At 34.5% G+C, this 72,089-nt stretch overlaps 1 protein-coding gene across 1 annotated transcript; it reads right to left on the minus strand.

Annotated features, from left to right (window-relative positions):
* Positions 1–806: 806 nt before the first annotated feature.
* On the minus strand, positions 807–31,843 carry LOC107519620 (T-cell receptor-associated transmembrane adapter 1). The gene is made up of 6 exons (XM_016162466.2): positions 31,595–31,843; positions 22,251–22,361; positions 14,097–14,133; positions 8,639–8,700; positions 6,490–6,578; positions 807–2,143 (listed from the first exon to the last, which is right to left on the minus strand). Exons 1-6 carry the CDS (start codon positions 31,599–31,601, stop codon positions 1,886–1,888), a joined length of 564 nt encoding a protein of 187 aa, XP_016017952.1. The 5' UTR covers positions 31,602–31,843; the 3' UTR covers positions 807–1,885.
* Between the last annotated feature and the right edge of the window lie 40,246 nt (positions 31,844–72,089).

Consider the following 72,089-nt stretch of genomic DNA (forward strand, 5'->3'; position numbering starts at 1 on the left):
AAATGTCATGAAGAAATAGATAAATGCACCAATTATAGTAAGGGATGTCAACATTCCCCTCTAAAAAATTGATAGAACCCGTAAGTGAAATCAGTGAAGATGTAGAAGACTTGAAAAACTTTATCAACCAAATTGACATAATTGACGTTTATAGAACATTTTATCCAACAACAATAAAATGTACATTAATCTCAAGGGCACACCATCATGCATCAAGATTGACTATATTCTGGGCAATAGAGGAAAGCTTAATAAATTTAAAAGGGTAAGCCATTTGTTTTCTGATCACAGTGGAATTAAATTAGAAATAAATTAGAAATCAATAATAAAAAGAGATCTGAAAAATTCTCAAATATTTGGAAACACACTTCTAAATAGCTCATGTGTCAAAGAAAAAATCAAAAGGGAAATTGGAAGCATTTGAAATAAATAAAATGAGAACACGATATATCAAAATTTGTGGGATACGGCTAAAGCAAAACAATATTTTAAACAAGAGCAATTTATGAAACTAAATGCCTATGTTTTAGACAAGATGAAAAGTCTTAATGACCTCAGCTTCCACCTTAAGAAGCTAAAAAAAGGACAAATGAAATAACACAATAAGGAGAAGAAAAAAGATAATATAGTTCAGAAAGCAAATTAATGAAGCAGGGAAAATCAATGAAAATATAAAAACAATAGAAAAATTATATGAACAGTAAATTTACTTTTATTTTTCTTTGAATCAAGAAAAATAAAAGTAAATTTTTAGTATCAAAGAGAGGCAAAATCACTAAAGATTTTACAGATTCTCAAAGTATTATATGGGAATATTTTGAACAACATTATGCCAATAAATTTAACAACTTAGATGAGAAGTAAATTTTCCTTGAAAGATACAAACTACTGAAATTCACTTTACAGGAAATAGATCATTTAAATAGACTTACAGCTATTAAAGAATTTGAATTTGCAGTTAAAATTCTTCCCAATGACCAGACATCAGATATAATTGATACATAAAACTCAAAATGTTATTGAATGGAATTCAATGAAATTGTAATTATATAAAACCGAAGCAAAATTTTATCTCTGGAGGCTAGGTAAGTATGTAAGTGAATGATGTGGAACAGCTATAGAAAAAAATGACTGCCAAAAATAAAATCAAAATTTATTTTTACTAAATCATGGTATGTATAAAATACAACATAAACATATATAATAGCCAAGATTTTATTTTAAAATGAAAATAAAAACTTAAAGTCAAGATGTAATTATTGTTATTAATTTTATTTCTTATGGTATTTTAGCTCTTCTTTGGAATCAGAAGCCCAATTCCTTCTGACCTTAGATATAACTGTTTCTGTGTGTGTGTGTCCTATGGCATTGTAGATAACTTTAAATATTTCACTTTGGCGCTAACATTTAATTTTACACAAATTCATAACAGAAAATAATTATTGACAGAAACAGGTGATTCCAAATAGAATTCTTCCATGACATCACGCTCTTCCTCTCTCTCTCTCACACGGGAGACTCTTCGTTCTTCAGTTCTCAGAATAAAAATTTCTTCTGCAGAGATTTTTGGTTTTATTTCACTGAGTATTAGATGTTGTTGGTAAAGTTGTGACATTGCCATCAAGATGAATTTGCAAACTTAATGTTATTTTATATTTTACTATTAGATATTTTTAAAGTGGATTTAAATAACGACTTTGAATAACTAATTTTCATGACATGACATTCAGTATGCAAAAACATAAGCTCTGGATGAGAGGTAAACTACCATCCCAACAAATGATCAATCCCACCTGCCAAATCATTCTATGTCATATGGGAATCTTGTTTTCTTTAACAGCCTTCTTCAATAAGAGCCAAATCACTGAGCTAGAGCACAATCCAGCTAGTTTACAGGTTCTTTCTGTGCACGAATCAATCCGAACAGTCTAATGGGATCATCGTGAATGTTTTCTTCTACCGCCTGCCTCTCAGGTGGGAAACTGTCTGCCAGAGTGGTCTTAGAAAGGCTGGCATTCATACCGTGTAACTGCTCATCTTTATCCTTGTCTGACAAATAAGTATTCTGTTTCCTGGGCTTTCTGCGCTTCCCCTCATTGCTGTGATTTAGTGAGGCGTAAAACATCTGTGATTCATCAGGCACCTAAAAAGAAAGGCATGTTAATTTTTCATTATTAACTTATTCTTTCACTTTGATGGCTTCTGGGAATTTCTAAGGCCCATAAAACAAACAAACAAACAAACAAACAAAAACAAGCAGCTTGTTTTCTGAACTTCAGCTACCTGGTTTTGCCAAATTTGTCGGTTAAAATGATAACTAAAAACAATAGTCAAGTCAAGATTTTTGAGTGGAATAGAGTGCTTAGATGAACTTTTTGTGTGTAGTTTTATTTCTTTTTTATACTCAAAATATACAGAAACATTTTAGATGAACTCTTACCTGTCCCTGCCCTGCCTTTATCTCAGGGAGTGCTTGCCCTATTTTGCTCTTCCCAAGTAACAATACTCCAATGTGTTAAACTGGGAGCAAGCATAATAAAAAGGAATTGAACAAATCACAAGATCTAATTTATATATGCTTAATAATTGGTCATTTAATGATACTCACTAAAATCCCCAATTTTTCTATGTTTTTGTGATTCAGAAGTATAAAAATAACAGTGTCCAGTTATGTGACTGTCATCTGGCAAAAATTACATTTTCCATCTTTATTATTTATTTCTTGCTTAATTGTCCCCAGATCCCCTCTGAGTTCATTTTGGGTTGGTTGGTCTTGGTGATATTTATTTGCATCCAAGAGGATCTGATAGTCCTCTCTGACCTAGAGCTGGGTAAATAATAGAATAGGAAGAACAAGAGAGTAAGAAAACTTAATGGAAGCAATAGGCTTGAAGGCAAACCTTGAATTTGGTGGTAGAAAGCCTACAATTCAAATTAGTTCTGTAATATGCTAATCATGGGACCTTAGACAGTTTTTAAAAACTATTCTGAGTCTCAATTTTCTTGCTTGTAAAATGAAAGTACCTATATCACAATGTTATAAGTAAATAAAGATAATATCTAGAGAGGTTCTAAACACTGTACAAAAGTAAAGTAAGGGTATGGGATTATAATTATATAATAATTTATATGATAATTATATAATAATTTATAATTATAAATTGGTAGGCTAGAACTTTAGGAAAGCAATTGAAGAAACCAAAAATTTCTGTATTAATTATTTACATTTAAGAGCAGGACAAAATTTTCTCAATTTGTGGGGACAGGGTAAGGAAGCAACATTTGGATTAACAAAACCCCTAATGCATTAGTAAGAATATCCCTGTTGCACCCATTTTTATGCTAAGTGTTAAATATGTTATATTCTCTGCAAGGAAGAAGAGATGGTTATATTTACAACTCACTGGTATTTTTATCTGACTTTTTAATACTAAAATAATTATTTCTGGAAAATTGCAATAGTTGCCTAACTAATGTCTTTGCTCTAGTCTCTTTCCTCTTTGCTTAACTTGTATATTGTCCTCAAATTATCTTCCTAAGGCACGACTTTAATATTTTTTACCATCCTGTCTCCAAAATTATAGCCTATAGACTAAAGTCTGAATTTCATATCCTAACATTCATGGTTTTGTATGCTCAGTACTACTCTACCATTTTTATTTTGACTCCAACTACTCCCCTATATAAACTCTGTATTCCAGGCCAACTGAACAATCCACTGCTCCCTGCACACGGTACTTGCTTTTACCTGTTTTGCCCAGACAGATAAAGGAGATGTCAGTGAAGTTCCAATTAACCAGAAAGCACTCAGGAATACAAAAGGATAGATATCTTTTTTTGTCCAGCAATTTGCTTTTTTTTTTTTTTTTTTAAAGCCACTTCTTCATTTTCCTTTGGGAAATTCTTTTCCTTTATCTGGTGTTGGATTACAATGCTGTACCCCAATTACAGTGCTATACCCCAAGCTCAGCACAGGACTAAGCCTGTGACCTACACTGCAACCAATCATACCATCCATTCCCCTCAAATCAGAAGTTGGCCCAGGAATGGACATGTGATTTCAGCAAAGCCAATTATATGGCAGCTTTGGGGTTAAGATACAGGAGCAAGAATAGAAAAGGTGTTTTTTCTTGGACCTGAAAGGAAGAAAGTCTGGGTCTACCAGTGGCTTGCCCAGCCTCAGTGGAAGAGTCTGTTGGTAATAGAAGAGAATGAAGTCAGTAACAGAGGGAAGCGGGGAGGAGAAATGAAGAGAGCCCTTATAGTCAGTCATCTCAAAAACAAAATATACCCTTACAGCTCCCTGTCATGAGCCAGTAATTTACCACTTATGCTAAAGTGGTTTGAATTGAGTTTCTGAACTTATAACCGAAAGTATTTCAAATGATGTATGTCTGGTCAACAATTAGTCAACTTTATCAAGTACTGAGGAGTTCAAGAAATGTGATTCTAGAAAGAAACACAAATTGTACATGTAATAGTCATGCGTGACCACCAGAGCGTGTTTCAGTTGAGTGGATGGGTGGAAAATAAATTGCCAATGGTAGAAGAATGTGTGTCTATGGAAAGAAATAGAAACAGTAGAAGAAAGTAAGAATCACTTCAGGAATTAGATTGAAGTAAAGTTTTGTTGTTTTATTTGTTTTTGGTTTTAAATATTGAGGTGATTTGCACATATTTATAGAATGAATAGTAATAATTCATTTTAAAAACATGAAAAATGGAGACAAATAATTGAATGTGCAAGAGCTTGAAAGAAATAGGAGAAATGGTCAAGAGCATAAGTAGAAGTATGGGCCTTGGAAAAGAGAGAGGGCGCTTCTGACATAGAAGGGAACGGAGAGATTGTTGAGAGATTTTTGACATGAAGATAAGAAAAGAGCAAGCTCACACTTGTGTCCTTCAATTTTGTTTAGGACATGGAAATTCTTGTGGACTCACTTTCTTGGGTTTCCTGATGAATTTTTTCTAGTTAATAATAGTTTGAGAGGCTGAAATTACAAATTCTTAACTGTACACATCATCTTCAAAGGGCAAGGAACTTATTTCTATTTTTCCAACAAACAAAGACTTTATCCACAAGCTTTATGCATAATATTGTAGGTTCTTTATCCTTTTGTCATTGACAGTAGTAACAAAGTGAGTACTGTAGAAGCAAACTGGGTAGTGTTTTTGATGATAATGATCATTCTGATAAAATGGAATTGGGCAAATATAAAAAGATTACTTCAATTTTGTGATACTAAATTTGTGAGAAAGGTGCAATCCAACACCAGATAAAGACTAATCTCCTTAGAGTATCTTTAATTATATAATTTATTAAAAAGCAGACTTTTAAAGACATTTTAAAGGTTTGCACAATTTCTACATTAGTAAAAACCAGATGCATCTCAAATAAAGCTGGCCTATTCAATTTGCATGTATTAAATAGCAACTTTTATTCCAAATTCTGTTCTTTTACAGCTAAGGTGATATGAATCTCTACATTTCAGATCATGTGGCTATATTTTAACCTTCTTTTAGAGGTTTTCTTTTTATTATCATGAATTTAGTAGATCATATTATGTAGTTTTTCCACACCTTTTATCTAAAAATGTACTTTACAATTATTTGAACATCAGATGACAGATTTGCCCATCAGAGGGCGACTTTACATTTGCTGAAACTTCAGTACATCTTGGTTTCTTAATAAAAATGTCAAGAATCTTGATTTTGTAGGGGATTCACATAAAGAAAAATAGAAAAATTCTACCTTAATTGGAAGTCTCTAAGATGTGACCCATCTTAGAGGGGAGAATATTTTTCTGTTAGACAGGACTAAGTTTAGATCCCGTCTTCTTGCCGTCTAGTACCTAAATGCTTTAAGGCAAGTTTTTCTTCCTTTGCAAGACTGTCAGATGGGAGTAGCAATGCTGCCTCCCTCATAGGAATCTAAGAAGTTAATGCATATGAAGCACATAATACAAGGCCTGACACATGACAACTGCATTGGAAATGCTGATCCTATGAGAACATAATTGAAAGTACAAGACCTGGGAGGAAAAGGAAGAAAACTACTTTAAATGAAATTTATAGCACTTCAGCAGTATATAAGCTAAGAATTGTGAAGAGCTTTTAATAAAGGCAGTGCTATGTCTGAGGAGGCTGAACATATGTCTACCTTTCTATTTATCTCTCTGACACATATAATTTTTCGATCTGAAAGAAAAGGCTTAACTGATTATTTAAGATAATAATCCATTTTTTCCTTTAAATTTATTGACTTGTACACAGTTTTGGCTCTTCCAGTGTGGTTCTGAGCACCGTTTACTTGCCTTTGAGTTTCCCTTTAGAGCTCAGGTCCCAGTACTTGACACTGATTCAGGCTGCAAAATTTCTAACGGGCTGCTTTAGATGCACATGAGAATGTGCTGCTTTCATGATCTTGAAACCTGCAGCTGTGCTGTGATCTAGTCTGAACTTGACCCTTACACAGAAAACAAAACTCACTCGTGCAGGCGGGGTGGCTTCTTGTGGTTCATTCACAGATCTCTCTGGTCGGGCTTTCATTTGTTCATAGCAATTTTCATCCATTGGTTCTTGGGAGTCAAAAAGATCATGATTCACAATGGAAAAACAAAAATACATGACTTGAACAATGTTTAACTACAAATGTGAAATCCCCAAGAGTCATTTGACTAGTCCTTTTTATGGCAATGCAAAGAGGTAAGAAAGCACTAAGTGTTCCCTGCATATCAGAGTGAGGAAGTCTTTTGTCTCACAGCATTAACCTTAAGACAGAGGGATAAGGACTAGATAATATTTATTTTTTATACCACTGCAAGACATGATAATTTCAATTTAAACTATTATTTAGATGTAGAGATGCCATGAGTTAAAGTGTTGCTTGTTTATTTCTATTTAAGTTTGATTGCAAATGGTGCATGGTAACATAAAGCACAGTGCATGTACATTGATGATTACAATTTGGTAATTTTTTCCTATGAGTAAAAAGTTTAATTCAGAAGCATTTTGAACCCTGCATCCTATTGTGAAAGAAAAAAGTTTGGATTATGATTTTTGTCCCGTAAATCAGTGATAGGACAATTCAGCCAGGTTGTTCTAAGGATCTGAGACTATATTATGCTGGCCTTAATTACTTGGAGTTTGTGTGCAATATCCAACAGCCAACAGACCTGCACTCATTTCATCCTGTGGGGACATGCTTATTGAATCATTCATACCTTTCTTCCCCCAGGTAAGTAATTAAAAAGGAGAGGAAAGACAGTTAGTAACTGATAAGGATGGCCAGTAACCTGGCAGAAATGTGGATTACACCAATTTGCCCCCATAGAAAAAAAGATAATAAATCTACTATAAGGTACCTCATAATTATCTGACCCTTTCTAAAGCAATACAAAAGAAAGAGTCCATAGAGTGACATGTCTCAAAGCATCAGCCATAGAAATCATTCATCAGAATCACCTTAGAGGTTTGTTATATAACAGATTCCTAGGCTTTATCCTGGACTTACTAAATCAGAACCCATGGAAATGACTCCTGCACTCACTTAGATATGAAAATTATAGATATAGTGAGATTCTGGCCACCAGAACACATAAGAAATTAAGTCCTTAGGTGTTATTGGTGGGCACCATGATTCTGCAAGGTGAAACAGGAGGGAAACTTAATTTTAATAGTTTATTCCTGAAAAAACACTTTCTGATTTTTAAAGCACAGAGATCAGAGGATGCCTTACAGTGGAGAAAAGACAAAAATTAAACAAATTCTTGAATCCTATAAAACTCTCACATCTCTAACTTTAGGATTAGGAGAATTCCACACTGTTTTAATGCATAGAGATTCAGATTAATTTAGTCTATTTCTGGAAATCTTGTGTTTGAGACTCAGAGATCAACAGGAGTCAACCCCCAATTCTTCTGTCATGAATTAAGTGGAGTGCTTGTCAGGCAAGGGATTAAATGTTAGCATTACCCTCATGTCTTCTTTCATCAGAGCTCTGGGATCAGATCACTGTTGTCTGTTTTGAAGAATTTGGGGTGTTTTGTTATTGGGTGTTAGGATATTTCAAGTAATAAGAGATGCTGGGAATTTAAGAGACCTGTTATATAAGAACAAAAATGTCCATCCCAGTGATAGTTTAGCTCTTCTCTTTCCCCATTTGCCATCAATTTAGCCCTAGGTTCTCTACTTACAAAGAACGAGTTTAAAAAGGGAAACCAGAAAATGTGTTTCATGTTGCAGATATTTTATTATAGATTTGCTTTTATATAAAGCACATAAAACACTGTTTCCCTGGGCCATTTTCTGTTCAAGAAATAGCTTTATTCATAGAATTGTGTGTGTGTCAAAATTCATGGTAGTAGAGCCTTTCTGTGTTCTTATTACTATATAGTAAAAAAATAAAGAGATTATAGAAAACAGGATGTTAATTTACACTGAATGTTGCAATACAACTTACAACATGCAGCTTTGGTAATATATACTAAATAATATGCTAAACATACTTGAATTTATGATTATCATTTGGGATATTTAAATATGATTGTGACAAAAAATAGGCCACCTTGAATTCTTGTGAAATTAAGTAGGGGATATTAATTTATAGACAAATAATATCTGGAAAAATAAAACTTACCTGGAACCAGATTATCTAAATTGCCATAAATTGGTGTGTCTTCAACATAATACTCATCCTCCCTATAAAAAGGAAAAATAATTTACTTTATTAGAATTCATTTTACACTTAATTCTTAATTAATTTCAATATTTAGTGAACTACCGTTTTGCTTTGTTTTGTTTCAGCCTTGGGCAACCGAGGTAAATATGTTTATATCTGAGTGAGTGAGTGAACGCAAGTGTACCAGAATGCCTGCATGCATGCATGCATGCATATAAGTTTGAAAAGTCGTTTTCTGGTCATTCTTTCAAAAAAATAATGATACAAAGTACTTACTGTTAGTTAGAGGCTAATTAAAGTGCATTTTATATATTTATTCATTTAATTTTCACAACAATTTTACCAGATAGTCACTATAGCATCCCTATTTTAAAGGCAAGGAATCTGAGGCACAGAGAGGTCAGATATTTGCTGAAGGTCACACAATATGTGCTCTTAACTATACATTGTACTACCTTTTTATATGCCCAGAATATTCCCTAAAACTATGTGAGCTAAGTAAATATTCATTGACAGGGACGTTAAAAATAAAAGGCCAAAAAAAATATTGTAGACTCAGATTGGTAGATGCAATAAAATGATTGATCACCTATCACCTCTAGATGCTGAGTTGTTTTACAGATATTATATCAAAGAATGAGAGAAATTCTGCCAAATACTATTATTATTCCCCACTTTACAGATGAGAAGCCTGAGGTTTCTACAGATTAACATAGTTTCCCTAATTTTATCAGTAATATCAGCAATAACCACCAATCATGAAAGTTTTTCTTATGCCAGTGCTCATTCTAGCCTCAGATTGAATTTTATGTTTACCCTTGCTGTGTGCATAGGAATTTGCAGCTCCTAGAGATAAATTGTCCAAAGACACACAGACAGGAATTGGCAGTGCTAGGATTGTAATGCAACCCTGGTTTTAAAGCCCTGAATGCCATTTGCTCTTGATGTTTTATTAAGTTTCCTCACAGTCTCATCTGAGTAATCCTGTTAGGCTTACAGCAGACATCTCACTATTGTCTCCAAACAGTAAAGATAGCCCTGGTGACCAGCTTTCACAAAAGCAAGTCTGAGAACAGAGAGCCATATCAGGCCCTGAGAGTGACATTTCATAAAATAGCAACTGTTTTAACTTTGCGATTACATTTCACTGAGAGCTGGAAGGAATTGCATCAAAAGAAAAAAGAACTCTTATCTCAAAGCATAGCATTATATTATTCCCCATGCTTCTGAAAGAAGACACAATATATGTAAATAATAAGTATCTGTCCCTAAAAAAAATTGTAGCTCAAATGATACCTGTATTAAATGGTTTCTAAAGTCCAGATGCTGACATGCATTTCCCTTATCTTATAACAAAGGAGCTCATCCATGACCTTTCTTTCCATAGGTAATTCAATACATCTTAATATTGGGATACTGAGGGGTCCCTGTTCATAGTTTTTCTCTGGCTATACAGAGAATGTAATAGCAAAAGGTGAAGAATTTTTAATAAGACAATCCATTCATTTTCCTAGCCCACATAGATAGCAGATACGACCTGCAAATGATAAATCATGTCCAAAAAAATGAACATCATTTCATTCTTCATGAATGAAAATAAGATGTGATTTATAATGCAGTGCCCTGTGTCTAGAGACTGGTCTCGCATGATTAATCATCTCAAATAAACCATTATTCAGGGGTAGTTGCCTCATCAATAAATTAAATACACACACACACACACACACACACACACACACACACACATTACTTATCAATGCCAAATAGCTCCAGCCCATTGCAAATATCTAACAAAATTCAAGCATAAATGCTTGGCAGCATTTTATGTAGAAGATTAATTACAATTAAAAACAAATTAACAAATAAGCCCATATCCCAGAGTCCAGTGCATCTCTGAGTTTGGGGACACATCAGATTCCCCATTGGTCTGAACATGTCTGAAATGGTCCTCTAACCAATAAATATTCAAAGACACTGCAACATTTAAAATAATATTTTCTTTTACTAAGGTCCAAATTTTCTATTTTCATATATATATATTGTCACTTCCATTTTTTAAGATTTTTGTATATATTTTATTATTATTTTATTGTGAGGTTATTTTTAGAAAAATGCCTTAATACTTTATTATCTAAGTAGATTAAATAATTCAATTCAGTTTATAAAAAAGCATTACTTCTGCCAGGGTGACCTTGGGTATAAATTCTCTGAGTTTCAATTTCTTTATTTATAAATCAAGGATATTAAACTATTTAATGCCTATTTTTTTAAACTCGCAAATTCTATGATATAAATGTAGGGTTCCAATATTCAAATAAAAATGAAAAATATTTCATAAAACTAAGTGAGGCTATTTTGAAGGACTGAAAAGTTGTCAGATTGAGGAAAGAACACGTTTAGGGGCCTATAAGAAGTTGGTTCTGGTGTGGACTTGCTTAGTAGATATTTCTTTGAATAGGCAGATATATGTCTGGGCTTTCAGAACAATAACATCTAATGTGAAATTTTTATGCTCTTGATCTGTGTTCAGATTCTCTTCTAATATGCCCACTTCTTTGTAAAGTCTATTAAACACAGACTTTGGAGCACTTAAAAAGAAGGACCTCTTGCCAAAGTATGGAGGAAAGAACACTGAAAAGATCTGTCAGAATAAAGAAGTCTAAAGAGATGGGGAAAGAATCCCAGATCTATGGCAGAGAGTAACAAAAGGGTAACTGAAAATAAGATTTTGGGAACTTACACGCACTTCTCAGGGATTCCAAGAACTACTTAGGAAGGGACTGGACTTCTTGCAGTCAGGGGATTGGAGCTTGGGTTATGGTTTATTCTCACGTTAAGACAAAGAAACAGAAGGCTGGCAACTTGGAGATACTTTGGTTACAAGTGTGGCAGTGATCACAGTGAGGGCCTCAGCTGCATATCTACTCGGGAATCTGAGATGTCAAGGAAGGCTACCCAGGAGTTCTGTGCCATAAGGGTCCTCAATTATGAGAACAAGCAAAGAGTACAATGTAAACTAAAGGTCTGCTCCAGGATGTTAGGAAAATATATTTAGCAAAGAGAGGAAGTTATAAGGGATCCCCAGCCTGCAAGCTCCAGAAATTCAATAACTTATCTTAAGGTAGAAGAATAGCAAAGATGAGATATGTTTTGTGATAAAAGCACTTTTCAGTGCCACTTAGGAGCAGACCATGAAAAAACTGCTAGGAATTTTTTTTAAGTGTTTGAGAGAGATTCTGAAACTGACAGGTCATGATAAAATTAAAGCAATTGTCAATCTGAATTGCTTTTCTAAATTTGAGGCTGAATATACTGTAAATGGGTAGAAATTTTTACCCAATAAGGCAGCATCTTTTTTATTGAATTCACTTTGTAAGGAAAGTATTACATTACTATTTGTGTTTTTCAGATGAAGTTTAACAATGCTCCTTTTCTCAAGACTACAAATCTAGTAATTACAAGAGTTTGATTAAAATCTAGAATTGTATGAATCTCAAATTCATGCTATTCACACTAAATCATCTTCCTAACACACTCCAGAAGACAATAACTGTATAAAATTGTGTTTTAAAGGAAAAATAAAGTGACACAAGGAACAACACCAAGAAGCGTGTTCTAACTTTCTGTTAAACATGGATGCTACACTTTCCTTAAAACTTGTTTCTGACTTACTAGTACTGGAAGGACAAGGAGTTGAGGAAGCAGAAAGAGATAAGAGCAGAGGAGCACATTTCTGCCCCCGCCCCCAGCATAGCTTCCCACTTAAACTAATGTAGAGTAGGGGCAGGTAGAGGGTGTAATGGGGAACCCTAGTCTCAAACTATCTAAGAACTGAGAAAGCATAGTAATTCTAGCTGAACTTAAGAAAAATAGTTCTTATTTCCGCTTTCTGTTTTAATGTTTAAGTATTAATGGCTGGAGATAGTTTAATGTTTGTTTTTCTTGGGGCCTCCATGCCCTCCTACAAAGATGACTTCAACTCCCAAACTGCCTAATAAAATAGACAAGCCATGAAGTACATACATAAATGTGTTACTAACATGCCAACCACTTTTTATAGATAAAATTTGCATTGTATATTCAAATTTTATCTAGATGGGGATTTATTACAATAGATCATTAAATCCTTAAAAGAAGGATCTGAATCTTTCCATCTTTTTTACCTCTATTTTCTAATACAGTTCTTAATTTGCTGAATGAATATTTATTGATTGAATGACTATTGTAAAAGAAGCAGCTTCTTTTCTGTACTTTGCCTGCAGTTAAGAGCCTGCTTGCTTTGAAATGGGTATTTTACCAATTTTCCCTTCTGACTTTTACCAACTGCATCCAAAAACTATCATCCTAGTCTTTAGCGGAATTATCAAATCACAAGATTTTCTGTCATATTGTCTTTCAAATGACAGGTATTAAATCAGTCATCATATTAACTTCTACATGGTAATGTGGGATTTTGTCACATTGTTTATTGTAACCAAATCATCAAATTACTCTTGATTTGAACTAATGATGTGAAAATTATCATTTTATAAAATCTAATATTAAGAGTAGTCCAAAAATAAAGACTTTTTTCGTGTGTGGTTCTGCCTGCAGCCCAGATCCTGAATTTGCCAGAAGCATTTCCCCATGGAGAAGGAAAAAGAAAAAGACCTTTTAGAGGCCAGCAGAAGCTTATAATCTTATCCTTCCCAGCGAGAAAGCTCTGTGTTTTTGAAAGACCTTGCAGTCTTTCAGTCTACTATTTCAGAAAGGTCTTGAAGAGTCCTCTAGGAAATTCTCTATATTTAGATTCTTTTTTTTTTTTTTTATCCCCAAAGAGAACTCTACAATCTAATGACACATTTGGGTCAAAAAATGTACTGTCTAAGAAAATGAAACTTCTTTACTATGACTTATACCATGAACCTTGTTTTTTAAAAAAGAACCTCACTATACAATTTTTCTGCAACACATTCAGTAAGTATTAAAAAGAATGAGTTATATCTATAACTGCACATTATTTTAGTGTTGCTTTATCTTATTTCCCTAGTGATTGTCACAACTCTTAAAAACAGCATACCATGAAACCTCTTTGCCTTAGGTATGTGTGTAAACATATCTTAAATTTTATTAGGTGTTGCCTAGGTTCTTAAAGGTCACAAATTCTATACACGATTAGACTGTATTCTTACAATCTGATCTGAATCTCATTCCATCCTTCACCTAGCACTCTTATTGACTCAGGATGAGTACATGACTAAGGCTAATAATAATGCTATAGTTTTTAATTTTCATGAGAGTAAAAATAATTAAAACTCACTTCTCATCTTCTTTTTACCCAAATGCAATATCCCTGAGCCAAATCTAAAACAATATAGTGTTTGTTACTTTCCCTTATTACTTGAGAATCACAACACATAACTTATTTTCCACATACCTGAGAATGTAGTCATCAGGGTATCGGTATATTTTATCTGAAAGATATTCAAAACAGAAATATTAATAGAAATTTTGTCATACATTTATTAAATCTTTTAGAGAGTCTTATGAGGGGAGCTTAGCCTCAATGTCAGTTAACACCTTCAATAAAGCGACTCGGCCACCATAGCTTGAACTAGAGATAAAGATTTTTGATTTGGGCCAATCATATTCCATATTCGTTCTTGATAATTTGGGATGGAAACACAGTGCAACTTGGAAGTGATATAGAACTCGAATGTGTAGCCATTTTATGAAGGAGTCAAGCCAAGAATACTGACCTCTGTCTCTGCCTTCCAGCCCATTGTGAGGCATGGTTGTACTTTCTGCTGTTGGATTCCATGAAGGACTTCTGCCTTCTTCTGACAAATTTCACTCTTTGCCCTTCGTAGTTTGAATAAGCTTTGCTTCCCTGCCCCAACTTCCTGTCCCTTAAATCCCTAGAAGACACTATCTATCTATTATCTATTTTTAATGTGTCTGTTAATATTTCTTAGCATGTGAACAACAACATAAAAATGATGTTCAAGAAGTTGCTTTGGTCATGATTCCATTTCATCTATATGGTACAAATAGAAGTAAGGAGAGATGAGAGCTCTAGGGAGAGCTGGAAAAAGTTGGGAACACTGTCTCCAAATTTAATCAAAACAGTAAAATTTCTTTTAAAAGAAATAACATGCTGATCTATTGTAAGAAGACTGACCAGAGATATGATGTAGGATTGTAAAATCATGAAAAACTTATGTACCAAATCTCAAAGTAACCTATTGTTGAATCATGAAGGTGGTGGTTCAAAGACAAATGAAAGAAAATATTTTTACTTCAAATTAAATGTGTGTATTCAAAACTGGAAAAATAAATTCATTTTTTAAGTAAAAGCAATAGATTTATAATGAATTATTAAGAGAAATTCAGAGTATGATTTAAATAATGATGATCAATATTATGAAAGACTGTATATTGTCTGTTTATCAATATATTTTCTTTGATGTTGAACTAGATGGATGTATATAGTGTGATATTTATTATATTTCAATTGTATATCCTTTAACTTGGCATTAAATAAAAGCCAAAACCTTGCAAAAGTTATTTCTATAAAATGAAGCCCAGTATTATTTAAGTCTCTGATGATGATTCAGACATAATAGTAACCAAACAGTGATCTTTCAGCTCTAACATATGAAAAACAGTGTGCAAGTATTTTGTAAGGAACAGCAAAAATCTTTCCAAATAATTGAATAAATCACCAAACACCCGCAAAGATTATTTTTAGGTAGATTTCTATGAGACAAAGTTAAGTTATTCTCCAGAGAGGTCATTAATTGTTAGAAAAACATTATTGAAACAAATTTTTAAAGTCATTACATTGAATGATGAACTGGACATGTCACATGTCAATGTATTTGGAATAATTCTGTGAAGGACCAAATGCGGGAAGTTTTTACAGACCATACACATCAAGCAGTTATGAGACTAAAAATGATTAATATAATTCATTGCTGATATATCCAAAATACCCTTCTTCTAGCCCACAGGAAATGCCCTACCAGGAGCTACATATGAAAGTTGCAGTTATTTTCAACTGTCTTCACATTAGATATGAGTATGAATGCATATGGATGTTGGGAGAAGCCTGGAGAAGTCTACTATTGCACATAGCCACAAATTAATAGAAGCCCAGCAAAATCAGAAAGCTTGAGAAACATAAACAATATCAATGAGCATAAAAATAAAAAGTAGTTAAGATAGACCATAAAATTGTAAACTGAAAAATATAAAGTATATATTGATTTCTTTTTATGTGACGAAAATATTTATATTTAGGTCATTAATTATTCTTCATATTTACCTAGAATTAAAGTGCATGTACAAGAATTTAGTCAAACTATAGCCTGAGGTATCACGGAACAAATTCAGGGTGAGAAATCAGAAGACATTGTATTGGGCAACAACTATTCAATGCATTTCCCATGTGACAACATGAAAATCACTTTAGAGTCTAATTCTCAGTTTACCCATAATGTAAGGATAATAATGCCTGTATTGTGCAAGTAGATGTAGAAGATAAATGAAATAATTTCTGTAAAAACATTTTAGAAAATTACAGTTGATTTTCAGTATTATACATTCTAAATCCATATATATAACAGGTCATAATTTCATTGTGCTGATTTGATTTGGAAAGTTTCTTTATAAATGGACTCTTTGAGAGCAAGCTGATATAATTAAGATGCTATTTTAAAGGTAAAAAGATTTAGAAGTAAAACTTGATTTAAAATAAAATAACTGAATCTCACTTTTGGCAAGAGAATGATCATCAACTGAGTGTTAAACTGAAAGTAAAAATAAAAATAAAGAACTTGAAAACACAAGAGTGACATTACTTAAATAGAATAAGAAAAAATAAGTATGGAGTAAAATTATTTTCACAAACAGATTAATATTTTTAAAAGATAGTGTGGATTTTTCAGTTGGATGTGCTTGAAGTATGAATGTTTCTGCCTGGAAAGTATACTAATGTAATGTGTAAAAAGCTAGCTCTATAGAAAGGAAATGTAGTTGGATGTATTATTACCAGAGAAAAGCAAAAAGTTTTAGACCAAAAAGCTTTGTAGGAAAAAGGAAGTAGAAACAATTAGATAGGGGATACTAATTTGATGATTAAGTGGGAGGAAAGAAATAAAACAATGTAAAGAAGAAAATAAGTAACAGGTAAAAAGCATTATATAGCAAGATCAACTATATTGAAGTATTATCCTGAAAGGAAACTAAAAAATATGGTTCAAGGACACCACCACACTCCGTGCTACTCCTACAATTTAAATGTGTGATCTGGAGATGAACTCTCAGTACTTGTGTGGTTTTAGTTTTACAGCACTTACAATAAGAAGTGTGATAGAATATGATCTCCTTTTCTTGATATATAGACTATGACCTTACTAAGGGGAATAATAGTTAAAATTGTCTAGAGGATACAGCTAAAGAGAAAGATCAGCAAACTCAGGCTCCTGAAAAAAGTTTGCTCTGCCATGAGGGCTTATAAGTTTATTTAAAAATAAATGGAATGATTTAAAAGCTACCTAGTTATTTCAATGATACTCAGTAAAACAAAAAGCAGTTTTCACTTTGCTATAAAGGAGTTACATTTGCAAGATTCTGTGTGAGAAGAGCTGAGTGAGTTTTCATAATCCTCTCCTGTGATTCAGATACAAACACTTGTGGTCAGGTTCAAGGCTGAGAGGGTGTGAGCAAACATTTGCTTTTGTGTTTTCTCCTTTATAACATTCACCCTTCCAGGCCCAATGCATAACAGCAAGAAACAAGAGCAGGTGGTTGAAACTCCATAATAATAATAATAATAATAATTGATACATTTTTAATGTGAAAATGTGAAAAATGTGCCATCATATTCTAGCGAATAGGAGATAAACTGATAAGACTTTGATGTATGAGCAAACCATATACTTGTTTTTCCTTCTCAAAACAGAGAAGAAAGACTAAATAAAGATTTTTTTATTATTTAGATGAGGAAAGAGTTAATGCAATCCTATCAGAAAAAATAAATAAATATAATCCTCCTAAAGAACATATTTGGACAACAATTCACACAAAAATGAAAGATTTATTTCCTGGGGAAGGAAGAACTCCATTTCAAAGCTTCTACCTAGCACTGTTACAAAAAACATCAAGGAGAGGCTTATCATGTATATCTGATTGAATGTGTAGATATTGTATTGTTGCTGGGATAGAGATTGTCTTTTGTATGTTATTTAATACATCAACAAAACTTACTCACTGACTATTTGCCAAGGTGGAGTCATATCTTGCAAGTTTCTTAGCCACAAAAATAAAGATGCAAAAAGAAAAAGTTACGTGAGAGCAGGCATTGCATTCTCAGACCAAAAACACTAGCTACTATGATTGGAATCTCTTCTAGTCTGTCTGTCTAGGAAAAATAAAGCAGGGAGTAATTTTCAAGAAGACCGGAAAGGAATCACTTTGCAAAACTAATCCCAAACCACCCAGAATCTCAGGTTGAGAAAGATAGTGCTATTTGCTCATGTGTAATAGAAAGGAAGGCAGTTATTACTAATACTTGGGCATAGATGTTGAGAGAAGTTGTAGTGGTTGGGAAAGGACTGCAGAAATAAAAAGAGGAGGTGGGTTTGGACTTAAAGAGGATTTTGTGAATTTGACCTCAAAGGCAAGGGAAGTAAAAGCAAAAATAAATGAATGGTACTACATCAAGCTAAAAAGCTTCTGGACACCAAAAGAAGCCGTCAACAAAGTAAAAAGACAACCATCCAAATAGGAAAATATATTTACAAGCAACACTTCCAATAAGGGCCAAATATTCAAAATATACAAAGAACTCATACAACTCAATAACAACAACAACAAAAAACAAACAAACAATCCAATTAAAAAATGGGCAGAGGACTTGAACAGACACTTCTCCCTAGAGACATACAAACGACCAACAAACATATGAAAAGATGCTCAACATCACTAGCTATTAGGGAAATGAAAATCGAAACCACAATGAGATACCATCTCACACCTGTTAGAATAGCTGTTATCAACAGGGCAAGTAATAACAAATGTTGGAGAGGATGCGGAGAAAAAAGAATCCTCATTCACTGCTGGTGGGACTGCAAATTTGTACAGCCAAATGGAAAACAGTATGGAGGTTCTTCAAAAAACTAAGAATTGATCTACCATATGATCCAGAAATCCCTCTACTGGATATTTACCCCAAAGACTTGAAAACTTATATCCGAAAAGATAGTTGCACATGGATGTTCATAACAGCATTATTCACGGTGGCCAAGACATAGAAACAACCAAAGTATCCTATGATAGATGACTCTATAAAGGAGCTGTGGTACATATATACAATGGAATACTATTCAGCCACAAGAAGAGATGAAATACTGACATTTGTGACAATATGAATGGACCTCGAGATAATCATGCTAAGCGAACTAAGCCAGACAGAAAAAGTTGAAAACCACATGATATCACTCATATGTGGGATATAAACCTAAAAGCAACAAATGAGCAGGACAAAAAAACAGAGACTCATGGACATGAACAATAGACTAGTGGTTTCTAGAGGGTAGGGGAGGAGGGGGAGTCAGGAGGTAGATGGTGTAAGAGGGGGTCAAATATGGGATAATAGAAATCTAACTACGGGAGGGGAACACACAAAGAAATATATATATGCCTTACTGTTAAGTTGTATACCTGAAACCTACTGGATTTCATTAACCGATGTCCTCTCCCCCAAAAAAGTTAAAAAAAAAAAAAGAGGATGTGGGATGAGAACAAAAGGCATTCTATTGGCATCAACAAATATTGCTCCAAGGCTAATCTCAGTTTTGTATGCTAATAAAGTACAAGACCCAGAGTTGTGTGCTCCACCTAAAGAAGACACATTTCTGCTTAAATAAAATAATTTGCAATAGACTAATGTTTAGAACCAATTCCATGAAAGCTCACAGAAATCTCTACAATGAGCCTGTCTGTGACGTAAATGAATATAACAGTTAATGCTAAAACTCAGATAATTGTATAGATGTGTTAAATAAGACAGAGATAGGGGCAGAAAGTGAGATGGGAGCTAGAGAGGGCCTAGAGAGTACAGGGATGGTGGGAGTGGTGAAGAAGTCAGTAAACTAACATTTACTGAAATGACATTACAATTAAATGGGATAACATGTAGCCACAGCAAGTCCTTAAAAATATGTTTGTAGAATGAAAATAAAGAAGCACCAGGGCCACCAAGAATGGCGACGTGGGCTGTACCCTGTCCAGGAACAACCTACCAAGTCCCTAGCACTGTGCCGAGGTGCAGTAGTCTCTCCATATCTGCAGTTTTGCTTTCTGTGATTTCAGTTACCCACGATCAACTGTGGTTCAGTAATATTAAATAGAAAAGTACAGAAACAAACAATTTATAAGTTTTAAATTGCACTCTATTCTAACTAGTGTGATGAAATCTTGAGCTGTCCTGCTATGTCCCACCTGGGATGTGAATCATCTTTTTCCAACACATTCACACTATATACAATCCCCGCCCTCTTGGTTAGTCACTTAGCAGCCATATCGGTTATCAGATCTACTGTCGTTGTATCACAGTGCTTATGCTCAAGTAATTCTTATTTTATTGTTCTCATCCTATTTTATTATTAGTTATTGTTGTTAATCTTTTACTTTACATAATATATAAATTAAAGTTTATCATAGGTGTGGACATGCAGGAAAAAACATAGTATCTATAAGGTTTAAAACTATGCATAGTTTTAGATATTCAGTGAGGGTCTTGGAATGCATTCCCCATAAGGGGGAATACTATTTGTATGTAATTCTTACAAGAACCCTATAGTCTTGATGATATTTTTCACATTTTGTAGCTAGGGAAACTGAAAATCAGAACTAATATTCCTTGTATGAGATCTCCCAGGTAAATATTGAAAGCATAGTTCTAATTCAACGTCAAGTAGGCTTCTAAAGTCATGATGTTAAAAACAACTGAGGGAATTGAAGTTGATTTTCAAAAATACATCAATAAATGTAATTTATTATTTCCTGGTTTTTTAAAATGTTATTTCCAAATACATTACTTTTAGGCAAGGAGTCATTTCTGACATTCCTGAGGCAGTAAGGATTAATACAATTGAAAGAAGAAAAACAAACAAACAAAAAAATCTGTCTTTAAGAAAAAAAAAATTAAAGCTTGCTTATTTTAGTTAGGCTATTTTTTAACAATGATCAACTACCCATTATGAGCAAATGAGTCCCCAAAGGAGTTTGTATGGTGGCAAAATGGTATGTAATGGGTACATAAACTCCAAAGCACGAACTACCAAAATGACGGTTGGAAAACCCATACACATCTCCAAAGGATTACCATCGGAATCAATGGAAGACTCGAGTACTAGTTCAGATGCTTATCCTTGTGCTGGATCGCACCTTCAATTATTTCACCTGTATGGCTCTTAATTCACCTTTTCTATTTTAGGTGAAAATATTATCTGCATTCATAAAATATTTTAATAAAAAAATTAAATATATTCATTTTATAAGCTATCCTATCAAGAAAAGTATTGGTCTTAATTTATTTTTCTATAATAAAAGGAAGGGTTTTTTTAGAAGATGTTGCTGATGGGTTATTTGTGCATCTGACATAAATTTTGAAAAATATTTGATTTTAAAAGTAATTACTGAAATCATTGCTAATGAAAAAGTGTTGCTTGCCTTTAATTTCATCTTAGGCACAGAAATGATCTAATAGAGATTCTAAAAGTGTGTTGAATTTTGGCTGAGGACATTTGGTCAACAATGCAAAATGTGCTGCAGCATGTGCTGATAGAAATCATTTTGGTCAGAGAATTAGAAAAACTGAACACTCACCCTCGATTTTGCTGTTAATATGTCTTCTCCTTCATATTTTACATTAGTATCATCAAATTTAAGAAGACACTCCCTTCTGATCCCTACTGAGCCTACTGCACTGATGGACACTGAGAAGTTTGAGTAGACTTGAGTAAAACCTTAAAGAACTAGTCTTCGATTTTCTCATCACACATCACAGAGAACCTTTATGGCTGCTCCAGAATAGACTAGTTTCATAGATTGTTCAATTGGAGGCTAAATACATTTTACTAGGATAATCCCTTCCTACTTGACACCCTAAGGCAGAGATGAAACCGAAATTGGGAGTCTTTTTACATTTCTAATATGATTGCATTCCTTTTTATTATTATTTCATTAATTAATTTATTTTTTAGAAAAAGTAAGATTTATTGAAAGTACATTTTAGAAGGAGAGTCACACTAAGGAAGGCTGCAGCCTTGTAGAATTAAGGAGGTAACAAGATAAGATAGTACACTCCAAAGGGAGGGGCGAGTTTCTAGCCAGGAGAGCTGTAACCTGCATTCTTAAATTAAGAGAATCTTTAGGGTGAAAAAACATATCAAACAGATTTTCCACAGATAAGAATATCCAGCTGGCTAGCATTTTATGAAATTGTTTTCTTCTGTAGGTTTTCCAGTGTGACTCAGTCTCCATTCAAGCAAGTGCCATATAGTTATTTCTCAAAATGTCTTACCTTGTCGCTTTTTTTCCACGTAGTGGGAAATATTGAAGATCAGGGATATAGCCAAAGCTAAAACCAAGAAGGCTAGAATTGCCCAGATATAAAACTGGCATTCAGAGTTTCCTGCAAACAAAAGCACACATACTCTTAATATATAGTAGCTGCTTACCTATTTGTTTTGAACTAGATATTCTCATAATTAAAACCACTGTATTTATTCACAACAAAGGACAAATCCTCTGCCAAGAAATTGATTAACATTGAAAGCCAAAGGCTTCTTAACAGATTTGAGATGGGTATTGGTGAAGTCTCTACATTCAGCACTAGCAAAGGAAGTAATTTCCCACATTCTTATTGTTAATGACATGAAAGACATGTCTAGCTACTAAAATTTGACAAATGCTGACTATCCAAAATCAAGGCTATCCAAATTACCCAGGATCAAAATTTGCTATGCTTTTCCCTTTTCTTTAATCCTCAGACTATAATCATACTCGCTTTCATTATTTACTGAAGACCATTTTTTCTTTCTATTAATCCAAGTAGTATAGGATACTGTGCATTGGGATAAAACAATTCCGGAATCATGGTAACTCAGTTTTGTCAAGACTGGCCATAAGGAGCTTTTCTCATACTATTTAGAGGCCCATGAATGGATGGATAGTGGAGAGTTGATTATGTTTCTCTTTCTCCTCTGTGAAATCCTCTTTTTTCATTCCTGAGCCATAAAGGAGGTTTTGTGAACATTATTACCTATCAGTTGCTCATGATTTTTATGACAGTCTTTATACCTATATGTGAGACTACTATGATAATTATCTTGATTTTATATATGTAATATATTTATTAATATATAATATGTGTTATATATATTATACATAATATAAGTTATATAATTTATTTTATATAAAATTATTTGTTTCATATATAATATATAAATATTTAAATATAGTATATACTAACCTAATTATTATAATTAGCTTATGCAATATATATTATAATATATATATTATATATACATACATATATATAATTAGGCTAATTACCTTAGTAGACATATGCTCATGTTAATGCCAACTCCAGAAAAGTAAATCGTGATTCTATAATACTATATATTATCTATTCGACCAGTATCATTATTAATTTCTGATAACTGTTATTAAATTAATGATTTCTGTCATTAAAGGCTTTTCTTTTTGTGTATGTCACTTAAGGACCCATATTCTAGGTATAGTTCTAAGTCCTTCCACATTTTAAAGCAATTTGAAGGCATACACTATATTTTCTACTGAGGTAGATCACAACAATCATTTCAGGTTATTCAATCAGCCAAATATAGACTCTATAGTCACTGTATTTGATGACATTTGAATAAATGAACTTTATGTGCTACAAAGAAGTCAGACATATTATACACATTATCCATGTTCAATGTTAAAGAAAAGTAAACTCAGATAAGCAAAAACAAAAAGATAAGAATCAACCACAATCTTAGTATGAAGAGACAATCACTGTGAACACTTTGGTTAATATACTTCCAAAGTAATTATTCTGTGTAGAAATTGTCACAGAGGGAGACATAGGATTCTATTAAATTGACTATACTGTTATATATGTTCTCCCCAATAACTAAGGGTGCTTCTCTTCCACAAACAAAATGTGCTTCCATTTCTTTTAGCTGCCTTATATTCCATTGCATATGTTTTCCATAGTTTATTAAAATCTTTTATTGTAAGATATTTAAGTTGTTTTAATTTTTAGTTATATAAGCCATGTTGTGATGACTATCCTTAGTTAAAACTATATACCATCTTAATTTTTTTTTTTTTAGGTAAAATTTCTTGAAGATGAATTGCTGGATTAAAAGATACACACATTTTACAGGATCTTGGTATCATTTTTTTCTTTTTTTTTTTTTTAACACCTACAGCACCTGGTCTTCCTAGATAGTTTCCCATCCAAGTACTAATCAGGCCTGACCCTCCTTAGATTCAGAGATCAGATGGGATTGGGCACATTCAGGGTGGCACTGCCAGAGATAGAAATTGGTATCTTGATGCCAAGATTTTAAAACATAATATTAAGCAGACCCTTCTCAGGTCGGTCTGGCCTCTTTCCTGTTAGTTTGATTGAGTCTGACATTGTATTTATGGCTCTTTCACTTAATCCATATTACATCAACTCTACCACTCATGATCTAGCTACTATCCTTCCACACACTGTTCTGATATATTCCCTTACTCTGTGATTGTCTCGTTGTCTTCTTTCTGGAGAGTGTGACATAGTCTTTTAAGAAAAGGTGCCTGTTCCTATCTCTTTCCTGAATACAGAGGACATCACACTTTTTTTCCTTACCATGAACCATTTCCCAAAATCTTACTTTAGGTTTTCTTCCTTTTTTAGAATTTATCTGCTATACCCATCCAATAGTACACCATGCTCCAATCATTCTGAAGCACTTATTATTTTTAGTAGATATCATACTTACCATTTCTTTTCTTTTTGTTTCTGTATATTTGCCCCTTTGCCTGAAATGCCTTTCCCCTTACCCATCTGATGAATTCCTAGTCATCCTTCAAGACTGCATTCTCTTTGAAACATTCATTCAATGTACCTGACTCCCCACCAAGTGACATCTTACATCTCACTTTACATTTCAACAAATATTGACATAATCATTTATATAATATAAATCTCTCCCCAACAGACTGTCAGCTTCCCAAAGACAAAAAGAACATTATATTTATATTTGTTCCATGCCTCATTTCTTCATTGTACCTATTGTTATGGGGATTGAATGAATTAAGACTTGTAATAAGATTTATAGAATAGTGTCTCTCACTAATAAAAAGCTCCATACATATTAGCCATTCTTCTTCTTCTTCTTCTTATTATTATTATCTTCTTACTGCTAAGACTCCTACCATTATTTCTGCAACCTATTTAGCACAAAGTAGGTGCTCACTAAACAGGTGTCATCTGACTAAATAAATAAAAAATGAGTGAAGAGAATAATGGAATGACCAGGGCCAACAAAAATGTTCCAATCAAGTGTAAAGTCTAGAAATATTCACAACTCAGGAAAAACACTTTGAAGATTCTATAATATTTGTCTCTTGTAGTACTGAGAAAGGACCTACATTCCATGAGCTAAGAATTAGATCTTGTGAGAGAAGGGTAACTCATTAGGCCACTGTGACTTTGGCGAAAGTACTCATCAACAACATTCTAATTCTCTCTGTCCCGAAACTATATACATACATATTTATTTTTCAATTATAGTTGGCATATAATATTATATTAGTTTCAGGTGTACAACACAGTGATTAGACATTTATATAACCTATGAAGTGATCACTCCAGTAAAGCTAGTACATACATAGTTATTATAATAATATTGACTATACTCCTTATGTTTTATTTTACATCCCTATGACTATTTCATAACTGCCAATTTATACTTCTTAATCCCTTCCCCTCTGAATCAATAAAACTTATTCAAAAACATATTTGACAGCTAATTTATTACTATAGATGACCAGAAAGTTGGTTAACGTTAAGCATTTAATTGACATATTAATAGTTCCTTTGGCCAAATTAAGTGACTTGTAACCTTGCTTTAGAAATAGTCAAATCTAGCTAGAACTGCTGTATCAAATTACTATGATATATGCTTTGGGACCTTGATCATTCACTGATACACATGCTGTAAGAATGGAAAATTGATTTTAGAAGAAAATTTTGACTCTGCCTATGGGTTCCCCCTGGATCTATCTCTAAATGGAGGCAGAATAGGCTTCAATAACTGGGACATGTCTTAGTTATGTTCCTAAGATTTCTTAAGAGAATATTAAACTTGCTTCCATCTCAGCTGTTGATCTGCCCTAACAGACGACTGAATTTCAAGTTGTAGTTCGAAAATAAAAATTACAACTCTCTTTTGCTCTTTTTGTTCTCTTCTATTTTCTACCTTCGTTATCAGGGCTAAATCAATCCCATTTTAAGGACAAAAAATCCAACTGTATATAACTTGCCATTGAATTAATTGGTTATAGAGATGTTATGGAGTAGAAGATATTGTTTAATTCATTATTTTGATCTCAAGTATAAGAAGCTAGGGATCGCCTCAAAAACTGGCACATTTTTTAGCCTTGTAATCCATGTGAATATTGTCATTGGTCATCTGTCTGTATTTGTGTATCATCTGACACACAATCTAACTTAAATCTCTAGGATTATATGATACTTATTTTTGTGAACTAATAATATCCCTTGGTCCTTATTTTCCCTTTATCTTGATTTGTTTGGTTATCTTTTATATCGTTCTGTCTATTTCTAATACTTCTCTTTCTGAGGAAGGGTAAAAAATTAAGTAAATACGTAGAAAATAATAGTGTCTCTAGAATTTATCATCATTGAGAGAACTAATAAAATTATACTCCTTCCTACTTAATATTTTTTCCTTTTCATTTATAAAAATATGTAGTATTTAGTATATACTCAATAAATAGTTGTGGTTAGCACAGTATTCAAAAGCATATTTTAAGACAGTAAATAGAAAGCCCTATCTAATTTTTTAAATACACTAATTTTTAGCTATAAATTATCCTATCACTTGCACAAAATTATGTTTCAGTTACAAGTTTCTCTTTTGTCTTTTTAATTAAAGGAAGCATTGCAAATTTGTATTAGTTCTTTAATTGCTACAAGAAGATAATTTTCTTCTCAGCTACAAAGAAACAGCTAAATCAAAATCAAAAGCCTACATTTTATGTAAAGCTTTAAGGAAAGACCTAATACTTGTCATGAAATATGTCAGCAACACTAAGGCAAAAACTTAGACCACACGATACATTCCTCTAGGGGTGGGTGTTGTCATTTACTGTAACAGTAAATTTGCTTCACATAACCTTTTAAAACGCAGGGTAAATTCTAATACGTGATGTTGGTTTAGTATGGTCTCTAGTTGTCCTCTGCTGTTAGAAATCTATATTCTTATCTAAGTCTTTTGTTTTCCAAGATTTTTTTTCTTTTTGTAATATAATCTGAATTTTACACAGGAAAATTTTCATTTAGAAGCTTTGTATTTCATGACTTTCCTGATATCATTCATAACCTTTGATTGACAACAATAAATATCTCCATTTTGAAAAACAAAACACATAGATGAGATTATTGAGTATATAAATGGTGAAGATTTTCAGCTTGAATGGCAGATCTGTATAAATGTTCTCACAGACTCACACACACACACACATACACACATACTTTATACCTCCCTCACATAGTTATTTTCCATATGCAATATTAGTATCACCAGATCCATGTGGGTGTCTATTCACTAGAGAAAGTGCCTCTTATAACATTGAATGCACAAAATGCTCGAAAGTTCTTGCCCAGGAAATGCAATCTTTAGTATTATTATTCATTAACTGTAGTTACTTTCATTTGTATAGCTTTCATCAATTTAAAAAGAACTCCCACGCAATTTGAATTTAGCTATTTACACTGTTAAAAAGCCAAAGGCCTTAAGAAGTTATTAGTGAGGTAAAGACAGCTAGGAAAATCACAATTCAACTTTTTCTATCTAGCTTTCAACTGCCAAGGGCTAATAGTAGTAGGTTTAATTATAAGACCTCTGACTCCCTTAAAGCCAACAGTATTTGGTAGGCACTGTATTTAAATTTCACAGTTATATGTACTCTGGAAGGAACCCAGCCAAGCAAATGCAATGTCTTTCTGCTGGCAGGTTTGATTCTTACAGAAGTCTGACTTAAATAATTTACAATAGAAAAGCAATAAATATAATGCTTTAATTCTTTCTCCTTCAGGGAGTCTGTAATTGAGACAAGTGTATGAGTTTATAGTATAAAGGATATGGGTTTTCTTGATGGTTTCTCTTCCTTGGCTTGTAAACTCTATCAGAGCAATGACTACCTCTTTTTTTGCATTCCATGAATGTGTATATTTATTTTAGGCAACTCAAAAAATTTATAGAAAAAATTCTGATATATCAGTTTCCATGGATTCTACTCATGACTTACTCTCACTGTGGTGATGGTTCGGTGCCAAATTAGACACATTCTTTACTCTTGGAATGTAGCGTGTTGTCGCTGTCCACACCGCTCCCCCACAACTATCCATTCGCATTACGCCATCTCTAGAAGGCACTCGAGGCATAAACAGGCATACTGCAAATGATTCTCATACCCAGTCCCAGGCTTTCAGGTAAATAAGATACTGTTTTAATGCAAAATTTGAATCTGTCAACCTTAAATGCGTGTCTATTATAAATAGTGCGTTATTTGAGAAATGAATGGTGTATGTCTGGGAGGGGCCAGGATGAGGAGAGAGACAACAGCAATATGGTTCACTGAAATATCTGTTTCAAACACTGTGGAGAGAGAGAATGAGTGTCGCTAGCTGGGTGACTTTGTACAAATCACTGAAACTCACTTAAGTCACTTATAAAACTGGAGTTCAGATCCCATCTGTGTGACATCAATGTTCCCTTTATCTAGTACATATTGTTCTTAATTAACATTTATTAAATTTAATTGAGGAAAGCATATATTTTGGAGTGAGGTGCAGGGTAAATTATGACAGTATGTCATGATTCCTCCACATGATTACTCCACTTTAATTGGGAGTGGTAAACCTCAGAAATCCTATTGGGGTTGAAGTGATACCAAAATTTCTGCTGTAGATGAATCTCTTTTCATCTGTATTTTGCTACTTTGTTTTATATATATAATTGTTTCCTATTGGGGAAGCATCTTGGTAAAACCCTCTGAAGATGGCATAGGTATGTAGAAACTTTCATCCAACAAAATATTTTAACTACTATATTTCTTTAATGCTTTAAGAAGTCTTATTAATATTTTTCTCTTTTTAATTCAGGAATGCTGACAAAACTAAATAAAATAAAAAATGCTTAAAAAAGTAATCAATAATATTTATTATTAACTGGCAATTTGTGGACATTTATTTCTCAGCTATGACCATTAAGTGACAATCTTTCCTGGACTGACTTTCCTTAAAATCACAGCCAAACATCATCTAAATTAAATAATGGAATCATTGTTTCTAATCTATCTTTAACTTAAAGAACATTTGCGTTTAAGAGATGATTCATAAATTAGTCTTACCTACCTACTTTCTAAAAAAAAAAGAAGGCTTTCATTGTTCTCAAAAAGGTGACTGAGGTTCAAGGGAAAACTGAGAAAAGACAATGAAAATTCTTTTTTAGAAAAACAGCATGTAACTATTGAGAATCATAGGTTAAAAAATTAATTGTAGCCAAAGGAATTGTTTTTACCATTTGACTCAGCTGATATTAATTTTACATAAATGCAGAAACATAATAGAAATTATGATACCAGCATATTTATTAATGTAGTGACTACAAGTCATGTAAGTTGGAGAAAAAGAAAGATTTGGGTTTTCATTTTCGTATATTGCTTTAAATAACTAGAACTAATTTCACTTTTTTGTTTTATTCACACATTTTCTTTCTTACTTTACCCATCTAAAAGTAAAACATACTATCGTCTTATTTCACATTAAGGTTTTTTTTTTTTTTTAAAGACTTATGGAGCTTTCATGGCAAATACATTTTTATTACTTCTGTGGAATTGTAGAAGGCCTTAATTGCCAATGGCAGAAATCCCGTATTACAGCTGGAGGGAAAATCTAAACTACAAAATGCTATAGAGGAAATTTTACCATATCCCTTATAAAATTAGAATTAATACTAGAAATAGTTGGATGTTATATTCACTGCCTTTAGCCTTTCTGAATTCCCCATCACCATCGGCTCATGGCAATTGTTTACAGTATTGCTATGTCCATTTCTTGCAGGACACTAATAAGACTGAAATAATTGTTTTTGTTCTTCACTAATCTATGAATCCTGAAAAAGATATGGAGAGATATAGAAACCATATGTCAACTTATGCTCCCTGTGTGATTAATCCATTCAGCTGGTTTTAAAATCCAACAAACAAAACACTGGGAAGCAAATTCACAGGAATTATAATATATAATATCTTTATAAAAGGCTCATACAAATTGATATTAAAAGTACAAAAGTGAAATAATTAAGCAAAAGATATAATCAGACAATTCACCAATGATAGAATTATTAACAATTTAAAAACTCATGTTCAACCTCATTATAATCAAAGTAATAGATATTGAACAAAGAGTTAACATATTGTGATTTTTATTAATAAAGATTTTTAAAAAATGAGAACAAGTTGCTAAAGAGAAATGCTGCTAGGATGAGAATAAATTGGCATCATTCTTGGAAAAGCAATTTGGTAACAATGAGACTCAAATTACTCTTACTCAGTAATTCCAATTCTAGAAATCATACCTAAGAAAATAACCCTTAATATAGGAAAAGCTACATAGATGTTCACTTTTCTGTCATTTAAAATATAAAAAAAAAAAACCTGAATGTTCAACATAAATATCCAACAATAAACAAGTAAGTAGGTAAAGTATAATCAACCCAATAAATGTCATTTTTATGCATTTACTTAAAATAATTAAGCAGAAATCATTATAAAAAGAAAATACTTATGTTATTATGTTTATGAAAAGAGCTGGATTATAATTTTACATACATTATTATTCAGTTATGAAAAGCAAACCATGTAGAGTGTATAAAAATAAAAATTGAAAAGAAATACAACATAATATCTTGCGTTTTCTAAGGCAATGGGAACTATGCAAATCTTTTTTTTTTCTATAGATATTTCACTGTTCTCATCCTTAATAAAAATACATGTTTTCTCTTACTACAACAAGAGGAATGAACCATATATGTAGAACAAATATGGCTAATCAATGTGTTTTCGACCTTCACAATCCATTCTTTAAGTGGTGGCATTTCTCTGGCCTTTGCAAAATTGTCACCTCTGAATGTTGACAATTGGATTGATTTCTAGGAGGATAATATAGTTCTTAAACTCTGAAGAATTAGAAAGTGGTTGTTCCTAACCTGTTTTATAACTAAACTAAACTAAAGACGAATATGCATGGTCAACAAAAGTTTCTTTAAATAAAACAAATACTTTAAATGGCATAATAATCAAAAAACACTGAACAGCTACAACTAGTTTTATATTATAAATACTTTCCGATTTTTTTCTTTTAAGAGAAAATAATTATTTATACTCAATGCATTTCAAAACCTGTTAAAATTATACTAAAGGTTATTTCACATGTAAAAAATAGTGTGTAAACTAATTTACTTTCTAAATCTTAAGTGTTTTTGTTAGAGACTTGGAAATTGTTAAGTGAAATTTCAGACATAGGAAAGGAACAAAAGAATTAAAAATATAACTTACCTGACATGCTTGCTTTCTCAGAGAAATCCTTATGTCGCCATAAGGCAAACGCATGGATTAAAAATACTCTCACAAACTTCTGTTTCTAAGTAATGTTGTTCTGTTATGTTAGAAGCAGTGTGGCAGTAAAACTTGTCTTTATCTGTACTTCAGTTTTTTTCTCTCTTCTGTTTCTTAAATCTTTTGTGTGTACTTTGTTCAGTTACAAACAGGAAATGTGGTGATGAGGCTTCTAGTCTTGATCTGAAACCAGTAGGCTCTTAAATTTCTGTGTAACATGAGAAGAAAAATCCCACAATCCTCCATACTTGGGTATTTGAATTTTTATCAATACCTGAATCAATTTAAAAATAAATCATGAAATCAAGGTACGAATCAGACTAGGAGGGCTCTCCAATCTTCCTAGAGAGAATCCAGGTGTCTCTTCATAAGTGAGCTCATATGAAAACAGAATAAAATATGCTAAACTGGGGAGGAAACAGTGAGAAGACCCCAGGTGTTCTCAGCTGTTGACTGTTTTCTTTGAGGTGTGACAGAAGAAAGGGAACTAACACGTTTTGAACACTATTATGTATTAGCTACCTTCTTTACATCATCCCACTGGGAGATTGGGTGCCTGCCTTCCTTCCTGCCGACCCTCACCTCGGCCAATGTGAGTTCCTATGATCAATCTAGGCCTACTTGGCAACAAGCTCCAGCTCTCACCCCGCCCACAGTCTCAATAATCAGAAGTTTTAAAATGTTTGTGTGCATAAGTATGTTATTTGGCACTAATTGAATATTTAACATATTTCCAGGCCCTTTCGAATGAGGATATTTTGAGTGGAACCCTGGTTACTTTAATACGGTTTTTCTGGACAACACTGAGAAAATCATAGATGTATACATATATACATATATATCAATTGTAGTGTTTTATTTTTCATATTAGTCAAGTAAAAGTAGTCTTGGTACTATCTATATTTATGGTTTGCATGTATTTCTGTGTATAAATATGTACTACATATTATATGCCTATGCATATATGCTTCTGTAGTCCACCAATTTTCTTTAATTAATTTAATTTAATTAGAAGGATGAAAAAACTGAATCTAGACTATTACAAAAGTAGTCATTAAACTTTAAGAACTTAAACTTGAAAGGAAACTTTAAAATGGGACTTTTGATGCACAGACTCAGAGCAAAGATATTAGATGGATTGCAGGCTATTTTACTCTAGCTGATTTCTCTAAGATTCTTGAGGGCAGAGAGAGTATTGATCTTATCTATCATTAAAATTCCAACCTCTAGAAAAATGCCTGGCACACTGTAAGTCTCAACAAATATTCTCACAATGATTGAATAAATTTTAAAAAGTTAGTCTGCTTTCTCTTTGCTTCATTATAAGAACAACTCCCTAGCAATCAAAATGCTGGGTTTTCTTACTCTTTCGATAGAGTTACCTAAATACTAACAGATTCTTCTACTTCAGTCACTTTCCCCAAAAATATTTCTTGTGAATCATTGATTGAATCAGAATCTGTAAAACTGAGGGACCATGGAGATTTCCTAGTCTAATCTTCTAAAAAATGTACCTTCTGTAGAACCCTAAGCCTTTAAGGAACTCTTAAAAAACAAATGTTCCTTCAATAAATATATTTAGAAAAACTATTAGTTTCATCTTTGTGAATGCAAGTACATTAAAGGCTTAGGTAAGTCCTGCAAAAAAATAAACCTGAAAATCATATTAACAGAGTTTATTTCTAAACCTATTTTCTGAATTTATTTCTAAACTTGAACATCAGTTCAAGAGGAGAGGGTTCAGCTGTGGAAATAGGATAACTGGCAAAGAAGTCAGGAGCCCCAGGCTCAAAAGTGAACTACATAGATTATATAAGCAGGACCTTGGAACATGGGCAAGGTAGATGCCTATTTATATCACCGTAGACATACAGAGGACATAGGAAAAAGAAGGGAGTCTCAGGATTGAAAATTTAGGTGTACGCATCGCCTTGTTTGAACAAGAACAGTGCATAGGATGACAACAAAAATAGAAGGAACAAGGATATCCCCACTCTGTGGTTCCATAAATCACAAATCCAAAAACAATAAGGGTGTTCATTATTTGGCTTTGGATATGGAGAAGTACAGACACAATAAGAACAATTCAGGTAAAAACACTTCTAGAAATGTTGTGGTTATCCCAGGAGGGAGGTATACCTCCCCTGACAGCCCAACAAAGGAGAGACTCAAACTAAACTCACCAGTTCAAAGTGCTTGAAGGGTTTCCCTGCCTCAAGTCTGTAATCTTTTACATACAAGACTGTAGAGATCTGGGGAAGGTAGGAACGTAGGAGACATGCAGAAACCAAGAAAGAACATACCTTTCCTCTTCAGATCAATAAAACAGGCTGTGTTACACATTGAGTAATTATCTAATGGCATAAAAGAATTAATGAATATGGTGCCTGATTGGTGTTTTCAAAACAGTAAAACTTAGGCTGGTAAATCCGAACTACTTCACAAGTTCCAATTATCATGATAGTTTTGAAAAGTGATCGACATTACAATGTTCCCTGTTCCAGAGATTTATATATTCAGGAGATAGAGCAAGATTTCCAAGGTCACCCAGAAAGTCCATATTTGTGCATTAGATAGCTCCACAGATGTTTGAAATTTGACAGAAAAAAAAATGATTCCTTTTCATTAAATATAGATGGATGAGCGTATAGAGACATTATCAGAATATAAAAAAGCCTACATGTTTGTTATGAAATACATTAGAAAGTGCATTCAGAGATTTGAATAATAGTTTTGTGAACTATGATAAAATGATAAATAAACATGAGATTCTGTAGTACTTTTTAATGAGATGGGTTATCCAAATGAAGTTTAGAAGATAGCTAGACTAAGCAGAACTGTCCTGACAAACTGGAAGCAGTCAAAAATGTAGGAAGCTTTAGGAGAAAGTATGTGGTTTTGATGGGCACCTGTCAAGAAATGAGAATTTTAAGGCCAACAAAATTGAAGTCTTGTTGCCAAAAGAAAATGAAAAACATATCAAGGTGGCCATTCAGAACTTTCACAGTCAGAAAAATGGGTCATAGAGTACAAAAAGAGGCCTAGTTTTCAAATCCTTTTTGTAATGTCATCTATTATTTATTTATTTATTTCACATTTTTCTTCACTCTACTATTTTTTAAAATATTAAAAAAAAAATTTTTAATTACAGTTGGCATATAACATATTATTGGTTTCAAGTGTACAACGTGATGATTATAGACATTTATATAACTTACAATGTGGTCACCCCAATAAATCTGGTATCCATCTGAAACCATACATAGTTATTACAATATTATTAATTATATTCCTCATGCTATACTTTACATCCCCATGGCTATTCTATAACTACAAATTTGTACTTCTCAATCCCTTCCTCTTTTTTACCCATCCCTCAACTCCCTCCCATTTGGCAACCATCAAAATATTCTCTGTAGCTATGAGTTTGTTTCTCTTTTCTTATTTTGTTCTTTAGACCCCATAGAGATGTGAAATCATATGACATTTGCCTTTCTCTGTCTGACATATTCCACTCAGCATAATACCCTCTACCCATGTTGTTGAAGGTGTCAAGATTTCATTTTTTTTTCATGACTGAGAACTATTCCGTTTTATATATGTACCACCTCTTCTTTATCCATTCATCTATTGATGGACATCCAAGTTGCCTCTGTATCTTGTTATTGTAAATAATGCTGCAATGAACATATGAATTCACATGTCTCTTTGAAGTAGTGTGTTGGGTTTGTTCGAATAAATATCCAGAAGTTGGATTACTGGATCCTTCTTTGTCTCTTGTTTTATAGCCTTTGTTTTAGTTTATTTTGTCTAGTATAATTATTGGTCATTAGCTTTTGATTGTTTGTTTGTTAATATTTTTATAAAATATATTTTTCCATCCCTTTACTTTCAGTCTATGTGTCTTTTGATCTGAAGTGAGTTTCTCGTAGGCAGCTATGCAGCAGTATTGTTTTCGTATCCATTTAGACAACCTGTCTTTTGATTGGAGCATTTAATCAATTTACACTTAAAGTAGCTGTTGGTAGATATATAGTTATTACCATTTCATTATTTATATTTTTAATCTTTTTTCTTTTTCTTCTTCTTAAAGAAGTCCCTTTAACATTTCTGGTATAGTGGCTTGATGTTGATGAACTCCTTTAACTTTTTCTTGTCTAGGAAGCTCTTTATTTGTCCTTTGATTCTAAATAATAGCTTTTCTGGGTAGAGTAGTCTTGTTGTAGGTCCTTGCTTTTCATCACTTTAACTATTTCCTGTCAATTCCTTCTGCCCTGCAGAGTTGCTACTGAGAAATCAGCTGACATTCTTATGGGAGCTCCCTTGTAGGTAACTAACTGTTTTTCTCTTGCTGTTTTTGACATTCTCTCTTTGTCTTTAACCTTTGGTGTGGGCCTCTTTGGGTTCCTTTTATTTGGGACTCTGCACTTCCTGGGCTTGTATGTCTATTTCCTTCACCAGGTTAGAGAAATTTTCCATCATTCTTTCTGCAAACAGGTTTTCAAATTCTTGCTCTCTCTCTTCTCTTTCTGGTACCCCTATGATGTGAATGTTGATATATTTGATGTTGTCCTAGAGGCTCCTTAAACTACTCTCATTTTTTTTTTAATTCTTTTTTCTTGTTGCTGTTCTGATTGGGTGCTTTCTACTATCTTACCTTCCAAATCACCGATTCAATTTTCCGCTTTATCTTATCTACTGTTGATTCCCTCTAATGTATTCTTAATTTCTGACTGGTTCCTTTTTATGTTTTCTGACTCTATTTTTATGTTTTCTATAACTTTGTTAAAGTTATCACTGAGTTCATCCCCTAAGTTCATTGAGCATCTTTATAGTCAGTGTTTTGAACTCTGCATCTGGAAGACTACTTGTCTCCATTTTGTTTATTCTTTTTCTGGAGTTTCGTTTTGCTTTTTTTATTCCGGAGATGTTTCTTTGCCACCCTATTTTGGTTACTTCCCTGTGTTTGTTTCTATATATTAGAGAGGGCTGCTATGTCTCCCGGTTTTAGTAGAGTGGTTTTATTACTACATAAAGGTGTCCTGTCCTGTGGGGTTCAGTGGCAGTTCTCCCTGGTCATCTGAGCCAGGTGTTCCAGCTATGTCCCTTGAATGTGTTGTATGTGCCCTCCTATCATAGTTGAGCTTTAGTTGCTGTTTGCACATTAATTGGAGGGATTGACCCTTGGATTGATTGGTTGTGAGTACTGGCCTGTGAGGAGCTGACCCTATGGAGCACAATTCACTTTAGCAGGGCTCTAGTGCCTGCCAAACACGCCCTTTGGGTGTGTCATCCTGGGATGCAGCCCTGGTGGTGTTCCAGCTTGGTCTGAAGCTAGTCACTGGGTGTTGCTGGCCCCTGGGCCTTCTGGGAGGGTCCTAACCACAGGCCAAGTTCTGCTGTAACCTGTGCCCTGCCCAAGGCCACCTGGCAAGAGTCACCAAGCAATCTGCGGATGGCCGCCACCTATGCTGGGCTTGGAGGTGCCACAAGATGCCGAGTCACAAATGGAGGCTGGCTGCTGTTAGTGCTGGACTTGGGGCTGCTCAGCAAGATGTATAGGCACATGGAGGCCAAATGCTGTTCGTTTGGGTATTGTAAACCTTTGAGAGATTTTAGAAATGTTTGCAGCATGGGTTAAATCAAGCTATTTGTATGGGAAAGCCACTGGAAGTGGCTTTGGTGGGCATGCAAATTGGATGGGGCAGGGTCTCAGAGAATGGATCTCTAGGGCAGGGTGACCAATGTTAGCCAAGTCGATGGAGACTCAAATATGACAGCCACTTGGGTTTGCATGCTGGATTGGAGAAGAGTTTAACAAAGGAAAAATGGCTTCTCTCCGGAAGAAAGCTGCCCTTCCAAGAATTGTCCGGAAGCCGGGCAACTCAGTTCCTCTCTGTATGTCCCTGGCACCCTTCAAGCTGCAGCCCAAGTGCTGGAGCTCAGAGAAGTGAGTTCATCAGTGAGCAAGTACAAGCTCTTTAAAAGAAATGTCTGTGATTTCACGCATCCTCTAACTCACTCAGCAGTAATCTCTGCTGGTTTTCACAGCCAGAAGTTGTGGAGACTTCTCTTTCTGGCACTGGAACCCTGGGCTGGGGAACCTGGAGTGCAGATGAGACCTGTTGCTCCTCCAGGGGGACCTACATAGCCGAGATAACCCTCCCAATCCTCAACTGCCAGAGGTGAGTGTGGAACCATTCTGCATCTCTGCCCCTCCACCAGTCTGAAGGTAGCCTCTTCTGTGTGTCTCCAGTTGTAGGATTTCTTTTCAACTAGATTTCAGGCTACTCCCAATAATGATTTTTCCGTAGTTTAGCTGTAATTTTAGGTGGTTGTGAAAGGCCACAATCATACTTTGCCATTTTGACCAGAAGCACAGTCATCATTTTTTTTTTTTAGCTCAATGTATTTATTTATTTTTTAATTAAGTTTATTGGGATAACATTGGTTAATATAATCATAATTTCCAGGTGTACATTATCATTTGATATCTGTATATTCTATTGTGTGTTCACCACCCTAAGTCCAGTTTCCTTTAGTTACCATATATTTGATCCCCTTTACTCACTTCACCCCCTCATATCCCCCTAAATTTGATCCCCTTTACCCCATCCACCTCCCCCATCCATCTTCCCCATCCACCCCCTACCCTACTAGTAACCACTACTCTATAGTCCTCTGGTAACCACTAGTCTATAGTCTATGTCCATGAGTCTCTGTTTGTCCTGCTCATTTGTTGCTTTTAGGTTCATATCCCACATATAAGTGATATCATGTGATTTTCAATTTTTTCTGTTTGGCTTATTTCACTTAGCATGATTATCTTGAGTTTCATCCATGTTGTTGCAAATGGCAGGATTTCTGTCATCTATTATTTTGTAATTAATCTTTATCACTATGGTGTATTTATTTATCTCTTCATGTACATAAACACACATATATATACACACAAATATATATATTATAAACACATACATACATTTTCTTTCTTTCTTTTTTTTTTTTAATTCAAGGGACTTCAAACTGTAAAGAGTAGTTGCTAGCAAGGGATTACCTGGGATTTTGACTTTACATTTTACATATTTTTTTACTGTTTAAATTATTTACAATAACATGCACAACTTTTACAGTTGGAATAAAAGATGTTTCCTTATTTTAAAAGCTTTTTAGAATACTTTTGTTTTATTTCAAAAAATCTGTGATTTTTTTTTGTGAATTATTCTTTAGTAAGACTGAAGCTAGTACTAAATAAACGACTTTATGAAAGACAGAAGAGGAAGGGCTCCGTACTTTCAAATATGCTATTTTAAAACGTGGAATTATTCAAAGTTAATTATGTTGTAACAATTGCATCTGATTAGACTGTATTAATGATTCATATTTTCATTGTCTTTACACTATAAGATCCTCCAGAAAACATAATTATTCAGATGGAAAAGAAAAAATAAGTTAAAAGCAATAGAACAATATATAGATTTGGCATAAGATTCTTAGATCTTTTTATTACACTTATTATAGGCTTATAGAATCAGAATTCTTAAAAAAGCAAACACTAAATTAATAGAGTAGATAATAAAAATTCAGAAATAAGAGGGAAATGGCTAAAAGCAGGTATAGTCTATTTTCCTACATATGAAAGGCTTAAGTATCCAAATTTTCTAGAAGAAAACAATTTGCTAAACTAGTAGGTAAATGATTGATAAGTAAAGGAGATATTTACCTACCTCAAAATTACAAACTTAAAAAAAAGTTTACGTTATTTATTATTTTAAAAGGAAAAATGTAAATCTCTTGGTAGAGAAACCTAGCAGAAATAAACTTAACTAAGTATCAAAGTTAATGCTATGAATAATGGAACAAACTAAAATCATATACCTCCTAACATAATACACCAAGTAGTATTTTTCTAGAATTCTCATGATAAATGCAAAGCTTTAATCAATCATGAGGAATATCAAACAAGGCCAAACTGAGAAGTATACTACAAAATAACTGGGTCATAGACCTCAAAAACATCATCAAAGACAAAGCAATGCTGATTAACTGTTCTAGATTACAACAGACTAGGGAGGAATAACAAGTAAAGGCAACACATGATTTTTTATTTGATCCTAGGATTTGGGGAAAAGGTATAAAGAACATTATTGGAATAATTGTTAAAATTTGAATATAGACTGTCAATTAGGTAATGATATACTAATGTTAAAATGGAGAAAGTACAAATAAAAATAAAAAATAAGGATGTGAAAAATGATTTATAAATGAAGAGGAAATTGACAGAATTATGAGGAGGATTTTGTTTAACTCCAGGAAAATATATTTGAAGACTTAATTGAAAAATAAGATTACTTAGAAAAATATAAATTTCCAAAACTGACCTCAGGACAGACATCAAATAGGCAAATTCTCAAGGAACTGAAAAAGTAATAAGGATTCTCCCATAAAAAGTGCCAACACTTTACTACTGGGAATATTTGTGGTGTTTTGGTATTGAACATTATGCTGACTTGGCTTAAAATAGAGGTCAGGTATACAATTAGATATAGATTTAATTATAGAGCTAATATAGATATTTAAAAAGATATAGGTATATTATTATGTTAACAGTTATTGAATCATCTGATCATATTTTAATCAAAATCAAACATGTGTTTTAAAAGTCAAAAGAAGGGAGATCTTCTAACAATGACATGAAGAGTTTATAGAATTCTACTTGGCAAAGAAACAAGTGCAAAGCAAGGGGGAAAATGCCTTACACCACCATCTGAAAATTTAAACATGCTTATTCTTAGGAAATTGCTACAGTTTTAGGTATAAATGGCAGCAGTTCATGGTTTTCTGGCCTCACCTGCTCTCATCTCCCTCTCCTCCTTGACTCTTTGTTACTTGGTAGTTATAGGTTTGAAAATGGCAGCAAAAAACAATAGCTTTAAAACAAGAGTGGTTGACTTGATTTGAGAGAAAAGGAGAGTCAAGAAGAGCAAGGAGAAAGATCAATGTGAAACCCCATATACTGCTGTTAAAAATGGCAGCCTCATTTCAGAATGAGTGGAGAAAGACCACGATTTTGTTAGTCCAAGGTTTCAGACCTTGGTTTAGAACCAGTGACATGCCAGACACAAATTTAATGGTGAGATCCATAACAGCACTGAGACAAGCTCTTCACTCATTCCTGTCTGACTGCTCAACTATACAAAGTGTCTGGGAGACTTAAGAGGGGCCTGGGACCAATGAAAGCCAATGTAGATTTCAGAACTGGCTGCAACTTTGAAGATATTCTTCAACACACACATATTTCAATCATCAATGTCGGAGGAAGACTTAGAGAATTAAGGTATCTGCTCAAATTGTTGGCTGACCACTTAACTATGCAGAGGGAGAGCCCCAGAAAGGATTTCTAAGGAGAAAAAAACAAAAAACAAAAACAAACAACAACAAAAAAAACGAGCAGACACATCATTGGCTCTAGTGTGGTTTAAGTTCAAGAAGTTACTAAGACAAAGAAACAAAACAATAACAAAAACCCACAACACAAATGAGCCTTAGAAAAATAAAACAGAATGTATAGATGCTACAATATGTTATCTAAAATTTTTATTTTCACACAACCATTTTAAGACATGCTAAGACACAGAAGAGTGCAACTCATACACAGGAGGAAAAAAGCAGTCAAGAGAAATTGACTCTTGAGAACCCAGATGAAAGAACCAAATGGAAATTCTAGAGTTGAAAAGTATGATAACTGAAATAAAAAATTCACCATGTGGACTTAACAGCAGATGTGAAATAGTAGAAACCTTAGTGCATTAGAAGATAGATCAATAAAAATTATCTAATCCAAAGAACAAAAATAAAAGAAATTTTTAAAAAGTAATACAGTTTCAGAGACCTGCACAAGTAAATCATTCCAGCATATATTTATTGGGAGTCATGAAAGGAGGGCAGAGAAAGGGGCAAAAAATTATTCAAAATATTATGGCTGAAAACTTCCCATTTTGATGAGAAACTTTTATTTCCAGACCCAAGAAGTTCAATGAACGCCAAGAAAATACAACATGCACAAAAAATGCAACTAGACACATTATATTCAAATTTATAAAAGCCAAAAGAAAGAGAAAATCTTGAAAGCACTGAGAGAAAACAACTCATTTCATAGAAGGAAATGACAATGTGATTGATGGTTAATGTCTCATGAGAAATAATGGAGGCCACAAGAAAGAGGAATTATATATTCGAAGTACTGAAAGAAAAAAAAAAAAGTCGAAATTCTACTACATAGCCTAGTAGAATTATCCTTTTTTAAAAAAGCAAAATAAAGACATTCCTAGATAAACAAAAATTGATAGAACAAATATTGATAGAATTTTCACTGCAGATCTGACTTACAGGAAAAAACAAGGTAAATCCTACAGGCTGAAGAAAATTACGAATCGTAACTCAGATCCACAGGAAGGAATGAAAGTCATCAGAAACATGTGAGTAAATGAAAAGACTATAACATTTACGTATAATTTTTCTTTCTTAATTTCTTTAAAATCAGAAAATTGTTTAAAGCCACAACTCTTATATTATTATGTTTTGTAATATATATAAAGTTTTTATATAGATGACAGTAACACTCCATTCAAAAGGCAGAAGTAGAATGGAGTTAAAAAAAAAAAAAGATCTTATTCTCTGTCTACAAAAGAAATACCTAAAATTCGAAGCTACAAATAGGTGAGGGTAAAACAATGAGAAAAAAATATATGCATACAGTAACCATAATAGAGTTAGAATGACTATATTAATATGAGATGAAATAGCCCTCAAGACAAAGATTATTACTAGCAATGATTTTGACAACAATTCATAAAAGAGTTAATACGTCAGAAACATATAATATAAATGCATATGCTTATAATAACATAACTCCAAAATGAAGTAAAGACTGACAGAAATTAAGGGGAAATAGAAAATACAACAGTCACAGTTGGAGATTTAGCTACTCCTGTCTCAGTGATAGAAGTAGAGAGAAAATGAGTAAGGATGCAGAAGGCTTGAACATCATCAAAAGGACCTAAGTGACGTTTAAAGAGGACTCTCCACATAGCAACAACAAAATGCACATTATTTTTAAGCACACATGGAACAATTTTTAAGATAGACTAGTATATGCTATTTCATAAGAACAGTCTCACAAAAATTAAAGGGATTGAAATTACACCAAGTACTTTCATGATAATGGAATTAAATTAGAAATCAACGATAGGAAGGTTTTGGGGAAATTCCCAAACTTTTGAAAAATAAACAACAGACTTCTAAATAACTGATGGTGAAAGAAGAACCCACAAGGGAAATTGCAAAATATTTTAAATTGAATGAAAACGAAAGCATATCAGAATTTATGGGATATGGCTGATGCAATGTTTAGAAGGAAATATAGATTGTAAAATGCTTACATATTTAAAGAAGAAAGGTCTAAATCAATAATCTTATTTTCTACCTTGACAAACAAGAACAAAGGTAAACTTAAAATAGAAAGAATAAAAAAATAAAGACCAAAACAGAAATCAGTGGAATAAACACATAAAAACAATAGAAAATATCAATGAAACCAAAAGCTGGTTCCCTGTAATGATCCATAAAATTGGTAAACATAAGTACAGACCTTATAGGAATTACAAAAATTATAAGAAAAGATGAACAACTTCATATGCCTATAAATTCAACACAAATAAAATGAATAAATTCCTAGAAAGATGCAAATTACCAAGACCGACTTGAGAAGTAACAGAAAACTTGAATAGACCTATGCAAAATAAGGAAATTAAATTAGTAACTCAAAATAAGAGAAGAGGGAGATTGCAGAGAAGGAGATTCTACTTTATGAAATTCTACATTATTTGAATGTTTTGCAATGAGAAGATAGTGCTGAATTATTTGTGTGACAATAAAGATGTCTGTTTATGCTAGCTATAATTGTTTAGAGCTTAGCTTAACAATTAAATTCATAGGACACATCAGGCTTCACCCAGCACCAGGTTTATTTAGTTTTAAGGATGCAAACAGAAAATAGTCCAGCACATACAACAACATAGCCATGGTCTTGTATCTCCGAGCCACAGCTTACAATGTCCCTGTCATGTTGCTTCTAGAATAGTCATGGTCATAAGGAATGAAGCTGAAAATGTGAAAATGTGTAGACTATCATAGCTCACAGAACTATCAGCTCTAGGGTCCCTTAAGCTTGCTTGCTTATTTATTTATTTATTTTTCCTAATCGGTAGTAACTCAGTTTCCTCCTTTTGAACTGAAAAAATTTTATTTTTTAATTTTAAACTTTCTTTAAATTATAGGTGATACACAATATTATATTCATTTCAGGTATACAACATAGTGATTCAACATTTATATACCTTACAATCTGATTACCATCTGTCACCATACAAAGTTATGATGACATTATTGACTAAATTACCTGTGCTGTACAAATTTCCTTAAGCTTTTTTTCCCAGTTAGTCACACTGCCCTCTGAGGTGTATGCAACTAGCCTCAATTCTCTTGCACAGCTGTATCTCCTAAATACCAGTTATCCACTACTCAGGCTCAATAATGAGGGAGGTATGGTTTGGTCCTGTGCCTAGTCGTTGGCCAGATTCTCTTTTAATATGGTCTTCTCTAGTTAGATTCTTAAAAGTTCTTTTAGTTAATATTGCAAGGAGGCTTGAACAAATCCTCAGACTTTCCTGAAACTAAAAAAATGGTCAAAGAAACAGCTGTTAGCTCCTTTTAAAAGTCTGGACAGATACACTTGAAGATTAATAAGTTGTATCTTAAGATTATAGGTAATATTACTTCTTTCTTATTTAAACTTTCACTTGTTTTGTAATTTTGCAATGAGCACTATATGTAATTAATTTTATATTCAGAAAAATAAAAGTATTTCCAAAAATTTTTATAAATGAAATCAGGTATTTGCCTAATTGGGGAAATGAACGGTTGGTGCAGATGATAAATATTTTCATACTTGCCAATGTTGAGAAGACAAATAATTTATTGTCATGTGGCAGTCTTAAAAATTACATTTTAACTTTAATAATTGTTTTTCATTTTAAAATTCCAAATAAGCTTTGAAACCAAAATAGCGGAAGGAACACATTCGAGTACATTTAATTTCTTATTCTATTTTCGTAGCAAGTTGTGTTCTCCAGGAAGACTCAGATACAGACTCGTAGCATGCAGGAGGTTTTTTAGAGTGCAGTTGGAATCAAGTTCCCCTGTGGAAGACAAGCGATGCACGCAGGATTGAGCACAGGAGAAAAGTAAAGTTATAATGCAGTCTCAACAGAAGCTTCAGGTAACCCCCATCTCCAAAGATGGGATAACCTTTCAGACATGTTCTGGTAGGGGTGCGGAAGAAAGGAGTAAAAGGGAAGAGGGAAGGATAGGGCCTTTGCAGGCCCACATTGATGGCGTTGGCCCTGGGAAAGGAACATGTCTTCAGTAGAGGTGATATCTGAAGAGAGCTGATGGCTTGAGGCCTATCTTCCTTAGGGTAACCCTCCTCTCAGCAGCTGAGTTATCAGGCCTTTATTCCTGAAGGGAGATATAGGGAGTACATTACAGTGTTCGCCACAATTTGAAAGTGGCAAATGAGTTATGTTTGTCTTGTAATATAGTCTGCATGGCAGACACTATTAGTTGTCTGGCTAAGATCCAACTTCTCTAGGTAGTCTAATTTATTTGAAGCAGTGATGTGCCCAGGCCAAATGAAGTAACATGAGTATCTAAACCAGTTTTGAGAGTCCTGTTCTCTGCTTCCTAAAGCCCTCTGTAGCAGTTGAATGTGGTCAAGTAGCCTGATGATAAGATAATAAGACCTAAGGAAATGTCTGCTATAGATATTCTGAAAAACACATGTATTTTTTGTTGTTGTTTGTTGTTGTTAAAAAGAACGGTTGCAGCTGATACCCTCTTACCTCTTTCTAATTCCTTCTTTCTTTTTTTATACACAGCCATGGTACCATGGTACTTGTAGCTGCAGAAGTTATTTTGCAACCCAGAGGAAAAGATCAAGAGAATTGTTATGAGTTTGGTCTGACATTTGTGAGCCGCTGACTAAAGCCACAATATAGCTTCTGGGTTTCTTGCTCTTTAAGAAAAATAACCTCTAATTGTTTGTGTAGCTAAAATTAGATAGTTTGTCACTGGCAACAAAGTATAATTCAAAATGAGCCAAGAGTTATAAAATCGAATGATGACTCTATTGAAAACATATAGTTGATACATGTAATGTGTGTATGTGTGAGTGGGTTTACTAAATTGTAGTGTTTTCAATAAATTTGAAAACATAAAAAACTATTTCTTCTGGGATTTATACTACATATTAGCATAAATGATATTGGTTAGTAGCTTTAAGATGTTCTGCCATAAATAAACCTATTTAAACAAAATTTATGCTTCTTAAACATATTTAACAAAAAATACCTATTAATACTTCACTCACTAATGATTGGGAAATATTATTTAGCATGTGTTCTGAGCCATGATTCATTAACTTATTCCCTATTTCTATGATTATTTTCTGCAGCAGTATTCCTCAGAGCATCCAGTTTAAGTTGAATTAAGCAAAAACAGTGAAGCCTGGTTACTCCAGATTACTGAAGCAAGCAAAGTAGCTGTGAGAAAATTGATGTGTTTTAGGATGTGGTCAAAGCCCAACAGGGAAACAGTGTAACAGCATGTTTGCAGATCACAACTAACCTGCGAATTTTGTTTGCTGGTCACAATTAACATCCTGTGTCTCTCTACAGTAGTTATTTTTATCTGCCCTGTTTTACTACTGCATGGGCTTGCTTATTGACAGTGCAGAAACAGAGAGGTGAGGTGGATGCATGCAGTTTTCTATGCTGAATAAGGAGGTCTTGGTCTATTTTGGCACAGAAAGTAATGGTCATGGCCACTTTAACAAAGTCCTGAGTTGCATTCGCTCACATAGCTTCATGGCCATTATCTATATCTATATCTATATCTATATCTATATCTATATCTATATCTATATCTATATCTATATCTATCTATCATGATCTACAAGGAGAGATTTTAGTGCACTCCCTCCGAAGTCATTCTAGTGTGAATGACTGGATACTAGCCTTCCTTCTCTCTTTGACCTACTTCAAACATGGTCCATTTTTCCTTGTAGTTATTTATTCAGGTAGTCTTCTAAAAGATGACTCCGAATGCCTCACAGACATGCAAACTAAAACTTTCTGAAACTGAACTTTTGATAACTTCTCCATCTTTCACATTTTGATAACAGCACTGTCATTACCCAGAAACCTAATTCGAGCCAGAAACCTGGAACTCATCCTTGCGGCCTTGGCGTGTCTCTTACCCTCACATCCAATCCATTTTCATGCTCTGACTTCAGAAGGTTGCATTTCTCTGCTGCCCTCTGTAGGCCAAGCATCATGATCTCTTGCCTAGACCACTGCAAAGAGCCTCTCTACTCCTATACTGATGGCTTTTATGATCTCTTCCCACGTAGGATCCAGAATAATATTTTAAAAACTAAATTAGACTAAGTTACTCCCTTGCTTAATGGGCACTCTCAATGTCTTAACATTGCATTAAGAATAAAATTCCAACTCCTTATTATGTCCTCCCTCAGGCCTCACATGGCCTGGTTACTGCACAGTTTTCCATTTTCAATATATAAGACTTCCTTTTGCTCTGTGGTCTACTCTAGAGTAAACTACAGCCCACAGACCAAATCCACTCCAACACAAGTTTTTACAAATAAAGTTTTATGTCTCTGTATGTCTCTGTTGAACACAAAAACAGCCACAGATTTACAGCCATACTCATTTTTTTTTCCCTGTAAAACTGTGGCTGTTTTTGTGTTCAACAGAGACATACAGCCCCAAAAGCCTAAAATATTTACTATCAGACAATTTGCCAATCACTCTTTTAGCATCTCACTAGCTTACTTTCCCCCCTCGATCAAGATGACACTTTACCTCTAGCCTTTAAACTTACCTTCTCCTCTGCTTGGAGAGGGTAAAATATTTTTTAGGAAGCTTATTCCATCTTCTCCTCAATAACTCAGCTCAAACTTAAGTATTGAGGACAGTTTTCCTTTGTAACTCTAAGTAAAGTAGGGCACCCATCTCCCCAGGTGTACATATCCTTTTTCCTGTATGACACATTAATTTAGAAGTTATTTTGCTTATGTTTTTGTTCATAGACTTTTCTCCACAAGACTCTCAGCCCCAAGTCTTCAGGCCCTGTGTAAATCTTCTCCAGCATCACTTCTCCAAAACCTAGAAAGTGACTGAACATAGTACATGCTAAGAAATATTTGTTGATTTAATGAAATAACTATTCTGACCAATTTTCCTAAATGACAATCAATCATTTATTTCACATACAACATAAATTTCCCACAGGAAAAATGGTGCTCTTTCTCTCCCTTCAAAACAGCCTAGAGCGTGTGAGAGGATAACAATAAACATTGTAACTGCAGAGGTAGTCAAGTTGCCCTTTGTATTCATTTATTTGTGTATTTATACATTAATGAATATTTAATGACAACCATCTATGGGAAGCATGGAGCAAGACATGATATAGTTAGTTTGTCCATTGGATAGAAGTATGGCTATCATTGTCTAAATGTGACTAAGAGATTTCAAAAGTCCAAGATTTTGACTGAGATTTTCCCAACCTACTATTTTACTCATTCTACTCATCCAGAGCTACTACCTCAAAGACTTGGCAAAAATTTTACTGTTAACCCCAGGACTAGAATAGTCAGCATTTGTCTTACAAGCCCCAGTGGAAACTGCTCTATGGAACTAAGCATGTTTAGATAACATTTTATAAGTAGGGAGAAAGTAACTGGGGTTTCTTCTAGTGATACTGGTCAGCTATAAAGAGGAAGGAGCAGTCTGGGATAGGGGACTTTTTTTTTTTGAGCTCAGTGATATTGCATGTGGCTCTCTAATAGAGGGCTTTAGATAATGTGGTCACTGGGTACTTATGGAGTTAGATAAAATATCATCTGACAGCTAAGAATAGGGAAGAAAAGAGCAAGAACACAATTTCCCTACCTTGCACATGTGACAATTTTCTTGTATATGTGACAAAATTATTTAATTTCTCCTTTTTGGTCATGGTCATAGCTTAGAGAATCTTACCTTACTTATCTTTGTAGTTCTTAAACTGCTCAGCTCGGAAACTTTCACATAGTAGTCTCTTAAATACTTACTGAATTGAAGAGCAAGTATACTTTGAGAGAAGGGGTTTTCCCTATGATTTCATCTGCAACAAATGCAACAAAGACACTGGCTTTTTTTTTTTTTTACTAGAATAAAGTTGGTGTTTCATACTACTAAACTCACAGTTGGCTGATATAATTAGTTTCTGAAACTTTTTGTTCACTGTATACATAGATAAATTGTCAATAGCAATATTAAAACATAGATCTAAAGGTGTTTGGTGTTACAAGATAAAGTTTCTTGGTAATTGCCATCTTGTTTGGAAATGGCAAATGATAGGTTTCAGGATGATTAGCAAACTGTAAGCCCATTAACCTGTCCCTGAAGTCGGTTTTACTACAAGCTGCAAGATGGAAACCCCTAACCCTTCTCTCCCACCACTGTGTCTTAATGGGCGTCATTTCCAAGGAAGCTCTGTAGAGTCAGCAAATAATTATGATTATAAAAGTGATTATTTTTAAGCACATATATTTCTAGAGGAAAAGGGAGGAGCATATAATCTTTATCAATACGGTTGGTATTTGTTTAGTCTTATTGAGGTGCGTTGCATACATCGGTACAAATCCTTCAACTTTGACCTGTTCTCACTATGGAGAGAATTGCATTTTTAAAAAGGTTCTTTTGCCTATTTTTTTATTTTCATACTTGAGAGCCTCCACTTGCTAAATTATTCTCATTAACAGTCACACATTGTTTCTATTTGCCTACATCCTTCGTATGTCAGTAAAGAAGACTTTGTATTCAAGATATCAAAACAAATTAGTAGCAATGAATGATTTATACAAAAAGCTTAATATTGCCATTATTGAGCAAAACTGTCTGGGTAGAAGGGGTCACAGCATAAAGTATCACTTGGCTCAGAAATCCAGGTTCGTATTTGATAACAAAAAGCTGCCAGACCGAAGCACTTAAAACTACCCAGGCAAAATCAAGGGCTAATAAATCATTTTGAGAATCATAAATATTGAAATTTCGCAGCTGTTTCAGGAACTGTCATGTATTTGAACAACACTGAATTAATTATATCCCCAAGAAAAATGAAAATATAGTTTTAGTCAAGTAAGGAAATGCAGATAAGTTTTTTTTTAATTAAAAAATAGTACAATTAGCTCAAAGTCAACTGAGCTGTAATGTGGTTGATAACAGGTATAACACAAACTCACTCTCCAGCAAAACCCTGCAAGTGAATGGTCCGACTTATCTACCAACTCTATTGGTGTGTGTATGTGTGTGTGTGTGTGTGTGTGTGTATACATGTGTATACATGTATATACATGTATATACATATGTATATATATATGTATACACACACACATCTGGATTTATAGAAAAGGGTAAATGTTATAAAAATTGTATATACAGGCCTGTAAACTGCATTATGTAAACTTCTTAGGGCAGAGACTATTTCTTATGCATTATTGTATTCACCATAAGATCTAAAACATTTCCACAAACATAGGAGGTGTTCAATGTTTATTTACTAAGAGAATAGAATTAGTGCTAAATGAAACTGGTAAACACAGACAGTTCTAAATTGTTTGACTTATCCATATTTTATACTTAAATATTGTGATGAACTTCATTTGTCATATAGCATTAAATTTTTATCTCTCCTGAAACTCAATTATATATAAATGGATATGTTAGCACCAGTTCTTGAAAACAATAGCAGATTTTACAAAAGACTGTTTTTTAATTATTTATTTTATCAGTTAAATGTATGGTTACCATTTGTCATTTAGAGCACCATGGCAATCTAAAGAGATGCTATGACCTCAAAGATGCCCATTTCAGAGCAATTTCTTTTTTTTTAATTCAATGATATTTTATTTTTAAATTTAATTTTATGTTTAAGTGTTTTACCTTGTTTCTCACTCAATTTATTATCTACCCATTTTTAAATAAACTTTTGATTTTTAAACACTTTTAGATTTACAGAATTGTGATGAAGATTTACAGAATGATGATGAAGATAGCACGGAGAATTCCTTTATGCCTCACACCCAATTGCCCATATTAGCATCTTACATTACGCAATCAGAATTAATGAGGGCTAGCACGGTGTATCTTTCTCCATCCCTTTACTTTTAGAATGTCAATGTCTTATATTTAAAATGATTCTTTTGTTATGTGGTGACAGAAAGAAATCTATGGGAGATGAACACACAGTGTAAATATATATATATGCCGTACTGTTGAAGGGTACAGCTGAAACTTATTGGATTTCATTAGCCAATGTCACCATTAAAAAAATAATAATAAATTAAAAAAAAGAAAAAAGAAAAGCACCTTTTGTATAGGTTTAGTTTGTGTTAAATAGAGTTTAAATGAAATTCTGAGTTTCCTCACGTAATTTTCTTTTTCACACTGACTTAGCTGTCCCTGGAAACCAAAGCACTGAGGCTAAGGCTCAAAGGCAGGGTGGTAACACAGGGATAAAGACACCAGGCTGAGAGTCAGATCTAGATCCTAATCTCTTCTCCACTGCTAACTCACCAGGTGAATGTGTCCCATTCATTTAAACTCAATACTACTGAAGCTTATTCATGTCTAAGACCACATAAAATGCTGAAGTGTAATGACTTGGGCAGGCTTTTTCAATGAAATGGTAACATTTTACAAATACTTTTGTTGAGTAATTAGCTAATCAGACTTTTATTTCCATATATTACTTGTGCATATAAATTTATGGTTTTCCCTTTGCATGTCAAAGTGAAAGATAAATCATGACAGACATGCAAAATAAAATAAAATAAAATAAAATAATAAAATAAAAAAGATTCTTTTGTACACCACATATAGTTAGGTATTGTATTTTAATCTACCCCTACAGTCTCTGTCTTTTAATTATCACATTTAAATGATTCACATTTAAACTGATTGTTGATAAATCTGGATTAATATCAACCAATTTTGGAACTATTTTATATTCCTTGCCAGATTCTTCTATTTCTGCCTTCTCTAGGTCAAACTGAGCATTTTATGATTCTATTTTCTGTCAATTATACTTTTTAAAAACAAAACTTACCATTTGTTTAAGAGTTTGCAATATATATTTTTAACTAAGTCCACCTTTAATGAAATGATTCCACATCCTGTGCAGTACAGGAACCATATAACGGAGTATTCCCAATTCCTCCCTTTCATCTTTTGTGATATAGCTGTCATTCATTCATTTATCATGTTACAATCACTCAATATATTGTTGCTATTATAGTTCTAGTTATTTTTAGATTAATTAAGAAAAAAATTATTTTACCTACATTTATTCCTTCTCTAAAACTCTTCTTTTCTATATGTAGGTCCAAGCTTCTGAGAACTCAGGTTTCTTGGAGGTAAAGTTCACAAAGTGTGGGGTGTCCCCTAAAACTTAGACCCCCCCAGGGGTTACACACTCTCACACTAGCCAACAGTAAGCCTCCAGCAATTCACCAAAATTACCATTTAAGTATTTATTTCAGTTTACATCTTCAGTAGTCTCTGCTCCAGGTAAGCAAATCCACTGTGATGCTAGATCTACCTCTCTCTCCAGACTTCAGGGCAGCACTTTGCACCACAAGCTCAGTTCTCTGAAGGGTACAAGAAAAGGTGTTAATTTTCAGTTTGTCCAGCTTTTTCTTGAGAGCTTGGAGTGATGACCTCCAGGCTCTCTAAAAGTTGGAGCTGAAGCCTGCATTTAACTTTCATTACCTGTCTTTTGCAGATGAAATTTCATACTTAAATCTTAAAATTGTACTTTTCTTCTTGACAATATATCAACTGCTATTGATCTAGATTTTTATCACCAGCAATAAAAAGGCCACAGAATCATTTTATAACTCATGCTGCATGTTTTGTATCTACAGTGCTTCCTTTCATTTTGCAGAAAAATCCTGGCTTTGTAAACTTTAACCCAAAATCTTAAATGTACAAATGAATGTAAATTACATTGAATAGTCTTTCAAAATGAATGTATGTGTGGTTTCTTTATGTTATGATTTTTACCTTTTTATTGTGAAATGCATGAGTATACAAAACACAGAAGGAAAATTTAGAGAATGATTATAAAACCGACTCTTGTAGCCACCTGCATTAAGAAATACAATATTGCTATTTAAAAAACTCTAATATAACACCAAATAGCAAAGAAAATAAGACATTTTTGCCTTGTTACTAACCTTATTGGGAAAGCACCTAGAGTTTCTTCATTCAGTAAAGTGACTACTTTAAATACTTCTCATTATGTCAAGAAAGTATATCAATTGCTATTTTATTGAGTGCTTTTATCAGAAATGGATATATTTTTTAGGATCTTTGAACATGTATGGATATACTCAAATGATTTTCCTTTTGATCTATTAATATGCTGAATTAAATTAACAAATTCTCTAGTACAGAATGATCTTTGCATTCTGGGGATAAATTATACCTGGTCAAGATGTCTTTTTAAAAAAATGTGCTGATGAATTTAATTAATTATATCCTTTAAAAAGATAATTAAGGTGAAATGAGGTCATATAAGTGGGTACTAATCCAATATGACTGGTGTTTTTATTAAAAGAGGAGATTAGAACACAGACACATACAGAAGGAAGACCATGTAAAGACACAGGGAGAAGACAGCCATCTACAAGCTAAAAAGAGGCCTCAGAAAAAAAATCAACTGTGCCAACGTCTTGACTTGTGCTCCTAGCTGTGAGGAAATAAATTTCTATTGTTTAAGCCACCCAATCTATGACACTTTGCTAACTAAGACAATACATAACAGTATTTATTTCAGTGCTTATAAACAAGGTTAGGAAAATTGCTGTGGTGTATATGATGCACAGGCTTCTGAAGGACAAAGATTTCAGGCAACTGTTAACAGAAATTTAGATGTGTATATTTTTACTGAGAAGTCAATTTGCCTAAGTTATATGATGGGTTAAGAGTTACTCAGTGTTGATTCATTATCAATTTCTTTCAATTCTTTAAAGAAGTGTTTTTCAACAAATTTTTTCAGCAGAGAAAGGTAAGTAATGGGAGTATCTATTTTCATATCCAACTCCATACATAAATGAGTTCCAAATAATCCATTTGACTATTTATCTCTAAAATGAGAAATAAATTTATACACATTCTCTAGTATTACCCTATGTCATGGGGGCTTTTCCTCTTATTAAGGAAGGAAAAAATAACAAATCAACCCTCAGTTAAAAACTCTTACCAGAAACTTTTCCTGGCTAAGAATATGTATACCTTTATGGCAAAATACTTTTTTTAAAAAAAGTCATATGTAAGTTTTTTAAATGGATCATCTTTACCCCTCTTGTCGACCATGCAAAGGCTGACGTTGAGGCAAAGCGTCTTACTGCTACATTCAGGAAGCTTAGTAGCCGTGCAAGCCTCCGCTTTGAGAGTTTTGTTCATTGTAGATTTGGCTCCAACTTTTCCCACATTTGTACATGTCTCCATTCAATAACATCCTCATAAGACTCTTGCTGTAAATTTCATCATTTATTTTACCAGCAAGTACATTATAAATTAATCTAACTTCAGATGTTACTAATATAAATGTAGTAAACAAAAACAATAAAGCAATCAAATCATTAATGTCTCTATTGTCATCCAACTGCATGGTAAATAATCAAATTCACCCTTATTTCCTCAAGTACTTGTAGAAATCCAGCCTTATCTATAGCACCATGCTTCATGAGATTTTCTCCTTTTATATGCGGTCCATCTTCCAAACTAATCCTGAAATTAGGTTTAAGAAGAAAGTATTAGACAATTTTATTCTCTTTTCAAAAAAATTATTTATTTTAATTAGTTTCATGTGTACAGTACATTGGTTAGACATCTATATAATTCATAAAACGATCCCCCCAATTGTTCCTTCCCTCCCCTGACCCTCCACCTAGCCAGAGTATTACTGTTGACTGCATTTCATATGCTGTGCTCCCAATCCCCATGACCATCCATCAGCTACTAATTTGTACTTCTTTAACCCTTTACTCCACCCTCCCAAACCCCCAAACTCCTCTCCCCTCTGTCCATCACCAAATTGTTCACTGTATTTGTGAGCCTGTTTTTGATTAGTTTGTTCCTTTTATTCCTTACATTCCTCATATAAGTGAAATCATGTGGTGTTTATCTTTCTCTGTCTGACTTAAATACCTTCTAGGTCCATCAAAGCAACATCCTTTTCCACCTCTTCCCTTTCATATGTAGGAGTCTTGTTTTCTTATCCTTTCAGCCATTCTATCTTTTGGTTGGAGCACTTAATTCTTTTCCGTTTAAGGTACTTATTGATAAGAATATAGTTGTTATCATTCTTTATTTATTCTTGTTTTTGACATATGTTTTTTACTTCTTAAAGAAGTCTCTCCAACAATTCCTATAATAATGGCTTGATGGTGATAAATTCCTTTAGCTTATTTTTGTCTTGGAAGCTCTTTATCTGTCCTTCAACTCTAAATAATAGCTTTGCTGGATAAAATATCCTTGATTGTAGACTCTGGGTCTTTATCATGTCGAATATTTTTTGCCAAGCCCTTCTGTCCCTTCTGTTCTTTTGAGAAATCAGCTGCCAGTTTTATGGGTGTTTTTCTCTTGCTGCTTTTAATATTCTTTCTTCGTATTTAACCTTTGGCATTTTAATTATGATGTGTCTTGGTGTGGGCCTCCTTGGATTTCTGGTTTTTGGAATTCTCTGAGCTTCCTGGGGTTTTATGTCTATTTCCTTCACCCAGTTAGAGAAGTTTCTTCAAACAGCTGTTCAACATCTTCATTTTCTTCAGTTACACTGATCAGATGGATATTTGGACCCTTAATAGTGTCCCATATTCTCCTTAAATTATTTTTATAGTCTTGGCATCTTATCTCTTGTGATTCTGATTGCGTGTCTTTGGCTTGCCCGTCTTCTAGTTAGGACATTTGATCCTCTTCTTTATTCACTTTGTTTATTCTTTTGTTTATTCCATTTAACATACTTCTCATTTTAGATAATGTGTTCTTCATTTCAGACTGGTTCCCTTTTATAATTTCCATGTCCATTTTTATGTTTTTTATCTCTTTGTTGAAGTTCTCACTTTCCAAAAGTTCATTGAGCACATTTATAAACCAGTGTTTTGATCTCTGCATCCGTTAGATTACTTGACTCCATTATATTTGGATCTCTGTTCTGTTCCCTCATATGGTTTCTGCTTCTTTGTCATCCTATTTTAACTGTCTTTCTGTGTCTGTTCTATGTACTAAACAAAGCTTCTAAATCTCCCAGTCTTACTAGTGTGGATTTGTGAAGTAGGTGTCCAGTGGTACAGTCCTGAGAGAGATTCAACTGCAAGGCAAATTTAGCCTAAGCCTCTAACCCTCCAGAGCCACCTGTAAAAATTCAGAAAGCAATCCACAGATGCTGTGCTTATGGTTGCCTCAAAAGGCCACACTAGAAACTGAGGCCAGCTGCCTCCAGTGTGAGTCTAGGCGCTACTCAGCAAGGAACACCTGACTCGTTGAGGATATACCTGGATGTGGCTTGGGTAGGGTCTGAGTTAAGGTAAGGTGGGGTTTCAGGGAATCCTCTGGTCAGAGCAACATCTGTTATCCAATTTGATGACCTCATGGCTATGGCGGCGTTGCGACAGCACACTGGGGCGGAGGAGGGCTCAACAGGGAACAGTGGATACCACTGTCACTTCTGTACAGAATAAGTCTCCCCTTGGCCCTAACGCCAACAAAGTCTCCCTATAAGTCCCTGGTGCCCCCTGCACACAGCAGAATTGTCATGGGTGCTCAGAGTGAGCAAGTCTGTCACCACGAAAATTCACTTGCAGATGCAGCCCCTTAAGGAGGCGTCAGCCGCTGCCACGGCCTCCGTCTCACTCAGCTGCTCAGACCCAGTAGCCCCGTGTCCTCGCCGCATCCTACTTTCTATCATTGCAGGGCAATTTCTCGGGTTTCTCTCTAGATCGCAAACGATTTTTCCTTGCTGTTTGCTCCTTGTTTCTGTCACAACTTTGATTTGGTTGCCAGAGGGATAAACAGAGCCTCTATCATCTATGCCATTTTTTTTCCCTCCTCAATTTTATTCTTGTGATCAATTGTGCATTTTGTGATATGCCTCCTCATCAAAATTTATTTTTGACCTCAAAATAAAAATTTTACTAATGAAAAAATAATCAATTTAAGAACATTCTCAATTTTAACTCTTTCTCAAGGATTCCAAAGATTTTTTATATTTTGAGCCTCCTGAGAACTTCCTGTTTCTAAAGAAATGGCTAATGGGGAGAGAGTATTGAGAAAGCCAGAGAATTCGCCATTGGTATATCTAATAGGGAATGAAGCAGAACTAAAGTTGTGTGCATTTAGAGGAAGATGTTAGAGTTGGGAGAGGGAAGAGTTCAGAAGAGTTGAGCATGGGAAAGGAATTGAAGAGAGTAGACACCTTTTGGGTGGAGGATATAGAGGGGAGAGTGATGATTGCTTTGTCTTAAAATAGACTTTTACATTGTATATTAAGAGGTTGATTAAATTATAAAATCTTTTAAATTACCTTTTATCTGTCAGAACCAGACAATATGAGTTCTAGGATTTAATTGATTTATACCAGATTGATTTTTAAAAGTCACCTGGGAAAGGATTGTTTCATGCAATTATCATTCGAGGCTTTTTCACACAAAAATCACAGTGAAGAACAGAAAATAACAAAGAACGAACTCTTACCAAGAATATAAGTTGATGGTGGCCTGATTCTTTATCAGTTGGTTTCTCTATAACTACACCAAACCACCAAACTCCTTACCATTTCATTTGGCATTTCCATCAGGCTTTTTCTGAAAAACCTTACCAGAGAAACTTTGAAAGAGCTTATCACAAGTAGGTCCTCCATAATCACTTTTTAAATGAATCATTTGATTTATATTTATATTCACCTGTCTTTTGCTATAATGCTCCTTCTGTTCGTGTTTGTTTTTTTGTTTTATATCAATTTCTTGGTAAAAGTTATCATGAATATTCCTGTCTGTCACCATCACGATAAAATAGGAAGATCAGAAGGGCTCCCCACACTTGAGAGGTAAATTAGACATGGTGCAGAAATGTTTCCCCTTCTGCTCATAGTGCCAAATTGCATATTAAAAGCCCATAAAACTAATTGTGACTAACAAGGCTTCAGGAGACATTTTCCCAACCCCATTCCAGCTTCACAATGCTCTGGAGGAAGAGCAAGATCTCAGCCTAGTACATGCATAAACAATTGCCACTTGTTCCATTTCCTCAGGGGCAGCAGTACTGTTGGGCCAGCTGGCTCTCAGGGGAATGGGACAGCTCCCAGGAAGTGGGTACCAGAGGGCACACCTCAAACCACACTGGCATGTAAAGCATAGGCTGTCTCTGCCTACGTGACTGAGAGGCTCGTCTGGGTGTTGTGTTTTAGTCAGGAGCAGGATAGCAATTTGTTTTGTGGTCGGGCCTATATTTATCCTCCCCTTGTCAACCCAGTCTTGAAATATCTTGAACCCACTACATTCTCCACTCAGTTGTTTCAACTTTGCTCTCTGATACCATTTCCTTGACGGATGGGAAATGTTAGAGCACTTCAGGTAAATGTACTATTTTGAGGAGGAATTAAGTCATCTACATATAACAGTCCTGCTCAAAGAGCTAGCTAATGAGTGAACTGTGGCTTTTCTCCAGATGTGCCTCACCTCTGTTAATGAGCCTCAACAGATGAGAGAGAATGGTATTATTGTTGCCCCTACTTTCTACTGATAAAGGGGGCCATATTATCCTTTCTTTCAACAATTATTCTCTGAATAGCCATAGTCACCATGTATTGTGCTAAATACTAGGGATTCAAAGATGAGAAGAGTACTGCTGCCTTTATAGCCTATCAAAAACCAGACATGAAAATAACCAGTCATATTAGAAAGTACAATGAAAAGTCTAGAAAAAGGCCTATTTAAGTTGCCAGGCTTAATTGTGATGACAAGGAGACATCCCTGAAAAACTTGGCATTTGAGAAAGGACTTAAAAATGAGTAGATGGAGAAGGCAGAAAAGAACTTTCTAAAATAATTAAACAGTGTAACTTAAAGCAAAGAGGCATCATAGATCATGCAATATAAATTATATATATCATGATAATAAGAATATTAAGGATGTGAAAAGCAGTTAATCCTATGGTTGTTAAATCAATTGAATTAACTGCTTTTCACATATTTAATATTCTTATTATTATTATTTTATTATTTGAAATGTCATCCTCTGATAGAGTGTCTTCTACTCAAAATATGGTTTTTCTTCTCCAATTTTTCTTTTTTTCTCTTTATTTTTAAAATTTTGTTTGTTTTTATGTTTTGTTAATCAGTATATAAACTTTCATCACTATTTTATCTTCTTGATGAATTGCCTTTTTATGAATATAAATAAAATCATTTATCTTTGTCTGGTCTAGTATTTTTGGCTTAAATTTCCACTTTGTCTAATTTGTTAAAATACTTTCATTAAATAAAGTAGTTAAGTTTATAATAATTAGACCTCGGTCTTCTTCCTGGGCCTTGAGACAGAATAGGCAATGAGAGATGAGCCCAATCTCTGATATTAAGCCTTGAGGGTAGTAATCAGTGAATACATGATTTTGGTGTATAGGAAGAACAAGGAAAATAGTAGAAGAAGGGAAATCTGTAAAAGTTATGAGTCTTGGACTCATACCAGAACCAATATAGTTTGTGCGACAGTCATTTTTTTTCTTTTTTGGTTCTACTTTGAGCCCAAATGCATGTCACCGCTTCTTCAAAAGCATGAGATGCAAGGTCCTGTAGAGTCAAGCTATTGTCCAGTATGAATCATTATCACTTCCCAGACGCCCAGCAAGCTACGTGTTCTCCCAGGTGAAAGAATCTTCCTTCAGTGAAAACCATTCTACCATGGGACCAGAGAGGGGAAAATGGGAGAGAAGGCAGTTACTCATACTTTCTCTTTGTTCATAAATAAATCAGCCTCTTTATCATTGTGGTTGAATCATGTGGGCTAAGAATAATTGTTATTTAATTCAACTAGGCTAAAAGCCCCCTCCTCATTACTGCTGCCCAAGAGGACTGGCTAGGAGGGCAATAAAATATCAGCAGAGTGGGTCTATGAAGAGTGGACAGCTCAGACACAAGAGCTGCAGTCTAAAGGGCCCAGTACTGGAGACTGAGAACTACACCGAGTGCATGCAGAGAGGCAACCTTAGACATGTGCCAGGCCCAGAGAGGATAAAATGTTCTTAAAATGTTCTTAGGACAGTTGTAGACGTAAACATTCTACCAGCCCCGTCCCCTTGCCTTTCTCCTGCTTGCACTCCCACTCTAGAGTGCTTACATAGCCAGCAGCTGAAGAGCAGGAGTGGGGTGCAGGAGAAAATAAAGAAGCTAGAAAAGAACTATTCCCAAGGAGTTGCATTTGAATAACTGCACCCTGAACTGAAGACTCTTATTCTCCCCTTGGACTTGACATCAATAACAACATATAGATTTGGGACTGATGAGACTTTGGGAGTAATTGTATTTTTCATGTGAGAAGGATGTGAATTTTTGTGCCTAGATAGAAGACTGTGACAAATTCTATTTTCCAAAGATGGACATGATAAAATTTGCTTTCTTCTTGTTCTCTCTTGCTGGCCTCATCCAGTAGGCATGCTCTTATGTAATGTGATCTTGTCACTCTTCATCAATCTCCCTCTGCTCGAATCTTGTTTAACCTTAGTGACTTATTTGACAAGTAGAAGATGGTGGAAATGACACTATGCATTTTCAAGGCTAGGTCATAAGAAGAAACCTTGCAGCTTTCCCCTGGGTCTCTTAGAATACATGGACTTGTGAAACCCTTTTTGTAAATCCAGTCACCATGCTGAAGGAAGCCTCAGCTCATGAAGAAGCACTTATACTGTTGCAATTAACAGCCCCATCTAAGGCCAGTCAATTGCCAGCAATGCAAGTGAGCCCTCTTGAATATCCAGCCCAGATGAACCTTCAGATGCTAACATATGGCTGCAACTTCATGAGCAACACCTACCTTAACATAACAGATAATAATAAACAGAGCATTCATAGCCATAATACTGAGTTGGTAGCTCCATAGATAATGATACCACCCACCTTTCCTCTTCTTTTTTTGCACATGACAAGTGCAAAATATAAAAATGTTTGGTTTTTTTCTATCCTTTTTCCTCCCACCTCTTTTCTCAGAAATGATTTCTGCCACTCAGATTTTTTTCACTGTCTGTGGTTTCTATTTATCTTGAGATTTTTGTTTAATTTCCCTCTGTTTCTAAGAAGTCATCGAAGAAAAAAATATTTGTTTTAATAAATTATTTCATCACATAGCTTTGCAAAATTCAAGAATTGAGCTCCCTAAGCTCACTTATTTCTCAGAGGTGCAAGTATGAAGGGAGAATAATTAGGTGAAATTCAAGTGAATTTGTCCTTACATCTAAGGTCTTTAATATCATGAACTTACACAAGCACTGCAATAGGGGAAAAAAATATTCAAATTCTTTTATACATATAAGCAACTATTGGATATCAGCGTGGCTTTTATTTAAAAAAAACACTGGAAAAGTAGGATGGAGATTAAAATTTTTCATTTGGCAAATATATATAAAGTGTATTTCCCATTCTACATGAAATTTCTAATCAACCAACAATTAATCATGGATGTTTGGTAAGGATTCAATTTACTCACATAATTTTTGGTGACATATTATAATGAGTAGCAAGCATGCCTAGTTTGATGACAAGAGATGGTTTCCTGGCAAAACATGAAATGTATTGATAAATTGAAAATTTCCCTCATTTCTTAAAAATACCATCTTGACAAAACATTTGGTTTCCTTTAGTGAGTTAATAATGGACAAATTGTATACAGTTTTTCTAAATGTAGGATGAGATTTAGATAATAGATGAAGAAATTGAAAAAAAAAAAACTGATTTAGAAAATGTCACCAGAGACTAAGATGTAGTATTCGAGTAAGTGTTCTCATGAGGAAATATAGAAAAACTTGGTACTGAAGTAAGTGCTCTAATGACAATATATAGAAAAACTTGATACCTTCAACTTTCCAGGAAGTGTTTTGTGAATATGTTACTCTATTTGAAGTACTGCTTTCTAACCAAGTTTATAATATCTACTATGTTTTGATAAATAGCCACAAACTTAAATTTAATCAACTATAAATAATATGCCTATGCCATTAACCATTTTGGGTTTAATTTTATATGGAATACTGTAGTAGTTTCCGATTTTTATTTTACTTACAAATACCTTTTTTCTTTTTATAACAACCAGCAGAAGCTGGATGATTTTAAAAAGCTTCTTTGAATAAATGTCAATTGGCATTTTTGGACATCAATAGAAAGCATGTGAATTTTGCAACTAAAGCTATCTGATAAGGTAGATTTCATGCAAGCTTAGATAAATCACGGAGCCCTTTGAGACTAAATCTCCTCATTTTTAAAATGTCTCTTGTGAAAAATTAATAAAGCATGCTCCAAGTTGTGAATCCCCAACCCCTCTCACCAAGCTGGGTTAGGTGTCTCTCTGTGCCCTTGTCAGCAGCCTTTCGACCAACTCATCGTCTGGTATTCCAGTTGTCTGATGTGTTATCAGCTCACATGTTCCTTAAAGGCAGGGGCTGTATGTTATTTCATGCCCGGTGCCTATTCATAACCTGGGCCAAACTAGGCTCTCAGCAAATGTTCGATGATTGAATGAATGAATGAGTAAGACGTTAAAGGCTGGCCCACTTCTTTGAATTTGTGTATTATGTAATAGACGGTATAGATATTACAGAAAATTTCCATCCTCATAGAACGTTCTATTAGACAGTGTTACACTAGATGTAATATTAAATAATAACCTGACATAGTTTTAGATGAAGAAAGGATTTTTACAGAAACTGCAAGAATTACATGTTCTACTTGCTTAAATATGTGACAATTATCTTCTGAGAATGCTTCCCATCTTAATGTGACTTACCTAAGTACAATTGCACAATATGCAAATCATACTGTTTGCCATAAGTAAAAAAGGACCATCTTTATAATATGTTGGAGAGTCTTTTCAGGTTTATAAAGGATAATGTGACCAGAACAATATCTTCTAGAACTTGAAGTGTAGTGCAAATATAATGGTAAATGCGAGTGAGTGCTAAGAGGGCTCCAGCTGATCTAAAAACTACTTGTGAATAAGTTTAAATCAAGTAGAAGGTAGGCCTAAAGCTTTGACATCTTTCCTTTTTTTAAAGATTCTGTGATTTTATGGATTAAATGTTTTAATAACAATCTTCAGGAAGACTGTGTGATATTCAGCTAAGTGAGAGATGCGAAACTGGTGATAACACAGCCGAGAAAGAGAGAGATACCAAAACAATTTTCTAAGAAAGGTGACAGACATTGAACTTGACACTTAGATGTCTTACTAATGTTGATTCCTTTTAAGCAGTCAGAGAAGTCTCTCCTCTAGGTGAAAAGATGTGAGATCATTTGAAATTAATCTGGGATCTTTTTCAGTTTCTGAAGATAATACTTGCAGAAGAGGGCTCCCCAACCTTTCCTTGTTAGTACCTGTATCTTGGCACAAGTCCTGTCCCGTTTGAAACATAGAGGACAATACTTATTTGCTGTAAATGGTTCATTATTTTATCTTCTAAGACTTGAAATATCAGTGAATAAATGTTTATATCAGCAAATAAAACATTCTCCTAGTTCATTTTCCCATCCCAAGAAGTATTGTTCCCCTCTAACATCCAACTTGTCTGCTGTTTTTGTTGTCTTGCTTCTGCATTCAAAATAAGCCTTTATGTATTTTTATTAAAGTGTCTCATTAAACTTTTATCACAATGCATTATGAAAAAATGCTTTATTCAAAAGGTTACACACTGAGTTGCTTGGCTGGACACCCATATGATCAATAGCAACTATTAATTTTTAATAAAAACACATTTCCTCCTGCTTTTTCCTGATAATGGTGTCATAGGCTGAATTGTATCCTCCAAATGCATATGTGGGATTCTTAACCTTCAATACCTTGGAATGAGACTCTATTTGAAGATATGGCCTTTAAAGAGGTAATTAAGGTAAAATTTGGTCATATGGGTGGGCCCTAATCCTCTACCTGGTGTTCTTATAAAAAGAGGAGGTTAGGGCACAGACACATACAGAGAAAGAACCAGGCGAAGTTGAAAGGAGGAGATGGACTATCTACAAGCCAAAAAGAGAAGCATCAGGAGAAACAGTCCTTCCGACTCCTTCATCACAGATTTCTAGCCTCCAAAACTGTGAGAGAATAATTTCCATTGTTTAAGCTACCCAGCTTGTGATACTTTGTTATGGCAGCCTGAGCAAACTAATAAAGGTGTCAATAAACAAATATAGTATTTCCAGTTGGACAGTTGAGACTTAGAATGGAACTAAACATGTGTGACCAAATTTAAAACTCAAATTCAAAATCAGGAAGCAGACTGAGAAAGATAGTATATGACCTTATTAATGTTTTCTCTTCCCCTTTATGTATTTGCTGTCCTTTCCTTATAATAATGAGAAATCTCTAAATATAAGAAAAATGTGTCTGAGAGAAGCAGGAATGAATAAGACCAAATGAGGAAAGTCTAATTTTAATTAGGGGGTCCTATATATTAGACAAAAAGCTAATTTTTACTGTGATTGGAACAGCAGTAGAAAAACTGAAGTAAGAATCAGCTCAATTGTTGTCATTTCCAACAATGAATAATGAAATTTGTTTTTTTTAAACTCAAAGTAAACAGTATGCCAACATAGAGGGAAGAGCTGAAAGTTGAGTATGTGACTAGATTCTCCTGCTATGAATTCCACGTGAATGTAAACATCAGGAACATTTCATTTAAGCAATAATTTCTGAAAAAAAATGTGTTTGGATATGAGTTTATTATTTCAGTATGAATTTGGGCATGATTTATTAATCATGTGAGGCTTAGATACATAATAGAATAAGATAATATTTTGAGGCTTCATCTTTCCAACCAAACTCACCACCCTGAATGCAAAGAGTTTTATTTATCTTCAAAATAAGCCTATTTAACCCCAAGAACCTATTAACCAAGTGCCCGGCTTATTAAAATGTGGTTCGGAAGAGGATAATAATGCAATAATATAATTTACTAATAGATGCATTATTAACTAACAAACTGTCATTTTGTACACATAGCCCATTTAATCCTCATCACAGCCCTTGAACCATCATTTCTCCATTTTAGGGAGGAGGAAACCAAGATCTTGAGAAGATAAGTAACCTCTTGTGTCACAGCCGGGGGAGTAGAAAGTGATGTCATCTTCTGAGATAGAATCAAGGGTATTTTGAGATTTAAGAATAGCGTAGGGAATTTAGGGCAGTCTTGAAGGACATGCCATAATTTGTCAACAAGAAAAGACTAAAGGAAGGTCAACAGAAATTATTCAGCTTTAATTTTTAGTAAACCAGAGCAGCATGTGTTTTTTTTTAATCTTATCGATAAATTTCAGAAAGAGAGGGACAGAGACAGAGACAGAGACAGACTGAGAAATACAAGCTTGGAGACTGGCAAGGCAGAAAGGAAGAGTCGGGATGAGAGAACAGAGGTGAGATGTATGTCAAATAACAGAAAACCAAGAAAAAATATTTTCATGCAAAGAGGAAGTTCTTGTAAATTTGATATGCTGGAAATGAGAAGGATTTATAGGAGGACAGGAGAATAAGTAGTGCTATTAGGTGAATAGAGAGCTAGAGATATTTACAATGAGATATACTTACTCTGCTTCAGTATCTTTCTGAGTCTCTGAGTTACTGCAATTAGGAGGCCTAGTGTTACTGCAGAGATCTTCCACTCCCCAAGATCCTCAGGGCCCATCTGTAACTTGAACAAATAAAATGTACATATTAAGTATCTGGCAGCCATGAGAATGCCCTCACAGCCCTCCTCCTCCAAGAAGTATAATAGATCAACCACCCCTTTGGAAATTCATCGGTGCATGGGGCTTGAGGGGTTGAGGCTGAGCCTCACATGGGCACCTCCCCCAGGCTGTGGGTGGTAAGGATACCAAGGCAGAGCCATTCCTGGAAGACACAGCCTCCTTGGTGGGCCAACTTCAGTTCAAGGACCCCTCCATACTACACTGCGTTTAAGGCTGCCACCCACCCTTCTCTCTTTCTCTCCTTCACTCCTGGTCAGACTTGCATTTCAGGTCACAGCTCCCCAGGCTTCCCACCCCCTCCCTATTTCCTTTCCTCAGGTCTTTCCCCTAATAAAAACCCCGGCATATTTAATCTCATCCTGGCAGTTGCAGCTCAGAGGACTCAAACAACCACAAAGTGTTTTACTATTTTTCAAATGTGTAAGAGTGCTGGTATAATAAACACAAATGCATAAACATCTCACTTAATTCATAAGCAGTTTTGTTATGTATTTATATTTACATCTCATATGTCCACACTTCTTTTCAACGCCCCTGCTGTCACCCTACTCCAGATTTCCACCATCTTTCACCAGGATTATTGATTCCCCAAAGGGTTTCCCTGAATGTTGTCCCTTCCTTGTTGCCTTCTCATTCATTCTCCACAAAGCATCCAAGAAATGCTTACGAAATGCACATCTTTACCAAACAAAATCTTTCAGAATTCTTCTCGTGAATAAGCAGGACTTAATAGGATAAAATCATCCTGCAGGTCTATTCTTTCTCCCATGGACATCCAAGCCTGCATTTCTGTGCCGACTGTCTCTGCCTTTATGTGAAACGCTGTCCCTTGAGCCCTGCATGGCTGTTTCACTTTGGAAGCCTCTCTGCAGGAGGTCTGCTTCCTACTCTGGGCCTTTGCACTTACTTCCCCACACCAGCTATTGTATTCATCTTCAAGTCATGTAAAGGTCACTTCCACAGGAAAAATAAATGTCCCTCCACTTTTTCCTCATAATCCTTACAAACTGCCAACTAGTTATTTTTGTGAATCATTGTTTAACATTTAATATTTTTCTCCCTACTAGACTATCATCTTCATGCGAGCAAAGATTATATATATTTAATTGGTGGTTCAAAGCCTGACCCCTTAATAGTCACTCAATAAAGTTTTTGGATAAATGAATATGAAAAAAAAATGTCTTAATAGACACTAAAATGTTTGACAACTTTCATGGAAGTGCAAGGGGTCCTTTTTTTTAAAAAAAAAAAAAAGTTTGAAAATTGTTTTATTTCCTTAAAATAGTGACACTAAGGACAAACATAGACTCAAACATTTTTTTTTCTCCCCCAAGGTTCAAGTATATGATTTAGCAAAAGGATGTGGAGAGCAAAAAATCATAGCATGAAGTAGAGGCAGCATCAGAAATGTCAGAATTCTGTTTCTCAAGTACTAGGCCTAGATTTAAACTGTGAACCATGAATCAAGAAGAAAACTCAGACGAAAAGACAGCATGTGTCCCTTCTACTCTATCCAATGCTAAGAAAATGGAAATGAAGACCAAGAAATGCACATCTGAAATGAGCACTTTTCTTTAGAATGAATTAAGTGATTTAAGAGAAAGCTTCAGAAAGGATAGTCTTTGTCTGAGCTGAGGACATGCAACATGCTTCAAGAGGAGATGGAAATCTGGATTTGAATGTGAAATACCCTCTGATTAAAAGTGGACAACTACTTTTATTTTTTCAAAACAACATGGAGCCCAAGCCCTTTTGCTAAAATTTGTGTTTTGTATTATTTGATTTTCCTTTGCTCCCATCTCACTTTTACTACTTGCTCTACCCCAGGGTCTGCTCAACACCTGACTTTAAGGATTCTGACTCCTACTCTAAATGTCATGCATGCCCTTGACCTTAATGAAAAATCTCCCCTAAATCAGGGTTAGGTTAGATTAGGTTAGGCAAGTTTTCCAGCTCTTGAACTACATATTGTCCAGAATGTCAATCCTGGCAGCAGACATTGAAGCCAGGCCCCACAAAGAGCAAGTGGGCAGGTCTCCATGCCAACACAGAATGACAGACCTCAAAATATTCTGGGCCCTTGCCAGATTTGCACGAATATAACTTATCATCTTACTGGCAGAAGGGTGTGATGAATGAGAACTCAGAAGACAAATAAAAATAGGATGTTGCCAAGACTAAAGAAAACTCAGACATCATGGAGCTTTGAGCTAAACTTGGTGCCAATAGGGAATGCTGAGGTCCCACCCGAGATGTGTGGTTGTCGTGAGAAAGCTTCAGAAAAAGCCAGCGGTTTAAATCTTTCCCTTAATTTGGGGCCAGAAATTCTTAATTCTAGGGAGGAAGTGCTGCAAGGAGAAGAATGGTCTTCAGAGCAAGGCCAAGTCCTAGATTCTGATCTATGGGCACAACTGCCAAGTTTAGGAATATTGACAACAGATCATCATTCTTATATTTGCTAACACGCTTTGAAGCCTTATATCCAGCTCAAGGCTCTTGACCAGGGCTCGGCACAGAAGATACGAAATAATAATAATAATAAAGACTGATTACACAGGAATATGTCAGTGAGTGTGACAGTCGTGAGGATTATGCTTGGGAAATGAACTGCGCAAAGTGGGATATTAAAACTAGCAGTTGTCAGAATTCTTTTCCCCAAACCACACATGCTCCTGTTTAGTTTTATCATAAATATCAATTACCCAGCAGGAGAGGAAAGATTCATCATCTATCACCAGACATCTGGCTTTGGAAAGAGCTTTGCTGAGGAGAACACAACCTGTGTGAGATTCGATCTGTGCAGCCTCCATTCTCTGGTAGTCTCAGGCAGTCTTTTATCTAGAGAAAGAAATGACTTTGCTGTTTCATTTATAGTTATATTTACAATATTGCATAAAACTTTTTAGTTGCATAGCTTTCTGGACTTCCCTCTTTTACAACCAATGATCCCACTGAAATGTGAAAATGTACCTAAAATTAGCAACATACATTCATTCATTTATTCAACCAACTAATCAACAACTATTGACACCTGCCACATGCCAAACACTGTGTGAGTGCTGGAGGTATAGAGAAGAATTAAGAAATAATTCTTGCTCCCAAAGAACTTAAAATATAAAAAGGCATCAAACAATGAGGAAAAGAATTGATTGGGCAGGGAAGAGATATCTGCTGGTGTCTAATTATTCTAGCAATGAATTTATGATGTGTCCATAGTAAGCCCTTTGCCCTTTAAATCATTTGTGGCATTAAGCTTGTCTTACTACTAAGAATAAGTAGGTCTGAAACATGACATTTTCCCAAGCATAACTTAAGTTAGGCACCTCGATCCAGAATCCTCCAAGCTGTGTTTTTTCTCAAATCATGAACAATACTAAAGAGGATTCCAGGCTCAGCCACAGGCTTTTCCCAAACCAGCCGTCAACTGTGAGTCTCTAATTCCTGGTATGGAGTAGGTGGCCCAGTCCAGGCTCCCTCCTCCTTCATAATAGGTTCTCATTTGGGATGTCGGTATCCTTCTGCGTTAGCAGAACTCAATGAGAACCATCTCAGTCCTCTAACTTTGAGTCTAAAGGATCATCTCAGTCCTAAAAGTTCATACTCTTTACATAAAATTGTAAAGAGTATGAACTTCAAAGTGAATGTGTTGGAGTCTCTACTCCTTCCCTCCCAGAAACCTCTTTGGCCTCTCTATAAATCTGCCTCCTCGTTTCCAGTGACAAGTTCTGCATTCCAAGAATCTCAAGACTAGAGTGAATCAGAGAGTAGCCAGATGTTGCCCAGTTGTGTTCTATTTCTGAGTACATGAACATGACTTACCAGTTATATTTAATTCAGTGATTATGATGAGAATTAGACAGAACCTGATATCAGGAAGCGTTATCAACATGGACACTTAGAGATGGCCAAAAACGTACAAAGCAAAAAAAAACAAAAACCTGATTAAGCTCCAGAAAGGCATATTTATTAGTCATGTATGTCAGCTATTTACCATATATCGCTAATTACCATGCAGCAATAATTGTGGTATTAAACTGCATTTAAATAATTTTTTGGAGGTTTCTTCTCTATATATATACATATAGAGATGCTCAGGCTTCCCAGTTTGTCCCTGATCAGTTAATCTCTCTTACAACTTTGAAGAACTAAAGGGTATGTGGCTCCTAAGCTGTCTGAGTTATTGTGGCTCTCCCCTCACCCTATCCTCTATTTAACCACAAACAATCTGAGGCTCTTTCAATAAAACTTTGGAGAGTCAGATGGCTGGGGATCCACTCCTAAGAATATAGCAGGAGTAATATTACCAAAGACCTTTCGGTATCCCACTACCTTTTACAACCTCCTCTTGGATGTGGGGCAGTTTCCACAGGTCTGTCCTCTTTTAAAGGAGTTCCTGTCAGTCTCTGCCTAGACCCATCCTCTTCCTGAATCAGAACTCTGGAATCCTTCATTATTTCTCTTTAACCAGCACACAGACAGAATAACAGGTGGGGAAGAGAACACTGAGCTAGTAGGGCTGCCACAGCAGGTGATCCCAGAGTGAATCTGATAATGCAGACTTGACTTATCTCACCTTTAAACCACCCCATTAAAATACTATAGACTTCCAGGAAAATCCACATGCCTGAGCCTCCTCTAGCCTCTATCATGCTCATCCTCATTCTTTTCACTTCCTCTCTATGCCTTTTTCTTTCATTATCCCCTCCCAGGTGTTCCACCTTGTAATTATTCTTCACCCAGTATCCGTCTCTTGCTTCTGCTTTTGTCCACACTCAACAGCTGAATCTTTTAGCCAAGTATTGCCACAACTAAATTAACAATAAATAATGCCAAAAACATATCCAAAGGGACAACAACTTTGAACGAATCAATTTACTCAGCCACTCAGGGATATTCCTTTGGCTACCTGAATACAAATTTTCTTCTTATAGCTGACTTGTTCCAGACTGGAACCTTTATGAGTAAGGAGCCTTCATGGTTTCATAGCTAAGTAAAAACATTAACTCAAGTTTTACAGAACCAATTTCTTCCCTGCTAAATGGTGCAGAATTCTGCAGTCTTAATCAGGTGCCTATGTGATCTTTGAGCAGATTCCAAGATCATTTTTGAGGAACATTGTGCCCTATCTCCAAGCATACCCATGACTAATCTCTATTCAGGGTAGGTCACCCCCTCGATTTTTATCTTCATCCCACTTTTTACATCTAATATCAACTTGAATGATATTTCACGTACTATCTAAAGTGTATGAATCCACAAGATGAAATAGCAGCACTTTAATGTCTCATGAGAGAGCGTGCCAACTCTAGCCAAAAACAGAGCTAGAAACTTCTGTTTGAGAGACCTGCAAATGTCTTGTTGCTCTTGGTTTCCTTGATCTATTATTTTTTCAGGTAACTATGAGTTTAAAGAAAATTAAGCATACATTCAAATGTAATTTATAGACTATAGATATGTGCTAATTAATATATTAAAGAATGAGAAAAAATAAAAATAGATGCTCTGTTGTTTGCTTCTTATCACCCAATGGATTATGCTGTGTACTCTTAGGGTTCAACATTCCACATTGAAAATGCCTGCTTCCGCGTACAAGGAAAATCAGAGGAAAACAGTGCTATGCCTTAGCTTAATCCATAACAGATGGCCCTGTCAGGCCAGCCCCATCTTTCCTACCTTTATTTTTTCAATTTCCCAGTTACTTTTGGTCTCTCTGTTTGCATCCTCTGCCTTATGCTACCATCTTTCCTCTTTATATAAAATAAAATACAGAGTAACCAATGGAGAATTGAATGGAAAGAGCAGAGAAGGAAAATCACAAACGTACCTCCACATCTGGTTCATTAGGAAAGGAGTGCACTCTTAGGAAGAAGGGAGCTCTAAGAGAAAAGAATGTTAAAAGATTTCTTAAACTACAGATTTTGGAGTAACGAAAACCTTTTTTTCCACCTTCTCTGTGTAGGACCTTTTGAAAGTTTTCCAGGAATGCTGAGGTGAAAGTTCTACCTTGCAGTAGCTGATTCCAGACAATGTCTTTATACCGTAAGCAGAGACTACCAAGGGTAGGGGTGCACAGTGCACAGTGCATTGTGTATAGAGAATTTAAAAGCAATAATAAATCCTAGTAAAAGTCATTTTGACTTTTATTATCATACAATTTCAATTTTAAATAATGTCAATGGTAAAATACTCCTCCAAATCATTAAGCTAAACAATTGCTGTTATTATTGTTGAGTTTTAATAATAATAATATGTAAAC

The sequence above is a fragment of the Rousettus aegyptiacus genome, unplaced genomic scaffold (genome assembly GCF_014176215.1).
Source record: "Rousettus aegyptiacus isolate mRouAeg1 unplaced genomic scaffold, mRouAeg1.p scaffold_m13_p_4, whole genome shotgun sequence".
In the NCBI taxonomy this organism is placed as follows: Eukaryota; Metazoa; Chordata; class Mammalia; order Chiroptera; family Pteropodidae; genus Rousettus; species Rousettus aegyptiacus.

Bases quoted from the DNA above. Each gene is read 5' to 3' on its own strand.
- LOC107519620 (XM_016162466.2), bottom strand. The intron at 14,134-22,250 runs GTAAGACATTTT...AATATCTTTCAG, and splicing joins CGTGGAAAAAAAGCGACAAG to ATAAAATATACCGATACCCT. The intron at 8,701-14,096 runs GTATGTGGAAAA...TCCTTTTTATAG, and splicing joins CCTGATGACTACATTCTCAG to GGAGGATGAGTATTATGTTG.